The following is a 71,065-nucleotide window of genomic DNA, read 5'->3' as shown; positions in this document are numbered from 1 at the left end:
GCATTATATGCCCTTTAAACTACCTGATGTGATAACTTAGTCTTTCTTGCCAGGGAGGATGCAAGCTGAGTAGACAAGCTAGGGATTTAGCCAGGAAAGAAGGCCTCTGCTGTCAGCTCTACCATTTCCTGTCAAATAACACAGAAAGTAATGTACTGAGAATTCAAACCCTGGCCTCAGGGACCCCCAACTCTTTATTCACATCGTTCTACTCTCAATAAATACATGGGAAGCTGGGGGTGGGTGTGTCAGGGAGAAAAAGGGTAAACCTTGGGAAATCAGAGTTTCTTGGTGACCTCATTGCTGATTAAAAACATTGCCTAAAGATTAGGCTGTTTTCCTGTTCAACAATTTAAAAATATTTTGAATTTAGGAAAATCTGAAAATAAATGTTGCATCTCTAATTTTATTTTTTATTATATTTTTATTTTAAAAATATATTTTATTGATTTTTTACAGAAAGGAAGAGAGAGGAAGAGAGAGGAAGAGAGAGAGAGTCAGAAACATTGATGAGAGAGAAACATCAACCAGCTGCCTCCTGCATACCCCCTACTGGGGATGTGCCTGCAACCAAAGTATAATAAAAAAGTATTAGAAAACGACATTAATTATTACTAGACCTAATACATGCCCTTGACCTGAATCAAACCTGGGACCTTTTAGTCTGCAGGCTGACTCTCTATCCACTGAGCCAAACTGGTTTCAGCTGCATCTCTAATTTTATAGACTTGGGTTATTCTTAAATTCTCAGCTTCAACATTCTTATTTTTGAAACAGAGAGACTAACTTATTTAATTCATTTAATAAGAGAATATATAATATACCTTGAAGAAAAACTTGATACAATATGAGTAGATAACTATTTCTGTATTCCTGGAATCTATACTAACATATTATTGTGTGTTCTTTTTTGTTGACTAAGTGAATTCAATTTGCTAATTTTCATTTAATATGTTTTTTTAAATTAATATAAGAGAACAGTGATATTTCAATGTCAGATAAGTTTTCAAAACTTTAAAGCAGACAATTAGTGGATGCTGAAAAGCAGTTGGTAGGATTCATTAAGTACACTTATTAAAAATTAAAATGAAATATAAATGAACTATTTAAATGTTATAAAATTTACACAAAGATATAGAAGTCAACAATCATTCTAACAGGTGAAATATTAATGCCACTTTTATTATAATGAGGAACAAGATTTGAATATTCACTTTCACTTTTAACCTTTCATAATTGGTTGAGACCTAGGGAATTCAATAAAATAAATTGAAATAATGTGCATGAATATTAGAAAAAAGTCACCAATCACTTATATATGCTTGTATACAAATAAAATCCCAAAAAGTAAAAAAAGAAACTACTATTATATATGATAGTTGGTAAAGTAGGTATCAATTCAAGGTAAAAATGTATTTCTCTATCTAACAAGATGTATGTGGAAACAGTAATGGGGAAATTTTTTATTTATAATAGTAACAAAATTGTACACTTAAAAACTACATGGAAATAAATTTAATTAAAACTAATAATTTTATTAAAAATGTAAAAAAGATGTTAACTAGGTGAAACATCAATCATATATTACTGGATGTAAAAACTTATTGCCAAATGTTGATTCTCTTAGATTTAATCTATAAAAACAATGTGGTTTCTCTTAGTATTCCAAAGCTCTTGTTTATTTTGTGAGAGGATGATCACTATACCACATATTAATGAAATCATACTATGAGGGTACTGTAATAACTCAGTGATAAGTGACCATACATATGACACATATGTACAAAAGCTATTAAAAGATCTGTAAAGTAATATACACAGATACACATATTGTAAGAAATGGCTTTCTTACATAGTATTTTATTTCAGTGAGAAAAAGAGAATGTATTTAATAGATGATTTTTCCACTAGTACACATTGACTTTGCCTAATATAAGTTTGGACTTCTGGCACAGAAAAATCTAAAATTAAAACTATTTCAACAACTTTAGAAAAAAAACATAAAAGAATATATGTGCCGGGACTGGTTTGGCTGAGTGGATAGAGCGTCGGCCTGCGGACTGAAAGGTCCCGGGTTTGATTCCGGGCAAGGGCATGTACCTGGGTTGCGGGCACATCCCCAGTAGCGGGTGTGCAAGAGGCAGCTGATCGATGATTCTCTTTCATCGATTTTTCTAACTCTCTATCCCTCTCTCTTCCTCTCTGTGAAAAATCAATAAAATATATTTTAAAAAAAGAATATATGTAAAACAAAGAACTCAAAGATACATTTTAGAAGCAAAATATAAAACAACAAAATTACAAAGAAAAATAAAAGTAGGTTTGATTATATAAAACTACCTATATTTATTTGAAACTTAATTGCATAAACAAGGCCAAAGACAAACATTATATTGGTAAAGGCATAAAAATAAGATCTCTTGCAAATTTATATTTCACATATAAACAATAAAATAGAAACATGGATAAAGCTACTAATAAAGGGGACAAACTAATAAATAGACATATGAAAGACACTCATTTTTACTATCAGGAAAATTTAACATAAAGGTAAATGTGATAATTTTTACTAATAACATTGATGAAAATTTTAAGAATAGTGGTACCAGTGAATTTTGGTGGGTATGTAGGAAAAAGGCACACTCCCATGTTGGGAAGAAATATAAATTAATATAGCCTTTGGGGAAATGGATCTACCAATACTCATTGAAATAAAAAAAATGTACAACCCTTTAAAACCAGCAGTAATGACCTGAATATCAGTCTTATAGAAATAAAAGCATAAGTGCACACGGGCAGCTGCATAAGAATGTTTATTACAGCATTGTTTAGAGTGCCATAATACTGAAGACAACTCCAATACCCATTATGAGAAAACAGTTGAGTTAAATACAGTCCATCCATGTCATGGGATATTATGTAGTCCTTGAATGAATCCATACTTATTTACTTTGAGGGATTTCTACCATAAGAAAAGCAAGATAAAAAAGACATGTAGATTGTTATTCAACTTTTGTGCTACAAAGCAAGGCCCTTCTATATGTACTAGAGGCCCAGTGCATGGATTCATGCACCACTGGGTCCCTTGGCCTGGCCTGTGGGGATTGTGCCAAAACTGGCTCTCTGACATCCCCCGAGGGGTTCCTGGTTGCGGAGGGTGGTTCTTGGGTGATGCACTCCAGAATCGGGCTCTCTCCTCTCTGGTTCCAGGTGCATCACCCAAGAACTGCCACTGCCAAGTGACCACAGCTCAGTAGCTCCTGTCTTGATCATCTGCCCCTTGGTGGTTAATGTGTGTCATAGCTACTGGCCCATCGGCCAGTCCCTTAGGCTTTTATATATACAGGTAATAATTGTAATAACTAAGAAAAAAATCATTAGGATTTAACCATATTTATAGAAAAAAATCTAGTTATAGTGTTAGTTCCTTTTTTTCCTTTTTTTTTCTTTCTGCAAACAACCACAAATCATAGTTGCTTACAACTACAGAATTTATTATAAAGCTTGCTGATCATCAGGTTGATAGATAACCTTTTGATGTAGGCTGTTTTGACTTGATGTCTCTGCTTCAGGTCTCTAGTCAGCTAGGATTGGCTCCAGGGTATAGATTTGCCCCATATATCTCATCTTGGGGACCAGGTGGAAGGGGCACTACTACCTGAGCTTAACATTACTCACAGCAAAGGAAGAAACCCCATTGTAAAGATCACACTTGGGCCTCTGCTCTTATCATATCAACTAACATCCTACTGACAAAAACAAGTCATAGAGACAATGTTGACCAGAGCAAGTCATATGTCCAAGCTCAAAATAAAAGAGAAAGTAAGTATAATCTGCACACTGATCCCCATTATGGGTGTGGATATATAATACTACCACTAAGACCAAAAACTTCATCTACCATGTGTAAGATTCCATTTATATAAACTTTACATTTATTAGTGTTCACTAAAATGTAATTATAGTTACATTTGAATGGCAACTTAAAGTAATTTTTACTTTTACAAATTTCTTCTGAATCCTTTGAAATTTTAATCATAAATACCAACATTTTGAATTAAATGAAGGCTCTTCTTTTTCCTGACCTGATCAGAGTTATGTAGCATATCCCTTGACATGAAGAGCCTAAATGAGATGCTTACTCATGTCCTCCTCTTTCATCCAGTCCTTGTGGATATATAAGAATCTCTACTTTTTATCAAGGCCCAACACTATCCAGTTGAATAGAATGTTTTTGTCTTCTTTTTTCTTTTCCATGTAACTGCTTAACTCCTTCAATTTCCGCAGTTATTAGGATATAGATGTAGTGTAGAAATTAACAAAAACAAAACAGCAACCAAAAGATTTGGACAGTTGTGACAAGACTTATATTCTGGCCCTTTTAATGCCATTCATATGTAGTAGTAAGGTGGTTAGATGATCACTGCCATTCTCTGGGGTTCATAAGGTTTCATTAATATACACAGGCACACATTTAGGAACAGACATATCCATCTATGTGCATGGGCTTGTGTGTACCTGAATGGTCTTTCATGCATGATGAACTGAGTTCTTAGTCATAGAAACCTTGGTAGTCTTGAGTCTCCAAATGTGGAGGGACATCCTTCTCACTGAGTACAACCTACCTTCTTAGGCTGCAACCTCTTGAGTATTTTCTCTCTAATCTCCTTCATCTTGACACTATAGAGAATAGGGTTGATCAATGGAGGAAGCAGGAAGTGGACATAGGAGAGAAGAGTATGGGCAGGCTGAGGGACTGGCATCCTAAGACGGTCAATGAGTGCCAGGAGGATCATGGGCACATAGAAGAGAAGCACAGCAGAGAGGTGGGCGGCACAGGTTTGACCAGCCTTCCAGCGATCCTCACTTGATCCCAAACCCTGCAATACCCTGCCAATTAGGCCATAGGAGAAGAAAATAAGCAGTGGGTCTAATCCCATGGCTGATAGGACCACGAACAGGCTGTAGAATGCACCCCAAGCTCCTGGACAGGCCAATCGGGCTATATCTGGGTGCAAGCAATAAGAATGAGTCAGAACCTGTGGGTGGCAGTAGGGCATGTGGGCCAGGAGAAATGGCAAGGGCAGATGGAGACCCAGGCATCGGAAGACAATGGTGAGGCCAATCTTCCTAACAACATCATCGGTTAGAAGTGTTGGGTAGTGGAGAGGGCGGCAGATGGCTAGTGCCCGATCAAAGGCCATGGCAAGTAAGACAGAGGACTCCATGACAGAAAAGACATGGACAAAGAACATCTGCAGGAGGCAGGCTGAGGCGGGGACGGCATGAGCATCAGCAAGGACAAGACCCAACAGGGTGGGCATCAGGGCTGTGGCCAAGCCAACATCAGACACACTAAGCAGGAAGAGGAAGAAGTACATTGGACGGTGTAAGGTGGGCTCCATGGCAATGATCCAGAGGATAGTACTGTTGCCCAGAACAGAGAGAAGGTAGATGGCGATGAGGGGTGCCGTCCACCAGGAGGGGACAGCTGACAGGCCTGGCATGCCCACCAGCAGGAAGGTGGGGGTCATGGAAGTGCTGCTGTTGGGGGCTGCCTGGGTGGGGAATGGTGACATTGTTCAGGATGCCGCTTTGAACTCTGGAACCTGAAAACTGATTAGAAAGATTTACTTAATCTTATGATATGTTTGCATGATGTTTCAAAAATAGCCTTTCTCGCTCCCTGCCTTAATAGCAAACACCTGAGAGAGGGTTTACATTCCCATGAATGCTTTTTCTATTCCTCCCAATCCCAGGCCATCTGACTTCTGTGCTGCCTAAACACACTCACTTTTCAGTTCACTTGAACAGTTCTCACAAGTTCACCAATTAACCCTTTATTACTAAATCAAGTTGTTTTCCTAAACGGATTTATTTCTCAATGAGCTTTAATTTTTGTGAATCCATTTTCTCCTTTTCTTCTAAGTTCTACCTCCCAGAATTTCACTTCTTAATTCACCTTGCTGTTTCCCATCCAATTTATACATTACATTGATATTTTCGAGAGATCTTTATTTGGCTCTTCTTTTTCTTAGTGGTCTATCTACTTTCATGACTTCAAATAAATTCCATAAACTGATAAATCATGAATATATATCACAGATTATTCTATATTCATTTCACCCTAGAAATGTCTATATAAATATTCTATGTATTTTAAACTAAAATAATCCCAAACAGATCTCAACAGATGCATTTTAAAACCTCTTCCAGCTTCCTCAGTTAGGAAGCAGTAGTGGGAAAATTACAAAAATGATGGAAGGAAAAAGAAGAAATATATCTTGGTTTCCTGAATCAGGAGATGACATTAATACTCAGCAATTTCCCAAAATAAAAGTCTCATGATAAAAACTCTTCACACACACAAAAAAGAGGAATGTCCTCAATCTGATAAAGGCTTTCTATAAATAAAATTAGCATCATACTTGACTGCAAGAGTTAGAATAAAAAGTTATCTGCTTTTTGTCACTTTAAAAATGTTTTTATTGATTTTTAGATAGAGAGGAAGGGAAAGAGATTGGGACATGGAAAATCGATGAGAGAGAATTCAAAGATGACTTCAGCCTTACTTATAATACTTTATTTTTTATTGGAAAGCTGTGTTCTTATAGCAAATGAATAACTATCAATTATTCAGTGAGTGCCATTGTCTCATCTCAAATTTTTCTCATCTAATTATTTTCCCCATTAACTGTGCTTTGGTTTTTGCTGAGCCTTTTGTTTGCATAATCCTGAATGGCTTCCCTGCTGCCAGTCTACCTTCCAATCCTTCCTCCGTACAGACCCCATAGTGTTATTTCTAATTTGCAATCTGATAATGTGGCTGTGGCATCTTCCCATAAAACCATCTGACTTTCCACTGCTTTAAAATAAAGGCCACACCTTTATTTGTCATAGAAACCCCTATACCATCTGGCCCCAGACAATCTTTATTGATTAACCTACTTCTATTCTATTTCTGCTTAAGACTTAGCCTTCCAGAACTACTGTGATTCCTCAGATGTGTCATTGCTTTAAATACTTAAATAAATACATTTTATAAGTGGAATTTTCTTTTCCCTCTGTATCATCATACCTCATTTGTACACAAAGTTCCAACTCTGCTGAACACCTCCCCTCCAACAGGCCCTGGAATGGGTTGTTTACCCTCTCCCATCACCCTATGGCATATTCCCTAATGTAGTCCCTGTCATTCCTAACCATTCACATTTCTTCCTTTGCCTTCCTCCTCAATGGACTGCTACCTTCCTCAGGCAGATGTGTAACAAACTAATAGGAATTCAAACAAAGAATGTAATTCAAACTCATATATGCATTAAAAAATACAGAAATATGCAAATGCTCATTCCCTAAGTTAGAAGCACCTCTGAGTAAGTACTGACATGTATGCATGTCCTCACATGAATAAGCCCATGGAAATAAAAGCACCCATACATGCACATATGTTGTTATAATGTGTCCACTTATTTCCACAAATCGTGGGTGGAAAATGGTCTTAACCAACCTTTTGTCACCTCACACAATGATAGCCAGGAAAATTTAAAGATTCAGTAATTGTTTCAAAAGACATGTATGCAGCCAATGAGTAACTCTTATCTCTTCACATACACACACATGTTCATCATATGTTCACAAACATTCCTTCAATGGTCAACACATATACATACATCTATACACATCAGAAATTTAGGGGATCTTATACATCCTACCATCACATTTCACATCACTCAATTAAGCCATTCTTATGTTTCTACAAAAAAAGGTAAGCTACCTTTTTCTCAAACTAAAATCTTAATTTCTATAGATTTAATTCTATGACAAAACCAAAAGTTGGGACATTCTCACTGAAGAATATTTATAAATACTGAATAATATTTTCTAGGATATGAAAAAAATTGTTATACATTACCAGATTAGTTACCTGACATCTGAAAGACAATGGCTAAGGTTACTAAAATGATGGAAAATAGGTTATTTGATTACAGGTGAGATCTGTCATGAAGAGCTCTTGCAGCCACATAGAAATGACAGAGTATTATGAATAAATTTGCTCACTTTACATTTGTGTCCAGACCTGCTGTTTGGCTCCTCACCACAATCTTTCCTGCTTCTTACTCACCAGACCAGCATTGAAGAGTGTGTGTCAGACAAGGTCTTTGGTTGGTGATAAATGCTGCAGAATTAGGATGGCTTCAAGAAGTGACCAATGTGAGAGGATTTACAGCATAAGCCAGAGTAGGAAGAAATGGCTAAAAAGTGGACGCATCTCCAAGATGGTGATTGCCCCTGCACATCTTGAGAGATCCCCCATCTTCAGTACAGACACTAAGAGAGATATCTTAGTACAGACACTAAGAGAGATATCTTCAGTGCTGAAGATGGTGTGATCCATGGATAAATACCTAATAAAGTATGAGATCAAGTCAGGTACATTATAAAAATGGATATGGTAAGAGACCTGTGTATGCAGGAAGCATTAAAAAAAAAAATACCCAGCATAGTATGTGGGTGGGAAAATAAAACATTCTAGAGAAGATAAATGATTAGAAGTCACAGGGCCCAATTTTAGAAACTAACTTCCCCCATTCTTAGTCTCAGATCCTTATGGGTAGTTGAAGTATAAGGCAATGATCAGTTTTGCTGCTCAGTATGTTCAAATTCTTTTGCATGCTGTGTCTTTACTAGGATTTAGCTTTGCTCTGAATAACCCGGGGGCACGGACCCCAACAGATTATCTTTGGGGTCAGAGAAATAGAAAGCCAGCCTATACATAGGGTATAGAAGATTCCACCACTGAATTTTTCAAGGTTCCCCAGGTTCCATCATTTTGGCCTCCAGAAAACATAGAAATGCACTATATAATTTTAACACATTCTTCAGTGATATGTTTGTCAAGCAAAGTCTATTCCATGTGACTTCCTAACGTATAATTTTTAAAATTAAAATTATTAGAGTGACTTTGGTTAATAGAATTATATAGATTTTAAGTGTGCCTCATCTGTATGCTGCATTGTGTACATCACCTAAAGTCAAGTATCCTTCTGTCACTATATATTTGACTCTATGTTAAATTTCAAATAGTGCGTGCTTGGTCATAATTCTTGCCTTTCTATCTACAGTTATCTCTCTGCCTTCTCTCCATTTTTCATTTCAGGAAACAACTTATCTTTATTAGACCTCAGATGCTACCAGCTCCCATAGGCCTTTGTAATATTTTACTCCTTTCAAACGAATCACTCCACCTCCTACTTCCATTTCTCTAGCATAGACTTGCACATTTATACCTCTTTCCATGCCACCCTACTACTTTGAGCTATTAGAAGACAAACACTATCTCTTACATTTTTTCATTCCTATAATAAGAACATGTTTCCATTAAACATGAAATAAGTTTGTTGAATTTTATGAGATGTTTTAAAGAGTCTGCCTTTTTAAAATTTTCATTTTGGAATGTAAAGCTATTTTTAATTAAGGTATAGTTGACATACAGTATTATCAGTTTCAATATACAGCATAGTGATTTGACATTTATATACCTTATTATGTGATCAGCATGAGAAGTCTAGTAACCATCTGTCACTGTACAGTTATTACAATATTATTGACTCTATTCCCTTATGCTGTACTTTACATCCCTGAGACTTATTTATCAGTTTGTACCTCTTAATCCCCTTACCTTTTGCCCATCCTTCCACCACTCAACTCTCTGGCCACTATCAGTTTGTTTTTTATATCTATGATCTGTTTGTTTTGTTTGTTCATTTGTTAATTTTTTTTTTTTGGGGGGGAGAAGAGTCCAAATACAAAAATGTTTCTCACTGCCCAGATCCTGAACCTAGATTGCCTTCTACAAAGGACCCTATGATTTTCCGTTCTCTCCGATTGGTCCTCTCCACTTTCCAAGTCACAATGTACTCCCACTTTTTTAAAAAAAATATATATTTTATTGATTTTCCACAGAGAGGAAAAGAGAAGGATAGAGAGCTAAAAACGTCGATGAGAGAGAAACATCGACCAGCTGCCTTCTGCGCACCCCCTACCAGCGATGTGCCCGCAACCAATGTACATGCCCTTGACCGAAATCGAACCTGGGACCCCTCATACCGCAGACCGACGCTCTATCCACTGGGCCAAACCGGTTTCGGCTACTTCCCACTCTTTTTTGAATGAAATAACTTTCTAAGAACAATCAAATTAGTTTCCCAATCTCCTTTCTGTTCTTCAAAGCTCAGAAACAGTACGTTCTACACTAATTCCCCCCTTTTTTTCTCTCTTTTTTGTTTCATCTCCCCACACACTAACCTCTCCCCATTGACTGTATGAGTCTCACCTGGAGTCTGATCGTCCTTTCCACCTGCTGCTCCCTCTGTGCAACTCACTCACCACACTGTTCTCCTTGCGACCCTCACACTGGTGTTCTAGTGGGCCGCCTTAGGTGTGTTCTTTATGCTACCTTTGTTGTATCCCACCTGGGGAGAGAAAGAGGGGGGTGGGAGACAGGAAAGAGCACAGGTGTCTGGCCTCTTGTTGCCAGAGCCCCAGGGGGAGCCTCAGGGAGAATGCTGTGGTTAGTTAAGGGCCTGCTGTTCTGCCCAGAGGAAGCACCATGATAACCTTTGGACTGCAGCAAGAATGAATGAATCTTTCATCCCCAGCATCCAGCCTTGCTCTCATAGTCCCTGAAGCAAGTCCTCCTCTACTCCACACTAATCCTGAGCTCAAAGGCCCCATAGGTCCTCTCTTGTCTGGGCCTGTCTGCGCTTTGGCAATTACCACAGTTTATCCCCAGCCTTTTTTTTTTTTTTTTTTTTTTTTTTTTTTTTTAAATGAGCCCCAGACAATGCCCCAAGCTCAGTCCACAGGGACACCTTCTGGTTTTGTTGCTTGTCTTTGTTTTGCCTAATTGTCATTAGCACAGTGGAGTGCCACATGGTACTAATAGCAGATTCCATCTCTGCAGAGATCATTTAGTCACTTTGCTTTGCATCTTTAGGCTAAGACCTGAATCACTTCAAAGACTACCTGGCATACAGAATGACCGCTTCTCCTGTTAGGGTTTGATCCCCATCCCTGGCACACGCACACTGCTCAATCAAATCAGCTCTGTCTGAAATTCAACAGCTAGCCTGACTGGAACCTCTTACTCCCCTGGCCCGGTTATTTTGACTCACTCTTTTTTCCTCTATGGTCCCTGAACTTGCACTTTCTTATTTCCCTAGCATTTCTTGTTCTTTATAGATGCCCTGCTTTCTGGTGGATCAAGTATCATTAGGCACCGCCACTCCCCACACCAGCTTGTGGCTTTTCCTTCACACCCTGGACTTAATCAACCTGGGCATTCATTGTGTGCCATGCCATCCACTGCTCCTCCCCTCCCTGAGACCTTTCAAGGGTACTTTTGTTTCTGTAATCCCTGAAGCAGACCTTGGTAACCAGATCCCAGCCCCTGGGTTTACCCTGGCTCATCCCTGTCACTGCTGATCGCCTTCAGAAGATGGTTCATTAATATCTCGTGTTCTGGGTACAGGTAAACTTCTTCTGACTCAGGTTACTGCACTTCCCTTCTCACTTCCTTTCAGACAACTCCAGTAAGTGTGATCTATTGGACCTGGGAGCTGCCCTCAAACTCTCCTGCTCAAGTTTAACACCGTGGAGAATGGAGCTAAATCTGTCTCAGCTCTCCAGAACACTCACAACCCCACATCCAGGCCTCTGTTAGCTCTCCTGTTTAGTTCAACGTACCACTCCCTATCTTTTCATCAACCTAGGATCCAGAGCTGTCTTTACTCTGATCTCTAAACTATGGACAGGGTCATTTCTGCTCTCTGTGATGATCAGGATAGCCATTATTAATGTGATACATGAATCTGGCCTAATAAGTTGGAGGGAGGGACAGAATTAAATCGTCCCTGGCTTCTTCCTTTTCTCAGATCAACATGATATCATTTGATTTTATTTATGATCATCTAGCTTTAAATCTAGATTAGCTGGTTAAAAATTTTCACTTTGTCACATTCTAGCTGTAAGGCTGTGGACAAGCCCTTTACTTCTCTAAACTTCTATTTCCTCATCAGTAAAGAGAGTTTGCATGTAATGTTTGTGAAGTGTCCAGGACAAGGCCCTGCTCTGGCCCTGCCATCCCCTTTTATTGAGGCTTTGGGGAAAACATCTTAGGCAACATAAACAGAAATTTACATGTAGCCCTCAGGCAGGAAATAACAGAAACTTACATGGGACAAACAAGGTGGAGGCTGCTTCAGCTAACAATATCTCAACTAAAGATTAGAGCAATTAAGGTTGTTGACCAGCCTTGCTGGCTTCCTGTCAACATCTCTTTTTTAGTGAAACTGATTTGTTTTCCAGCAGAACTGCAGCAAGAATGAATGAATCCTTTCATCCCCAGTATCCAGCCTTGCTCTCATAGTCCCTGAAGGAAGTCCTCCTCTACTCCACACTAACCCTCCGAGGGATCCTGGACTGCGAGAGGTTGCAGGCCAGTCTGAGGGGCCCTCCCCTGCGCAGGGGCCTCTAATATACATATAAAAACTCCTATGGAATGCTGATAGCAGCTTATTAACAAAAGTCCCTTCAACAGGCAAATGGATAAATGGAATATCACTTATATCCATGTAACAGATATCCATACAATAGAACATTTTCTTAATAACATAAATAATTCTCAACTGTATTATGTTAAATGGAAGAATTTAGGGTTAAAAGATTATAATGAACCAAAATTCTAAGATCAGACAACAGATGGGTAAGCTGTAAAGGCTTGTGGTGGGTAGAGGGGTTGACTACAAAGGGATAGCAGGAAGGAATGTTTTGGGGCTGATAGAACTCTCCTGTATTTGGACTAGGCTGGTGGTTTTATATATATATATTCTGCATTTGTCAAAAGTCATAGAATTGTCCTATAGAAAGTGAATTTCAGTACATATAAATTTAAAAAGTATTTTTAAAATATAAATTCTCATAAGACCACTTAGCATTTTAATTTAAAATTTACCTTTCAAGGCACATCCATGTTTTTTTTTAAATCCTTTGTTTCTCCCATTTTTCTCATTATGTATTCCTAGCTTGTTTTCTGCTTATTTATTTTTTTCTCCTTCTGTCCTTAATTATTGGCATTTGGATTGAAGCATCTGTGACAAATTCTAGTAATACAGTTTTTCAAATGCCTCAGAAATGTATTAAAAATGAATACATAAAAAAATATCTATTGAGAGAAATATTCACTCTCATTAATGCTAAAAATTAACTTGGTGTTATTAAACTGCCTAAGGATAGACAAGTTATATAGTCTAACATATTATTTGCAACGGTTATCAACTTCTCATGATTATGTTTTCTAATGAGGCTTTCATACAAAATCAAATTATGTGGCAATGAAATTATTTAAGTAGATGTAGTAAGACATCTGTTTAATTCAGATTTGTTTAGTTACCAAATGTTATTAAAGTAATATTTTCTAAAGAAAGTGACAAGAAAAAAGAAGAGATCTCATTTTCATAGTTAAAAGAAAGAAGAAAAAGGAAGAAATAAGAATAAGCAAAGCAATTTATTTTTATCTGAATAAAAAGTTAGGATGTTATTAAAAAGTCTACACAGAATAAATAGAGAATCTGGATTTGTATAGCATTGTTAGAATATATATATATATATATATATATATATATATATATATATATATGAAATATTTAAGGGGTAAAACCTTAGGATTTGTTATTTATTTATTTATTTATTTATCTATTTAGTTAGTTAGTTAATACTCACCCAAGGATATTTTTTCCATTAATTTTTAGAGAGAGTGAAAGGGGGAGAAGGGAAGAGACAGAGAGAGAAAGAGAGAGAGAGAGAGAAAGGCAGAGAGAGAAACATTAATGTGAGAAAGACACATCAAGAGGTTGTCTTCCACTCATGCCCCAACCAGGCTGGGAATTGAACCTGCAACCCATTCTGGAAATATAAAAATGGATGTGGATGTATGTAAAGAAGGAGCTAAAGGAGGTAGATATTAAGAAAGATTGGATCAAATTATCAAAATTTTTTGAGTGAGTAGGGAAAAGATTTTTCTATAGAACATGATGGGGGAAGATGAAATGAGAATGGGGATCACAAATGTGAATATTTGAAATTGCTTTAGATAGGAATGGAATTAGTATAGAATTAAGAAAAATTAAAATAATTAATAGAGATATATTCTATAAATTTACAGAATCATGTAATCTGTGCTATTGCAAAATCAGTCTTTTCTATTCATTTTCAACTGTGAAGATGTTAAAAAAAAAGATATGATATTTTTTTTTTTAGTTTTATATTTGTGCTAGTAGTATATGACAAAATAAAAAGAAATCAGAGTCCATGAAAGATACAAATGATAGACTAGTTAAAGTAAAAATCAAGAACAAAAACTTAGTAGGTTAATAATAAAAATTGAAAAATGCATCAGAAGAAAAAAGTTATTTATTAGGAAATCATCTTAACTTTAGAATTCATGAGAAAATGGAACGGGAAATCATGGAGTCATTTTTTTTTCCTTTGGATATTTTTGTTCATTAGTTTTGCTGTGTTTTGAGACAAATAAAGGCAACTATTGTTTATTTTAGGGAATGGAAAGAATGAAGTGGCTAAGATGGCCCTGAGAGACTGTGTTTGATCACTAATCAGCCTCTGGGACACCCCCCCCCAAAAAAAACCCCCACAAAAAACAACAACAAACAAACAAACAAAAAACCCACAAAACAAAACCCTCCCTTTTTCTATAGCCTCCTCAATACTGCTTTCTAGACATCAGAATCTAGGAGGTAATTTGACAGCCCTAGAGACTCCTGCTCAACCCTGGAGCCACAGGGAATAACCTTGTTCATAACTTTGTGAAACTCTCCATGGAATGGTTTGGGAGGGGTTTTGGAGCAGCTCAGAAAATAAAATTCCTCATGTGGAAGATGGCAGTGGTTTTGCCAAGAGAACTTCTGATTTTTAAAGAATCCTCTCCCAGCTGAAGATACTTTTAGCAACCAAGTAAGTTTTAGGGCAAAATCAAAGGATAAAGTTGCTCTATCAAAATAATATTGCTAAATATCATCACTGAAATTTCTAATTGCTCCTCAACCATTTCTTTCCCTTTCCCTTATCTCTTGTTTCTCATTTGTTCTCCATCCCAAGCACTCCACATTCTTGTATTCTTTCTCAATCACACATGCTTTAAGGGGAAGATGTGAAGACAACTTCTTTAACCTCAGGATGAATAGGCCACTTTTTTAGAACTATTGATATCTGTTTTTTTCTAATGAATGCATTGCTTTAGAAATTAGGGAACTGCCATTCACTTGAACTAACTAATGTTGGAGGAAGGTGAGTGTCACCTATAGAATACTGCATATTGGTTAGACATTGGACTTTAAAAATTCCTTTCATGTAGAATGATTGCAGTTTGAGAATTTCCGTTGAGAAGCTAAACTTCCTCTACCATCAGGTGAGGCGTGATTATTACAATTAATTTCTAGATCAGGAGGGTTTTTCTTCTGTTTTCTCAGGTCTTCCTTGTCTATCATTTATCCTGGCTTAATGAAGCACTAATCAGAAAATTTCATTTTAAGACCAGTCCCTTATTCTATTAACCACAAATACCCTTGAATGCCTAGAAACCTGGAAGTGTCCATAGTACTTAGAGCAAATGGAACTCGCTTTGTTTGCTGCCATTCACACAATTGGGAAATCTTATTGTTCACTTGCTCTTTCAATTTAAGATCTATAATGAGCTCATGTACCTTGTGGTAGTCACAAGATACAGATAGAAAACACACAGCGTATTTCTTCATAAATGTGGCAGTATGGATGGCCAGAGGGTCAGGCCTAGATGAAACTTTTTTTTTTATATATATATATATATTTTTTTTTATTGATTTTATACAGAGAGGAAGGGAGAGAGAGAGAGAGTTAGAAACATCGATGAGAGAGAGTCACCGATCAGCTGCCTCTTGCACACACCCTACTGGGGATGTGCCCGCAACCAAGGTACATGCCCTTGACGGGAATCGAACCCGGGACCTTTCAGTCCCCAAGCCGACGCTCTATCCATTGAGCCAAACCGGTCCCGGCTAGATGAAACTTTTAAAGTAAGAACTTGGGATCTAAGAACCTAATCGTCAAGGGAAATACTTGAACTCGAAGACACAGTGATTGTTCAGAATGGCATATTACACTCTGTTTGGAAGTCAGTAGAGAGGCCCTAAAGGGGATCTGGAAGACATGTTCCTGTTGTCAGAATCAGAACAAAATCTAAAGATCCATCAGGGAGTAAGAAACTTTTGAGGAATGGAGTTTTGACTTGGTCTTCTCTAACTGAACCCACCAAGCCTTGATACACTTAGTTGCAATTTTTCTCAACAGGATCTGTTTCACATACACCCTTCCCCACCTTCTCATCTATTTTGATGCTAACAAGGTGTTTGACGCCAGGAAAGTTATTTTCTTTACCTAGGCTTTAATTTCTTTATTAGTAAAATTTGAAATGGATCAACTTTTACTTCTGCTATTTGTTGCATTCTGCTTTTCTCTTATTATTTTTTCTCCCTTTCCTCCCCCTCATTCTATTTCCCCCTTCCCTCTTTCATTTGGTTACCTCTTAAACTTTTCTCTCATTTCAGCACTTTCCTATAATTATTTGAAAAACTTAAAATATTTTTTCTCACAAACCATCAAAATACACAAAAACAAAGACAACAATTTAGTGGGAGGACAGAAAAATGTATCCTGATAATCTAATAGTCCATATGTTTGTACTACTGTCTTTCATAACAGCAATGGAAAGACATTCATATTTTATAGAAAAGGGGAAATATACTAAGATTAAAAAATGGCTAAAGCTGAGGAGATCTAAATCAGAAATCTTTGAAAGAAAATCTGATTTCAAAAATAGTTCTAAGTTTTTTTGATGCATCATGAGTAGGGGCATCCAGAAGTGTATACATCCCTGGGGTTCAGACCACTCAATATTCGTAGAGCAGAAGGTAGATTATTAAAAGTTTACAAGAGCCACAAAGTTAAATATTATTCTTGTTGACAGAAGAGAATTTATCAATTTTTACTTCTACTAACTGCAAATAATTCTGACCAAAAAATCCCAAACAGAAACAAAACAAAAGATAAAAAGAGGAACAAGATCAAACCCATTATTATGCTAAGGACATATAAAGAAAACTTTTTATTCCAAGTAATCATAATTAAAAGTACATATTTTGTTTTCCAAGGTTTTTGCATTTCTAATCCTCACATGGTCCCTGTAGTGTATTAGTATTGTCCATAGATTACATGTGTAAGGCTATCCTGAGGAGCTGGGGGAATCAGAATCTGATTTTTAAATGTGTGGGTCTGCATGGCCTCTTAGTCAATTTGATTCCAATCAATTGTAGAAGGTAATTGATGAGTGTCTGAAGGCTCAGAGCTTATCAAAGAGAGTCTGCTCTGTCTCTGACTGGCATTCATGTTTAAAGTTGAATGACCCCATCAGGCAGCCTTTTATAATAAATATAGTTACTGCTGAAACCGGTTTGGCTCAATGGATAGAGCGTCGGCTTGGGGACTGAAAGGTCCCGGGTTCGATTCCGGTCAAGGGCATGTACCTTGGTTGCGGGCATATCCCTGGTGGGGGGTGTGCAAGAGGCAGCTGATCGATGACTCTCTCTCATTGATGTTTCCAACTCTCTATCTCTCTCCCTTCCTCTCTGTACAAAATCAATAAAATATATTTTTAAAAAAAGAATAAATATAGTTACTGATTCTGACAACATGAGCATTCTTCCAGATCCCTACGAAGGTCTCTATACTGATATCAATCAGAGTGTAACATGCTATTCTGAATGGTTGGTCACTGTACCTTAGCAATAGGATTGTCCTGGTTAAAAAAATAAAATAAAAAGGCTTCAGGTAAGCTCTGGAAATCTCACTTTTTTTTTTTTTTTTAAATAGTTGCTTTATTTTTAAAAATATATTTTTATTGATTTCAGAAAAGGAAGGGAGAGAGAGAGAGAGAGAGAGAGAGAGAGAGAGAGAGAGAGACATCAATGATGAGAGAGAATAACTGATTTGGCTGCCTTCTGCATGCCCCACACTGGGGATCATGCCCGCATGTGCCCCAACTGGGAATCAAACTGTGATCTCCTGGTTCATAGGTCAACGCTCAACCACTGAGTCATACCAGCCGGGCTAAAGTTACTTTAAAAAGAGAATTGCTTTCCTAAGTATAATTTGCTCCCTCTTTTTCTAAAATTTCACTAGATTAAAAATGACAAAAATTTTTTATTTGCTATACTTAGAAATGGCTGTATGAGGTTCCTGAGATGAGAATGATTCTGAGGCCACATTCAGGCTCAGGGTAAACGAATGAGGGTTAAACTAGAATAGAAGCATAGATATGTGCACTAAGCATTTCTAACCCTGTCCTATGTACGAGAATAATTTTCTTCATGAGAGTTCTGGGCATTTCCTTCATGAGTGTGATGAGTGGGAATGGAATCCTTTAGGGAAGCAAGTGATTCATATTTTATATTGATTTTGTCTTAGTGATTGTGTACTCAGTTTTCTCAACAGGATATACTTTGCAGTAGTAAATTTAGGGATTGGGTTCTTTCTTAAATTCTCCCTGCCCCATGCAAAAATAAAATGGTTCTACTCGCAGGGAAGTCAGATTCTAATATCTTATTAATCCCCATCGCTGTATTTTCAGGAATCCATCCATCAAGACCCAGCTCCCTTCTCATGCCTATGTCACATTGGCTTCATGGCAAATGATACCTACTCCCACTTCCAACACCTTTATTTTACCTTAACTGGAATTCCAGGACTTGAACAAAAGTACTACTGGATGGCTTTCCCACTGGGTGCTATATATGTCATTGCCCTCTTTGGCAATGGTGTCATCATCTCTACCATCAAGTCTGAATTGTCCCTGCATATCCCCATGTACTATTTTCTATGTATGTTGGCATTGGCAGACATGGGACTTGCCCTTTGTACTTTGCCCTCTATGCTAGGCATATTCTGGTTTAACTACAAGTTTATCGCCTTTGATGCCTGCCTTGTTCAGATGTACTTCATCCACACGTTCTCAGCCATTGAGTCTGGTGTGCTGGTGGCCATGGCCTTTGATCGGGTGGTGGCAATCTGGAAGCCCCTGAGGTACAGCACCATCCTAACCAATGGCGTGGTCCGCAAAACAGGGGCAGTCATCTTGATAAGGGCAGTCTGTGTGGTCTTCCCTGTGCCTTTTCTTATCAAGAGACTCCCCTTCTACCGCTCCAACATCCTGTCCCACTCCTTCTGCCTCCACCAAGATGTCATGCGCCTTGCCTGTGCCAGCACCCGTGTCAACAGTCTCTATGGCCTCATTGCTGTCATCTTCACCAAGGGCTCTGACTCCCTCTCTATCCTCCTCTCCTATGTGTTCATACTCCAAACAGTAATGACCATTGCCTCAGGGGAAGGCCGGTTGAAAGCACTCAACACCTGTGTTTCACACATCTGTGCTGTACTCATCTTCTATGTGCCACTTATTGGGGTGTCTGTCATGCATCGTTTTGGAAAGCACCTTTCACCACTAACTCATGCCCTCATGGCTAATGCCTACCTTCTTGTACCCCCTGTGCTGAACCCCATAGTCTATACTGTGAAGACCAAGGAAATAAGAAGGAAGATCACCCAAGTATTTGTTAAAACCAAGATTACTTCAGAGAGTTAAGGTCTGCCAATTTGAGAGAGAAAGAATCTATTCTTTGAAAACTCAATTATGACTGACAAAGATTTACTTTTTTAAATTTTTTTTTAATTTTTAATTTTTACTTTTTACACTTCAGTGTGATTTGAATTGGGCTAAAGGAGATTCCCCTGATCTCAGAGCATACTTTCTTATTTCTGTGCCAATCTGTCTTTTGCTCAATATAGATTCTATATTATAGAAAGAGTAGAATCTATAGGAACTGTCCAATGTTCTGCTTTTTAGCCCTGCATTTATGAGTTGACACATAACAGTGGAAGACAGTGAATATTATTAATTTCATTTTGTAATAACACTTTGAACAAAAAGAGGCCATGAGTTTTATGCTTTTAATATTAAATCTCATTAAATTGGTTTAATTTAACATTCTAAATCAAGAGTTATGAATGGCTTCTATTAGCTCAATGGGATAGAAACAAAATATACTCATTAAATAATAAGAGAACACCTGGTGATGATACATTACTAAATGAGAAATGAAGCAGAAAAATGATCACATTTTAAAATTAAGAATATAAATGTATATTATTGAGTAGGGGCCATATTACATAATTTGGGATCAGAAGATTAAGAGTTTTAGCTCTTCCGTGTGTGACACTGGGTATTAGTTATCTTACTTTCTCTTTGCTGCAGTTTTTAATTTTGAAAATGGAAATATACCTTGGTTTTCAGTGCTGTTACAAAATTAAATTTAATCATGTAAATACAATTATTTGTAAACTTTGCAGTGTTGTGTACCTACAAGAGTGTTCAAAAATATCAAATGTAAGAGTCTAAGAGAATATGTATTTATAGATTGGCCACTAGGTAAAAGACAGTGTCAGAGTCTTTCCATGTTATCTCATTTGTTAATTATAGCATCCTTATAAGGGAGAGTGTTATTTGCTCTTTTCAGGTGAAGATATCAAAACAAAAAGGAATGTATTTGTTGGCCTAGGCTTATGTAGGCAGATTTCTTGGAGAATGATGGACACCATGTATATTGTGGGTAATAAATAAAATGGGATAGGCAGAGTATAGGAGACACTCTTAATAGAAGTTTAAAAATCATTATGATATTGATTGAAGGCAAACTACCTGTATAAAATAGAAGGAACAATGACACATGTGTACACTGAGCTATTTGTATCTCTTTACACAGTCCAAGTGACTTTTTCTAAAAATATTTACTGATTTGTTGTTAAAACTCAAGACAAAAGATTCTTTGTGACTTGAGTGGTGAATGTAATTATCTAATACTCAAATCAGAAGCTAATTAGAAGTTTTCTAAGGCAGACTCTAGCCTAATTAAGATTAATTCATTAAGACCATGCATATAAGAAATGAGAATTCCCATTTAAATACTTCAAAGAACTTATTTGCACATCCCATGGACATGTGCAATAGAGTAGTGAAGACCTGGAGGGGTGAGTAGGGGCTGAGAGGAGGGGGTTAAAGTGGAGGGGAATGGGAGATATCTGTAATAGTATCAATAATAAAAATATATTAAAAATAAATACTGCTTTTGGTTTCAAGAGGGCCTACTGACTTAATCTTAGATAGGTTCATAAAAATTATCTTTAATAAAAAAACATAACACATTGCCGACATGCAACAAAATCATAAAGTATAAAACATCATTTACATATTCTGGACGTTGTGGGAAGATTTGAGTTAGCATTATTAACCAATTAAATGTGATATTATTATGTAATACCTATTTGACTTATAATTGTATACATATTTTCTGGAAGAGATAATGCCAGGGTTGAGCAAAAAATTGGTGGGTCTAGAATAATGACTGAAATTGAATTGGTTTTAAATGTATATTTATTGAATGAGTCAATAACCTCCCTTCCAACTTGATTGTGTAATGATTAATAAAATACTCAAAGCAGGTATTTGACATACTAATCCCCACACTGTGTGCACTACTTTCTTAAAGTTTTTCCTAGTGCTGAAAATTTTCATTTGTTCTCATATGAAGCCCAGCAATAATTTTACTTGATAAAGTTTTACTGGATTCTTTAGTTCACAGCAAAATAGATTTTACTAATGCTAAGAACATCCTGTAAGGCCAGAACACCTATCATTCTATTAAATATATGGCAGAAAATTAGAACTGTTATAAATCTGTAAAGAAGAGGTATAAATTAAGTAATCACAAGAGTGTCTGTTTCAGTTTTATTATAGGCACTCTTTATCTAATCAACACTAAAACATAAAAACAAATCTACTATAACAGTTTTCTTCGCTCTATTTTAAGAAAAAATACTTTCTCAGAAATCTAAGCCTTCAGCAGTGCTATAGGTCTTCTGTAATTCTATAATCCATCAACAAAGCAAAATCTCTTTCCATTCCCATTTATCCCCACTTTTCCCTCTTCCATTTTCTTCCAAACCCTCCACCTTTCCCTCTAGATAGCACCATAATGTTGTCTGTCTCTCTCTCTCTCTCTCTCTCTCTCTCTCTCTCTCTCTCTCTCTCTCTCTCTCTCTCTCTATATATATATATATATATATATATATATATATATATATATATTTTTTTTTTTTTTAAGCCCAGTGCATGAAATTTGTGCACAGGGGGTTCCCTCAGCCCAGCCAACATCCTCTCCAATCTGGAGAGGATGAAACATACAATCTTTCATCCTCTGACATCCCTCTTGCAATCCAGGACTGCTGGCTCCTAACCACTCACCTGCCTGCCTTCCTGATCGTCCCTAACCTCTCTGCCTACCTGCCCGATCACCCCTAATTGTTCTCTGCCCGCCTGATCACCCCTAACTGCATCTGCCTCAGCCCCCACCACTGTGGCTTTGTCCAGAAGGATGTTCGGGAGATGTCCAGTCTAATTAGCATATTACCCTTCTATTAGTATGTGTGTGTGTGTGTGTGTGTGTATATATATATATTTTTTTTCCCCACTCACCTCCCTAATGCCCCTCCTCAGCTGTCAGTCTGTTCTACATATCTATGCTTCTGTTTCTATTTTGTTAGATTCCACATATAAGTGAGATCATATATTAGTCTTTCTCTGAATGGCTATTTCCATTTAGCTTAATACTCTCCAGGCTAATCCATGCAGTCATAAAAAGTAAGATTTCTGTCTTTTTAATGGCTGAGTAGAATTTCATTGTGTAATTGTACCAAAGCTATTTTATCCACTCATCTACTGATGATCATTTAAACTGTTTCCAGATCTTGGCTATTATAAATAATGCTGCAATGAACATAGTGGTGCATATATTTTTTCAAATTAGTGTTTAGGGTTTCTTCAGATATATTACTAGAAGTAAAATCTTTGGGTCTAAAGGCAGTTCCATTTTTGATTTTTTGAGGAGGCTCCTTACTGTCTTCCACAGTGCCTACCTGAAGAAGCAAGGACAAACTCAAATAAACAATCTAATCCTACACCTAAAAGAATTAGTAAGAACAACAAAAAACATAGCCCAGAGTAAGTAGAAGAAGAAAATAATAAAGATTAGCCTGGACCGGTTTGGCTTAGTGAATAGAGTGTCTGCCTGCGGACTGACAGGTTCCGGGTTCGATTCTGGTCAAGGGCATGTACTTGGTTGCGGGCACATCCCCAGTAGCTGATTGATGATTCTCTCTCATCGATGTTTCTAACTCTCTATCCCTCTCTTTTCCTCTCTATGAAAAATCAATAAAATATATTAAAAAAAAGAGTGGAAATAAATGACATAGAGACAAAAAAAAAAAAAAAAAAAAAAAAAAAAAAAAAGATAGAAAAGAGCGATGAAACCAAGAGCTGGTTCTTTAAAAAGAAAAACAAGATTGACAAACCTTTAAACAGACTCACCAAGAAAAAAAAGAGAGAAGACCAAAATAAACAAAATCAGAAATGAAAGAAGTAACAAATGACATCACAGAAATACAAAGGATTGTAAGAAAATAATATGAACAACTATATGCCAAGAAATTGGACAACCTGGGTGAAATGAATAAAACTCTAGAAACATACAGTCTTTCATAACTCTCAAACACTAGTTTAATTCTGTTTAGAAGTGGAGGTGGGCTACAGATATGACTTGGTTAATAGGATGGCTTCTAGAAGAGGTATCTGTAGAAGAGGAGGTACTTGGCAATGGCCAGGGGAACAATGACACCTGATAGGAAAAGTACAAAATCAAGCCAAAATTTGAGGGGTGGCTCTTCTTGCACACTCCTGATCCATCTCTGACAGTCAGGGAGCCTCCTTGGCTTAGAATCTGTAGCCTAAGGCAGGGTGAAGAGGAATGGTTATAGTTACCTGATCCAGGCAGGCAGTTTTTGCAGAACTCATTACTGTCAGCCTCCAGGGCCAGGAGGGCTCTGATGTATAGGTTTGTTTGGGCCCCTGAGCAGGGTTTGAACCTGTGTTAGGAAGATATGTCTGAGCTGTTGTAGAGGAACACGATCATAAGGGTTTGGTAACTCTTTGCTCCAACTCACTCAGGAATGAAAATAGCTCTCTGTTGCCTCGTGACTTTACTGAGCTGCCTATAAAGCTCACACCCTTGGGGACCAGTTTAGTTCCTGTTGTGTGATGGGAATGAAGAGAAGTTGGTGGTGTTTCCCAATGATGTGAACAGGTAAACAGAATGCATATACGGAAAGGTTTGGGAGGAGAGGGGTTAAAGAACGAGGAATGCTAGAAGGAGGGAAGGGTGTAATTGATTAAATGATAGAAGATATAAGTAAGACGGGATGAAAAAAAAAAAGGGATGTAATGGAGCCTGGATGAAATTGAGATAGGGTTATGGAAGACATAAGGGAAATAAAGGAAGAAAGAGGAAAAGAAATAGGACCCAGAACTCTCTGTCTGAGGTCAATATTATTCAGCAGTCAACATTATTGAAGGTTTCTATTATTCCATATCCTACTTCAGTAGCTTTTATTGAGAGGAAAAACAACAGGTATGCTCAAACTTTCAAGGGACTCACACTTCAGACAGATAAAGGAGATGATGCTTGCATATAAAAATTACTAATCTCAGCCATGCCTCATTACTGAGAGTCACATAAAAGATACAAACATGAAATGGTGCTCTGTAAGTGTGTGTACAGACGTGTGATATATGTCTATAAACATTGTCTATTTCAGATCAGGGCTTGTCTGGGCAGTAAGATGAGGATGAGCCTAGAAAGCTTGAAAGCTGTAATTGGGAAAGGGTAGAGGGGAAAAAAAATGAGCCCAGATTCTGACAAGAAAAATTAAAGATACAAGGGAATGATGTTATAGGTACCGTAATTAAATTGGGGGTTTGAATACAGAGAAATAATTTTATGATTTGAAGTTTATAAAAGAGTCACCGATTGGAAAAAGGCTCCGTATGACATTCTCATTTTTGCTCCCTTTTCAGAGTGAATCCTCAACCCACCATGGTAATTTTCAATAACACCACATTATTTCCTTCCAACTTCCTCCTCACTGCATTCCCCGGGCTGGAAGTGGCTCACATCTGGATCTCTATCCCAGTTTGCTGCCTGTATACCATTGCCCTCTTGGGAAACAGCATGATCCTGTTTGTCATCATTGCTGAGCAGAGTCTCCACAAGCCCATGTACTATTTCCTCTCCATGCTGTCGGTTGTTGATCTAGGTCTGACCATTTCAACCCTCCCCACTGTGCTTGGGGTTCTCTGGTTTCATTCCAGGGAGATCAGCTTTAAAGCTTGCCTCATTCAAATGCTCTTTGTACACGCCTTCTCTTTCCTGGAGTCCTCGGTGCTGACAGCCATGGCCTTTGACCGCTTCATGGCCATCTGTAACCCACTGAAGTATGCCACTGTCCTCACACATATGATGAGTATGGTGATTGGACTGGCCATCTGCCTACGACAAGTAATTTTTCTCTTTTCCATGGTTCTAGTCTTGAGGAGTATTTCTTTCCATGGAGGGCAGGAGCTTTCCCACCCGTTTTGCTACCACCCAGATGTGATCAAATACTCATATTCCAACCCCTGGATCAGCAGCTTTATGGGCATGTTTCTTCAGCTCTACCTGTGTGGCACTGATTTACTGTTTATTCTTTTCTCTTACGCCCTAATTCTCCGTACTGTCATGAACATTGTGGCCCCTAAAAAGAAACAGAAAGCTCTCAGCACTTGCGTCTGTCACCTCTGTGCTGTCACTGTTTTTTACGTGCCAATGATCAGCCTGTCCGTTACACACCGCATTCTCAACTCCACCCCGAAGGTGGTCTGTGGCATTTTGGCCAACGTATACTTGCTCTTACCACCGGTCCTGAATCCTGTAATTTATAGCTTGAAGACCAAGACCATCCGCCAGGCTGTGGTCCAGCTGCTCCAATCTAAAGGTTCATGGGGACCCTTTATGAGGAGTCTTAGAGGTGGGTAGAATTGAAGGGGAGAAGTTGCCGGTACATAAATCATATTTAAAGGAAGGGGTTTAGGTTCATCTCATCCTCAGGCATTCTGGTTACTGAGGAAGTTTCAATTAAATTCTTGGAACAGAAAGAAGAAAATAATTTTCTCCCTAGGTTGTCAAAAAGTTTTTTAAAACCACTGCGATTCAAAACAAAATTATTTATGTATTTGTTACTCAAATATTTAAAAACAATTACATGGATTCCTGAGCACATTAAAAGAACGATTAGATGGTTTTATTTCAGCTGAACAATTTACTTATGCTTAAAAATGGTAATTCTTAAACAGAAAACAATACGTGACAATTTTATTTTTTGCATTCAGTTGAACAAAATCATTTATTTCTGTAGTCAAATTTCCTAGGGGCAACACAGATTTTTATCTTGAGCTAGTAAATGAAAAAGTTACAGATGCGTGCAAAGGCATGTACATAGAAATTTGTTACTTAAAACTGTAGAACATTGTTGCACACTTTTCAGTCCCTAGAGTCGCCTCTAGAGAGCTCTGTTTCTTTACAAATACATTCCAGGAACCTCTTATCTTTTCTTTAATCCCCTTTCTCCTCAGTAAAAGTGAAATTTTCAGTTTCAATTGCTCTTTATTATACCTCCAATGAATTTAATTTATAAGATCATACATTGCCTTATTATTTTTCCTCATTGCCTACATATTCTAAAACAGTTCCGATTCAGATTCCATAGTCCCTTTACCCCAGGACTGTATCTTTTATCTCTTCACCCTGTTTCTTGGGTTGAGCTGTTAGGCATCTCAAACTTTTACTACTCTGTTACTGTAGAATTTCATAGTGACTGATATTTTTTAATGGGAAATCTTCAAATGACCTTTATTTGTTTTTGTGAAGAAGTAACTTCTGGATAGGGATGATAGAATGTTGGGTGAACTTTTCTTGCATACATTGAGTTATGAAGCTATAATAATTATTCTGATAATTGTTTCCTTGTGATAATTCATTTCCAAGCCCAAGGAACCAAGCAGATATTATGATCTAAGACACTTGTCTCTCTCCCTATATCAACTTCTTATTCCTGGCCGACCACTCCCAAACTCTCGTTTGTTTGGTTCAAGCTTTTTGTTCAACTCAAATACTGAAAACTTTTTGACTTTACTCTGCCCAAACCCCCTTTCTCTAATCATTAACAACAACATCACATATTATTTCTAGTTAAAATTGTTTGTGTGATTTCCCTTTAGCCAACATATTCAGGTACTTTTGATATCTCTCTGGTGTTGTGTCCCATACACAAAAGCATGTGGCAGAAGCCAGTATTTTACGTGGAGACTAAGTAGTGTGGAATCATACAGAAAGTAGTGCAATTGGGAACAAAATTCAGTTTTTCAGAATTCAAGGCCAGCATTGCCACCGGAATGCCTCTTGGCATCATGCACTTTGTGGGAAGTCTTTGTATTCCACTATACCACAATTTTGTATTTCAAATTTCAGTTCTTCATTCTCATATTACTTCTGAATAAATGTCTATTTCATTCCATCCCCCTCAACAGGATAAAACATGACTGCTATGCCAAAGTTCAAGAGTCACAAGATGCATCTGATTTCTAGATACCTTGTTCCAGAGCACAGATTAAGGACAGAAAATGTTTTCTTAGTCACATTGTCCCTTAGTAAGCCCAGAATAAAACAAACTAAAGAAAAGAGACTTCAGAGAATTTGTGAATTTTGATGAGAATTTTGAATATGTGATTTAGCTAAGAATTAGAGGCATGGGGTTAGGGAGAAGAGAACTGTCATAGAAGTGAGCATGTTAGAAGTGCTAGATTAGGTGACATGGTATTCTCTGAGGACTTTAGGGGGTGATATAAAATGCCAAATATTTCTCAGTATTCGTGATTATAAGCCCAAGTCTTGCTGTGCTTAGAGAGGGAAAAGGACTTGTACTGAAGCAAAGAATGGCCAGTGGGGATGAACTAGGACTGTGGCAGCTGGCGAGCCACATGTGGTTCTTTGCTCCTTGAGTTTTTAGTAAAGACCAGTTTAGGAGTGCCCTAATTAAGTTAATGACAATGTACCTACCTATATAGTTTAAGTTGAAAAAATTTGGCTCTCAAAAGAAATTTCAGCCGGGGCCGGTTTGGCTCAATGGATAGAGCGTCGGCTTGGGGACTGGAGGGTCCTGGGTTCGATTCCGGTCAAGGGGCATGTACCTTGGTTGCGGGCATATCCCCAGTGGGGGATGTGCAGGAGGCAGCTGATCGATGACCCTCTCTCATCGATGTTTCTGTCTCTCTATCTCTCTCCCTTCCTCTCTGTACAAAATCAATAAAATATATTTAAAGAAAAAAAAAGAAATTTCAATAGTTGTGCTGTTGATATTTGGCTCTGTTGACTAATGAGTTTGCTGACCACTGAACTAGGAAACAGGAGAGAAGAGAACATCACACAATGGAGACTGATCCTGAAATCAATCTGTGTGAATAGAAATCCCACACCACACCCTGACCTAACCAGCCAAACTTGTCCTCATCAGTTTTTAGGAATATCAATGGCTCCTTAATTGCTTTTTTGGAAGACCTTTGTAAAAGTTTTGTTTGTTTGTTTGTTTTAAGATTCACAGCTATTTACAATTTATACATTTAAAAATACATGGAAAAACACTTAAATTTCTTTTCTTAAGTTTGTTACTAAAACTCATTGGTAGCAAAAGCTAACATAAACTGATGTGAATATAGTTATGGTAATTATTGATTCAGTATTGAGTTAATATTCACACATTTCACTTCAGAAATAGCTGTGTTTGAATATCCAGTAAAGTCTCAAGGGTTGTAGTGTCTTTTTAAAGTATGAAAAATGATAAGGAAAAAAATTGTAGAAATGTGCAATCATTCTTCCAGTTTTGTAATAATCAATGTTTAAAGTAATCTGCAGTATGTATGTTAATCTTTCATTGTTTTAAATAATATTTTTTCACATCAGTCTCAAGATGCAACTCACTTGCTCAAAACAAAAACATTTTCTATAGCAATTGTAAATAGAACATGAATTTGTCCTTTATTGTTGTTTATGGGAATATATTTAATATGTTTAGAAGTTGTTCTAATTGCTAATGTCACATATATACATACATAACTATCCACATATATTCAGGTTGGGGCAAAAGTAGGTTTACATTTGTTTGTATGGAAAATAATACAATAATTACTAATAATATAAGAATAAACTGTGCTTTGTGTACTCATAGCTGTAAACATACTTTTGCCTTAACCTGTATTGTATTTCATTAAATTTTTGTGAATATATTGAGAAACTGAGAAAAGTATTAAAATGTTTTAAAAATTACTCATAATCCTATTGAGAGATTACATAAATATGATCTAATTTTTTTATTAAGCCAATACATATGTACATACATATACATTTATAAATTAGGATAATAGTGATGCTTAAGTGTATATCTTACTTACTTAAAACTTATTTTTGTATTTAATTATTAATTTATTTTAGTTTATTTTTGTGTGGATAAAAGATCAGACACAAACATGGCTTTTAAAATAGTTTGTAATTTTTTCTACCAGTATTATTTGAATAATCAATTTTCAACATTGTTTGATATTCCTTAAATATTATTTCATATTACACATGGAATATTGTAGTGTGTTTGATCTATTTCTTTGTTTTTCAAATTGATTTGTTGAGCAAACTACCACAATTTTATAGTGTTTAATAAATGTCACCATCATATGAAATTTATTGTAGTTTTTATTTTTTAAAATTTTATATTCTCCAGTTTACTCTTGTAAATTTAGTTTTAGAATTATTTTAGTAAGTTCTCAATAAAATGTTACTGGAAGCTTGATTGAAAAATGCATTAAACCTATATTATAATTGAGGAAAACAAACTTTAGTCTCTTTCTTCTTTTGATTCAGAAATAACATCTATTTCCATCTTTAGACATGGGATGTTTCTGGCTTATAAAGATTTGAATTTCCTAGTTAAAGACAAATACAGACGAAAGATTAGTATTCCTCCATATTTATTTCAACCTGTTTGCTTTTTTTGTCTCTCTTTTTTTTTTTGTGTGTGTGTGTGTGTGTGTGTGTGTGTGTTTGTGTGCATAGATAGGACATGAATTGTTTTTCAGGGCAGCTCTTTTGACTTAAAGTCTATTAATTACTGCCTACTGATCTTGGCAATAGGTTTCTATCATTCCAAATGTTCTGCATGCTTGTAATTTTATCATCATATTCTGAATTGTCAAAGGCTTTTTACTGTTTATATATTTTTTCCTAAACAAGTTGGGAAATGTGTCATTGATATACACTGAGCAAGTACTGGAGACATGCCAACACACTTGATGTGTACAGTTCTTTTGAAGAAACGGAGTGCAAGTAAGAAAGACAGACATGTGAACTAGACTTAGAGCACAATTTGAAATAACCTGGGAGGAGGTGCAAAAGATTCTCTCTCCCCTCCTGGATTAGACTATGGTTCTAGACAGGGTCAGTTATTGAACAAGAAAAACTCAGTTGAACTTACCTGGAGACACAAAATGTATAAGAATATTTATTAATCCGAGAACTTCTTCAAAGTAATTTTTAAATGGAAATAATATTATTTGTGAGTTCACCTTAGACAGTAAAACATTGAAATTTATTACCAATGGTTTTCTCCCAATACACAATACAAAATTTTTAAGGGTTGATTGACTTATTCTAAAGTTTATGTTTTATATCTTTGTCTGCTCTGAAGTACTTACAAATAACATATGAACAAGAAACAGATAAACTTTATAGAAAATCATTTGAGATAGCCATTCATCTTCAGTTTGCTATTTATCTTTTTACAATAGAACCATATATGCATGAAAACAGTTTCAAAGTATCATATTTTCCACTAGTATAAAATGATTTATAGCTTGCTTAGTGTAATTGAAAATATCACAATTCAAAATAACAAGTACCTGAATAAGCACGAGAGTCATTATTTAGAACATATGTTTTAGAGTAATCAATAACATCAGTGCTTTAACATCTGTACTGTTACTTTCTTATTTCCCTCCAGTAGTGAAGTAGTTCCTCTGTGCCCCTTTTAGTCACTATACCTTTTTGGAACTCTGTTGTATACAGAAAGAAGATGGTTTGTTTTAAAGAGAGAGTTTATTCGTCATAATTCAAATGGATTATTTGTCAATAATCACTGGTGGTTCCCATTTGATTATTAAGGAAAGAGCAAAGAGAGAATCTTAAACCAACTCATATGTGATAACAAACTTCTCTCACTTAAATGGGAGATCAAGAATTTGCATTAAATTGACTGCAAACCCCTCAACAAATACAACATATCTGAAGGCTCCCTGAAAGAAAATCAATAACTGGACTGGAGTAACATCCTTTAACTTCTAGCTCCTTTAATATTCATTCTCTATAAAGGTGTACAATCTTTACTTCCAAGTATGTTTATCCTTATGCTGCAAACATTGTATCTAAGATTCCATACCAGTGTACTAATTCATGATTTTAATGATACTGCAGATATATCTGTCCCTGCCCCGATCAATCCCAAGTTCACAGATCTCAGTGCCCAGTCCGTGTATTGTGCTGATTGCAAGAATGATTAAGAATCAGAAGAATAAATCATCCATAATACTTTTTTTTAGAAAGGTATTATTTTAGTCTCTGATCCTGGCTGACCCTGCCTCATTTACCCCCTTACCTTTATTTTATACCAAATTTCCTTAGAATCTTCTCTCGAATTTGCCGTGTCTTGACACAGTATACAATGGGGTTCATCAGAGGAGGCACTAGCAAGAAAATGTCAGCAGCGAGGATTGTGGCACTTTGGGACTTGTGTTTGCCAAAGCGGTGCATAAAGGCCAGAGCAGTGATGGGCACGTAGAAGATGAGCACAGCACAGATGTGGGAGACGCAGGTGTTGAGGGCTTTGAGCCGTTCCTTATGGGATCCAATTCCCATCACGGTCTTCAGGATGAATACATATGACACAGCAATGAACACACTGTCTAACATCATGCAGAGGGCAACAAAGAAACCATAGAAAAAGTCAATTGTGTTGTCAGAGCAGGCCAGGTTCATGACATCCTGATGGAGGCAATAGGAGTGAGAAAGCAGGTGTTTCTTACAATATGTCAAGCTTTTGAGAGCGAAAGGAAATGGGAGCACTAAGAGCAGGCTTTTTAGGAAAAACACCAGGCACAGCTTGGCAACTCTAGCATTGGTGAGGATAGAGCTGTATCTCAGAGGGCTGCGTATGGCCAGAAAGCGGTCAAAAGACATAACCAGGAGCACGGAGGACTCCATATCCATGAATCCATGGATAAGGAATTCTTGAGCAAAGCAGGCATTTGGGGAAATTCCGGTAGCATTGAAAGCAAAGGTCCTTAGCATAGTGGGGAGGGATGAGAGGGACAGGCCCAGGTCAGAGATAGCCAACATGGAGAGGAAATAGTACATGGGTGCATGGAGGGAGGGTTCTGTCCTGATCACAAAGAGGATGCCACAGTTGCCGAGCATGGCCACCAGGGACATGATGCAGATGGGAATAGAGATCCATACATGAGCATGCTCCAGTCCTGGGATTCCAATCAGAAAGAAGGTGGGGATCTCAGTGTTAGAGGAATTGATAATATGCATGATACATCAGTTGGAAAATATTTTCAGATCTGAAAGGACACTTTCATCATGAATCTATTATGCTCATCTCACCTCCTTTCAGCATTTTTGTCTGAGACATAAACAAAAAAAATACAATTTTGAGACATTTCTCATATTAAAGAATAAAGAATGAGATATTTCTTCTAAACAGACGATAATAGAGACAGATAATGTTTATTGACAAATACAACCACAAATATTAGTGTCTTGATCAACCACACTTCTCCACAAGGTCCTCAGGAAAAAAAAATACCCACGTAAAAATAATAAAAATAAAATCTCCCTTTATTATTGGGCTTTGCCCCTTCATATCCCCAATCCAATGGAGAAGTTTTACAAGGGAATTCTTTTGGTTTGGTTCTGAGTGATTCCCTGGTTTTTTTCTGAACCTCATTCTCTATGCCACTGTCAAAGTTATTTTCAATGCCTCCCTTTCTCTCCCCAGCCTGTTTGCAAAACTTTTCTATATAATATATGGATTAAATATACTTTTATTTAAAAGTTTAATTATCAACATAAAAGCAGTAAAAATATACATGGGAAAGTTTTTATTATGCATCTAGTCTCTCATTTCTTTGATATTTTCTTTGATATTTATATTAAAATCTATATGTATTTTTAAAATTTATATTACATGTGTTCCTCCCCATTCCCCCATCTATCCCCTGATAGGACTAATAGGATACAACCTCTCTAGTGTGCTACAAGCACATTTCTACATGTTGTTCCTTAAACACTTCAATAAGTTTTCCCTCTCAGGACAACTGTAATTGCTGTTTCCTTTGCTCTAACTGCTCTTTCTCAGAAGTCACATCCTAAGAGAGGACTTCCCTGACCAGCCTAGCTGCCTCAGTCATAAGCTATTCCATTGTTATTTATTTTATGTAGTTCTTATCTAATTTTTACCATAAGAAGGCAAATTCCATTGCAGAACTAACTTTGCTTTGTTCACCTCTGGTATGAGGACTTATAAGAACTTTAATATCAGATCTCCTGGCCCAAATTTGAATTTTTGCAGCTTAAGCTCTGAAATTATTTGCAAGGCATGACTGCTCTTTTGGGCTCCAGAATACCCACACAGCCAGCTGCCCCATTGTGCTGATTGTACTGTTTGATAAATTGCACTCTTTGCATTGTTGATAGATCATGCTTCTTGTGCCATTATTGTGTGGTCAAAGATAGCTTTGTTTTTCTACCGGCCTGGGCTGAAACTAGGACTTGATAATGTTTAATCATATATTTACCCATTGTTCTCACTTTACAACCCCACTTGCTCAATCCCTGAGTCAGCCAGGTATTGAAAGTTCAGTTGCCTTCACCAATCAAAAAACAAACGATGTAAGTATATGGCCTTGTCTCCTTTAGCAAACCATCTCTTTGATCATCACTGCCTTGCAACTTTTGTCTTTATGAGCCCTGCCCAAATCCCTCCATTCTGGAATATATTCTCAGTTCATACTGAAGGTTGCATTTCTGGGTTTATAAATTATTGCCTGAATAAACTCCCTTTAAAATTTAAAATTTTTGTTTATAAGCATATATATATATATATATATATATATATATACACACACACACACATATATAGTAAACTCTCAATAAATATATATTAAATAAAATAAACGAAGATCTTGATTAAGATACTATCAATGTATTTATGGATGTAACAAAATATTTTTCTATATTTTATTTTTATTTATTATTATTTTTAAATATACTTTTATTGATTTCAGGGAGGAAGGGAGAAGGAGAGAGAGATAGAAAAGAAACATCATTGACCCACTGCCTCCTGCTTGCCCCCTACTGGAGATTGATCTTCCAACCTGGACATGTGCCCAGACAGGGAGTCTAACTGTGGCCTCCTGAGTTATATGTCGATGCTCAACCACTGGACTATTTTTTGTACTAAGTAAATACTACTTAGTCTATTATAAGGTTAGCATTAGTTTAAAGTTTTTCTTTATAAAATATTAAAATAATTCAATACAAATATAACAAATACATAAAATTAAAAATCCATTTATCATTAACCTTTGCATATGTAATTAGTAAATACATAAATAAATAAATCACTTCAAAGATAGATAGGATACTTTATCTTATTCCCAGATGCTTAGTTTTGGAGAAGAGAGGAAGAAAATTAAAGTGGATTAAAATAGGAACTAGGGAAACCTGAATATTAACCTTTATTGCATTGTGCTGGATGTTTTATATTTGTTATTTTATTTAATCACTACATGGTTTTCCAAATTTGAAAATGAAGCACAGAGAGATTAACTAATTTATTAGAGAAAAAAACCCCCCACCCTACATATGAACAGACATAAGTTTTGAACTGATGTCATTTGACTTTAAGCTTTTTTAACTATACCATGCTTTCTATCTTGTGTTACTTAATATGTTTAAAAATGGAATAAATCACAAGGAGATTGCATTATAATGGAGGACATATAAATAATTAATGATTTAATAAATAATATAAATATGAAGGTAGCCTGAAGTCTTGAACTGTATTATACAACCAGCTCCAATGCTTTACCTCCAGAGCTATTTCAATTAACACTAAGTCACTTCAATTTCATTTCTGAAAAAAAATGTCATCAGAGGGGAGATAAATGGCCTGTAGAAATTCTTGGTAGCAAAATTCAGCAAGCAGCATGAGCTGTGAAACAGTAAAAGCAAAGGGGTATAATTAATAACTGTTTAGCCAGATCCATAGGTGAGGGAAATAAGAGATGGCTCTTAACAAGGTAAGGGACAAGGGAGGAGTAGATATTTTTAAAAGTAGGGAAAAAGAGAACATTGGCAGGGATTACTGTGTGCAGACATTGTGTTAGACAATTTTAGCAGTCAGATAGTTCCATTTTCAAAATGTTTGCTCTACTTTTTTATGTGACTTTGAAAACAGATATTTATCTGTGAGGCCTTATAACCTTACTGATCCACAGGAACTAGTAAAATAGCAAAATTGTTTTGAGGATAAGAGATATAGTTGGTAAATCCCTAATCAATCTGAAATGTAATAAACTTCTCACTAACAATAGTTATTGTTAAAAAGGACCCAATGTATTTCTCAAGAATGGTGTCTTATGTAGAAAAATTACTCAAATATTAAGTAAATTGATTGTCTTGAAAGAAAGCCTCAAATTTTTGTTAATTATAAGAATTAAAATTCAGGAATACTTTCTCCTATGAATGGTATCTTAAATCCTTTCTATACATACTTTTATTTAATTCTTAGAGAAAGTACAATATTATCTCTGCTGTATAAGTTAGGAAAGAAAGCAACAACTGGTAAGAGATAGAACTGAATTCAAACCTAGCTGTGTCTTACTCTCCCTCAGAATGCCACTCTACCATATGTAGCTCCTATGTTACTTTCTCTCTTATTGCATGTGACTCATTTGGCATAACTAAGTTGCTCCCTTGTTTCTAATTCAAAGTTCTAATAACTTGAGATCATAATGTCATATTCTTGTTCTCACTTCCCAGACCTCAGCCCCCTCCTGATTTTAGACTAGTGGCTAAGATGGTTATCCATGGTCTGATTTCTGACCTTGGAATATCTGACTTCCAATTCTTTGGTTAGGCAGATAAAATGCAGCCTTTCATCAGACTAGTTTACTTTATCTCACATAGAGTTCTGATTCTATCTAGCATTTTGTCTAACTGTGCATGAATAGATGGATACTTTTTAAGATGAACCATAGATGGGTGAAGTGAATAGTGACAGTGGGTGGCTAAAAGGAGACTTAGTGCATTTTCAGTGTTCCTAGTTTCTTCCCCAAATTTAAGTTAAACTCTCCTCTTCTCAGGCAAACATAGCTCAAAGAAAAAGTTCCCTCCTTTCGTTCGTGCAATTAAACATTAAAAAAAAAATTAAGTCCCTCCTATATGAAAAACTATAGAGCTTTCAGACAGTCAGTCTTATTCCGAGTCCTCTCTCTAAATCCTGGTCCTTAGAGTACTCACTTCAGGAGACAGCCACATTATAAGACAGTATTGTGTTAGGGTCCTGCTGAACTTACTTACCATTTCACCACCGAGGGAAACAGAAATGACTGTAGGCTGGAGGCTTCTCAGCCTCTGTGCCCAAGACCTTCATTTATAGGTCCCAGACTCGTGGGGCTGTCTTCTGAGCTTTGCACTCATGGGACACCAACTCCTCCAGCTCTGCGGCCCTCTCTAAAGGAATTATTTCCCTAAAGAATATCCCAGAAACTCCCAGCAGAGGGCCTGGGACAGGAGCATAGTGTGTGGAGTACTGAACATATCCAGGAGAACCTGACTTGCCCCAGAGATTAGGGAAAGCAGCTGAAGCTACCAGGAAATCATTTCATTCCAAATAAACTGACATTTTAGTTTAGGTTCACTATCTTTGTTTCTTTTTATTCCCTTATAATCAATGACAATTTCCTCCCTTTACTATTAAAATATAACTTACTTATAGTATGATGCAGAAATCTGAAGTGACCAGCTCAAATGATTTTTACTTACATATGTAACCAAGTAGCATTCAATGGAGGGAAGTGCTAAAATCTCCGAACCTGATTATGAAACTGTCTTTTTCTTTTTTAAATATATTTTATTGTTTTTTTACAGAGAGGAAGGGAGAGAGATAGAGAGCTAGAAACGTTGATGAGAGAGTAACATCAACCAGCTGCCTCTTGCACACCCCCTACCGGGGATGTTCTCCCAACCAAGGTACATGCCCTTGACCGGAATCGAACCCGGGACCTTTTAGTCCACAAATCGACGCTCTACCACTGAGCCAAACCGGTTTCGACTGACTTTTTCTTTTAAGTTCTGTTATTTTTTTCATGGTTTTTGAAACTTTCCTATTACATTTAAGGCATTAAGGTTGCTATGAGTTCCTTTATCTTTGCAAAATCTCTCCTTTTTTATTTGGTGACATGGCTTGCTTTAAATTTTATATGCTCTGATAATAATATGGCTACATTCACCGTATATGTTGGTATGTACAGCTTACGTTCTGCATACATGACATATCTTTTTACTTTTAACCTGTGACATTATAGTTCATGTGTAAATTTTATAATCAGCATGCCTTTTATTCAGTGTGATAAGTGCTGTATTATAATCGAAGTCTTTAATCAAGTATATTTAATATAATTATTAATACATTTGTATTATGTCCATCATTGTTTTGTTTCTTCATTGTCCCATCTGTTTTATTTTCTCTGTTATAGCTTTGCTAATTTATTTTGAATGAGCTTTGCTCATTTCTTTGCAATGTTGTGTATAAGCCAGAGCTTACCCATTGAGGTTCTGACTTAAAAAGAAGCAGATATTGGCAGTTGGAAGTCAGGCTGTCTTATAATAAACTGTTAAATTACAAGAAGACAGGATGGACAGCAAAAATATTCTCTAGAATGGCCCATTCTAATTTCAAGAAGTCATTTTGGTTCAGATACTCTCATATCTCATGGAGAATGTTTAATCTCATTTTTTCAGATGATAATTGATTGTCTTATCCAGACATGAAACCCAGCAAAGAGTAGGCTTATCCCTGCTCAATGTTTTGAATTTCTTTTCCTTTCCTATTCACAGAGCTGTGTATTGTATATTTAAGGCTGGCTATAACATTTTTAAGTTACACTTGAATTTTATCAAATATCTCATTGTTTATTATTAATATATGATCTATCTGCATTATTCAGACCAAACTTTCTCTTAAGTAAGGAATATATGAAATCAATATATATTTATTTTAGAGAGAGAGAGGAAGAGAGAGATAGAAACATCAATGATGAGAGAAAATCTTTAGTTGGCTGCCTCCTGCACATCCACACTGGGATGGAGCCTGCAACCAGGGCATATGGTCTGACTGGGAATTGAACCGTGACCTCCTGGTTCATAGGTTGATTTTCAACCACTGAGCCATGCCACTCAGCCACACATACACACACACTCACACACACACACACACACACACACACACACACACACACACACTCACACACATACACTAATATATTTACTTAAATTATCATCAAAATACCATATCACTTCATAACTATTCAGTAACTATTATTTAATTTATTGAACCACAGTATAGGGCTTGTATAATTATAAAGATATAATGAAACCCCAAAGATAGCATTTAGCTTCTAGAGAATACAATATATACTTAGTATAGAAGGCATGTAATTTTGGGATACCTGGTTGGAAATCCAGCACTGAATGGCAGGACATGTCTATTTCAATGCTTTTTTCAATGGCATTTTCCAAACATTCAAAGGAATAAATGGAATAATTATAAGCCATTCTGTAGTTTGTAAGATGCTTGCATAGATATTTGATACTTGTGTATTATGATTTCCATTTTGTGGCTAATTAAGCTGAGGTGAAATAAATAAAGTAGTCTGACCTCAAACTGAAATTAAAATGTTTTGCTCTTTTAACTGTATTACATAATCTCTATGAATGCTTCATGTCAAGCTTTTTCTATCAATGTGATTTCCACCTCTCACTTGAGTGGTTTTCCCATCACTTTGCATTACACTTCATTGCTAGCTCGCTGGGAATCCTGGATACCAAAGAGTTAACACATTCAGCCCAACACTTTCTCTGTAAACTCATTCAGAGATCCCAGGGAGCAGGCTGATTTCTATTTCTCCCAAGAGTTTACAACCCTGAGGGAAAGAGGAATAGGTACATCTATATAAAGTGGAAGTCAAAGTTGAGACATTGAGCATATTGACATATTGAGTATTCAGGTTTGGTAAGTGCTAGTAGCTGAAAAATCCCTTTGAAAACTTAAACCTATGGCTTTGTTAAACAGTTTACTTCTGAAGAAATGACTATGGGGAAGAAGAGAAAGTGGTGTGTGTGTGTGTGTGTGTGTGTGTGTGTGTGTGTGTGTGTGTGTAAGGGGATAGGATTGCGTGGCCTGAAGGTTAAAAAGGATTTTATTAACTCTGATTGGGCCGCGCCAGCACAGCCAAGGGTTTAGAGAGCCCGAAGGAGGGCCAGTGAAGGATGAAGAAGAAAGACAGACAAGAGAGTAGGCTGGGTCTAGGAGGATCTTCTGTGCCTGGCTGAGGCCACAGAACAGATCCAGACTGCAAAGCTGATGTCTTATTTACTAGCCTTCTTGGGATGCTCTCTCCTTTGTTACCCACTCCTTCCACTCTCCTAGATTTTCTCCCATATTGATGGTTTGGGCAAGATGCTCTGAACAATCTTGCTACTCCTCACAATTCTAACTGAAACTTAAATTTTGTGTTTTGTACATTTTCCTGGGTGATATGATCTACTTTCATGTATTCAGATACCAACTTATGTCAATATTTCTGACCTGACAACTCTATAAGATTATTTCTCCTGAAATTCGGAATCCATATCCAAAAGCTCACTTTGTGTAATGTTAAGTTTACCACTGAAAATGTTGGTGAGTAGAGTGAGCATAAATATTCCTTGGGTTCTATCACAGAAGAAAGGGAGAAGGCACTAAGTGATGATTCTACATGACTTACATTTTTTCCCTACTCACATGCATCCTTTGCATGTTTGCTGAGAAACTATGTTGATGACAGATATGTGAATATAAATAAAATCTTATTTATGCTTTGTAGTATTTGGCAGCCACTATATATGGCAGTAGTGGGGTTGTGTTGGGTAGAGATATAGAAACTACCATAATAAATATGCATGACAGAAATACTCCCTGGAAGAACTAAGGCAATATCCATCTGCCAAAGATGAAAATAAAATAAAATAAAATGAGAACTTTGTGAAAATGAGAACTTTTCTTATGACTCCTGGGAAAGAGGGGTTAGAATAAAGTTTGTTAAATAGGCATTCTGACAACTTATATACAGCTTATATACAGCTGGTACTATCTAAAATATAACTTCTCTGGGTTTGGCATTTGGTTTGCTGACATGATAAGAGATAAAAAGTCATGACAAACTCCATTTGCAGATGCAGTTCCATTTACAAGTTGAAAAAACCCCAAACAGTTCTGTGTATACAGTACCCCTAAAATAGGAAATATCAGTCAAGGTCTGCTTGTTATATATTATACTTTTCTTGGTTATTTTCTAAATAATTATACAATACAATTTTAAAGAACAAACAATCAAACTTTAATTTAGGGGATCCCCAATATCGTCATTGCCCATGTATTTTCCATTTTACAGTGATGATTTTTCCTTTGTACAATTTGAATTTTAAAAAAGTTCTGGAGCGAGGTTAACATCTCATGTGAACTCTTGCTTTCTGTGGCTTCTCCTTTTATTTTTGCACCTTAGTCTTTTATATTTGCATTTTAAATTATAAATATGTTAATTTATATTTATTTATGGATGTATTCATCAGTTTTACTAAGTATAGATGGGGTTTATGATGGTTAACTTCGATGTGTGTGCGTCTCCAGTAATTTATACTGATTATTTAAAATTGATATAACATGAACTCAAAAAATTGAAAATGTTGTAAGCTTGGATATTTACATTGGATAATATATGTTAACTCCTTAAAAAAGACCCTAACAATAAAATCAGGGTTTAATTTAATATGTAGGTGGTTTTAAACATTTTATTGATACATTACAGAGAGAAATTGAGTTATTTGAATTTTTTTCACTTAGAATTTTTTTCCTTCTAATTTCCTCAGAGATAAAATACAAGATAATTTGCTCAAGAGAGCTAAGATTCACAAGCCCATGATATTATTGTATGGCTTCAACACTTTCCCTTGAGATAATAAAATGAAGTGTGGTTCATAGGTGCTTGAGCTAGGCACTATTTATTTCATGAAGGAGTACAAACATGAAGACAATAAGGATATATAACTTTCCAAAGGTGTATCTGTGCTCTTTTTCTTCCACTTCTTTTGGGAAAAGATTGTATAATCAATATTAATATTTTTATGTTTGTGCTTTATTGAACCTAGATTGGTGTTTATGCTCACATAAAAATATAGATAATAAATACCTACCTCATAATTGTAAAACTTAGTCTATACATGTACTTTTTAGCATTTAATACTTATTTACCATAATTTAGGTGTTTTCAAGGATCTTTGATTATTCTCTTAGACTATTATTTTAAACTTTTTTCCAAGAAGTTAGGGATTTTGTCATGAAACCAAGAGAGAAATACTGAAGATCATATGGAAAAAGAGAGGGAAAGATTCTAAGTGCCTGTCACTGACTTAATCAAAGCAGTTCTGTTTGAAACAATTTTTATATTTAGATAAAAATATTGGAAAACTACCACCTTAGGATAAATTGTTGTAAGTAAAATCCCCGTGTTGGAGACATAAACATGTTTATGGACTTTTAAGAAATATTGAAAATTGCATTTTATTAATAGAATGAAAAAATATGTGAACTACTTATTCATACCACACTGAGTCTTATCTAAAAGTGTGACTGTTTTTATGTGATTTCAGGTCTGGATAAAGATCTCATATTTCCACTCATGTCTATTTCCAATAACTCTGAAGTCCAGCTTTTTCTTTTGATTGGAATCCCAGGCCTGGAACATGTCCACATCTGGATCTCCATCCCCATTTGCCTTATGTACGTGGTTGCCATCGTGGGCAATAGCACCATTCTCTTTATCATAAAGACAGAGCCCTCACTTCATGAGCCCATGTATTATTTTCTTGCCATGTTGGCCATCTCTGACCTGGGTCTGTCATTTTCCTCCCTTCCTACCATGCTGAGAATTTTCTTGTTTAATGCCATGGAAATTTCACACAATGCCTGCTTTGCTCAAGAATTTTTCATCCATGGATTTACTGTCATGGAATCTTCAGTGCTTCTGTTCATGTCTTTGGATCATTTTCTGGCCATCCACAATCCCCTGAGATATGTTTCTCTCCTCACTAACATCAGAGCTGCTAAAATGGGACTGATTTTAGCCATCAGAAGCCTTCTCTTAGTTCTTCCCTTGCCCTTCACTCTAAGGAGGCTAAAATATTGTCAGAAGAATCTCCTTTCTCACTCTTACTGTCTGCATCAGGATACTATGAAGCTGGCCTGCTCCGACAACAAGGTCAATGTGATCTATGGCTTCTTTGTTGCTCTCTGTACTATGCTGGACTTGGCATTAATTGTTCTGTCTTACATGTTGATCTTAAAGACTGTGCTCAACATTGCATCTTTGGCAGAGAGACTCAAGGCCCTCAATACCTGTGTCTCCCACATTTGTGCTGTGCTCATTTTCTATGTACCCATCATCACCCTGGCTGCCATGCACCGCTTTGCCCAACACAAAAGCCCCCTCATTGTAATCCTTATTGCAGATATATTCTTGTTGCTGCCACCCCTAATGAACCCCATAGTTTATTGTGTAAAGACTCAACAAATCCGGGAAAAGGTCTTGGGGAAGTTGTTGACCACATGTAGGAGATACAAACTTTAATATTGAGGTAATAAATTACCAAGCAGTAAGCATTTATGGGCACCTACCATGCGTTCAGTGCCCCAGTTGCCATTATCTCATGGGGGAGTATGAAAAGCTGTGCTGTACAGGATTTAAAATAAAGTCAAGAATACAATATTACACAAGAAAGATGAAATGATCATGTGACATATGAAATGATTCACAGAGGTTTAATGAGTATTTTAAGAGTAGTTGAAAGAAAACACTATGTAATGGAGCAGGTGGGTTTGAGTCAGCCCTTAAAGAAGAAATATAATTTGGAAAGATTGATATTATTTTTCAAATAGCATCCAGCAAATTTATAGGTACACAATGCACAGTCACGCCATAATATGGAGGAGAAGAAGACTAGCAGGAAACAGCAGCTATGAAGGATGTTGGTCTGACTAGAATAGAGAGTATAATTTGGCAAATAATCAGAAAAACAAATTTTTGTATAGTATGAATAAAGCAGATTTTGGAGTACCTAGAAAAGCCTTGAAATGTATAAATTTATGAGGTCCCAAACAGACAATTTCATTACTACAAACGACACCTAACATGATAAATCAAATTTTAAGAATGGCATGTCTGTAAGCACGAGTAACATGGACTGATTTGAGAGAGATGAAGAAGAGAGATCAACAAAGACCATTAAAGTGGTGATTCTGAGAATGGGCAGAGAGAGAGAAGAAAATTATTTAGGGTTTCTGTTGTTGTTTTGTTGTTATAAGACAAACATAATTTATGCGTAATTCACAAATTCCACTAAGCAACTATGTACAGACATATGTGACTGATTTTTCAAAGACAGACATCTGTATATAGAGTTTTAAATAGGAGGCTGGCATGGTGCTTATTTTTCATGACTACAAAAGCAGTCTTGTCCTCATTTGCAAGACAATAATGCTTGGGTATAGGCATGAAAGTAAATACCTATTTTAAACAGGATTTGATCATCAAACTGTGAAGATCATCCATTGATAAGATTCTCTTTCCCTCATTTATGGTATACACACTGCAGCTGTTTGAATTCAGATTTAAATCTTCCCCAGGATTAGCCTATCATCTTGTTCATTAAGATGAACTGTTAAAAAGATATTTTTAAAGGCAAATGTAACCACACTTGAAACATTTCAATAGCTGCCCAAAAAGTTATGAGATAATGTCAAGGCTCTCTATATGCACAAAGCCTTTCCATCATTCAATACCTGCTTTTCTCACTACCTTATCTGTAAATACTTGGCCTTGTACTTCAACACTATCAAACAAGTACATCACCTATAGCTTTTCTTATGGTGTGTTTTATGTCAGGATGCTATTCTAGTTTTCTATTGTTGCATAATAAATTATTATAAACAATGGTTTAAAGCAACTCACACTTATTATAATACAATTCTGTAAATTAGACATCTGATGTGATTCTTACTGGGCTAAAATTAGGCTGTTGGCAAGCCTGCATTCTTTTCTGGAGGCACTAGAGGAGAATCAAGTGCCTTTTCCAGTTCCTACGGTTACCTGCATTTCTTGACTCTTGGCTCACATGCTTCATGTTCAAAACCAGTGATATTACATCTCTCTGTGCCTTCCTTCTATAGTCACGTGTCCCTCTGACCACAGCTAGGAAAAGCTATCTGCTCTAAAGAATTTTTGTAATGATGTTGAATCACTTGAGTAATCCAGGATAATTTCCATAACCCCAAAATCTATAAATTTAATTATATGTGCAAAGTATACTAAGACTAAGACATTGAAATCTTTGTAGGGTGGGAGGGTGGGGATGATATACAATAGTATACCTAAAACAAAAGCATTTCCTCAACTTTTCTTTCTCCCAATTAGCTTAGCAGGATGTAGCTTAAATATACATCACCTTATTTTGCTAACATCTTCTTGCCCCAAGTATACCAAATTTATATCTGAATTTTGTCTCCTTTCACAGAGTACTGATTTCTACAACATACTTAAAAAAAAAATACATTTTTATTGATTTCAGAAAAGAAGGGAGAGGTAGAGAGAGACAGAAACATCAATGACGAGAGAGAATTTGGGAATGAACGGTTGCCTCCTAAATACCCCACCTTGGGGATTGAGCCCACAACTCTGGCATGTACCCTGACTGGGAATCCAACCATGACCTCCTAGTTTATAGTTCGACACTCAACCACTGAGCCATGACTTATAAATGTCTATATGTCTTATTTATTTTTGCATTGCTTAATACATACTTGGGCAAAGAAGGGCCTGAAAAATGTTTGTCAGTTTGTGAATTTATGAGTAACCATCATTGAATAAAAGTACTGTTCATTTTCTAAGCTCAAAATCTGGAGCATCTCTCAAACAGAGGACTGAAATATACTACAATATGTCCATCACCTCAGGTTAGAGCACATGATCGCAGCCCTAGGCAGCTCCTTTCTTACTGCTACACTCACACCACGCCTAAAGCAAAAGCTGTAGTGTTTGCCAATTTTGCTGTCTGCTTTGTTAAAGGCCGGAGAACTTACCTCCCCCATTATTTTTCTCAACCCAAATTTATTCTTATACCAGTGTTCACTACTTCACCTTATTTTCCATATTCAAACTGGCACAATTGCTATAGAAGTTTCTCTCAACCAATGATCATTTTTTCTGTTCTTTATTTTTTTCCTCTCAGCCATTTATTATTGTTTCTGTTTTTTATTTTCTATCTCTTCCGCAAGAATAATCATCTCAAATCATAATCTTATGGAAGAACTTTTTATGGCCTCCTAATTTTGCTTCTTGCATTAATCTCACCTTCCACTCATTCTACCTTGGTACTTGATATGACAACTTGTTTTCTGGATGCTCAATGCATGGGATTCCTGCAAGAGTAGGCCTTCCTTCCCCTGGCTGCCAGCACTGGCTTTCCTCTGGCACCCGGGACCCAGGCTTCTCTAGCAGCTCCAGGTTTGTCTGGAAGGTTGGCCAGAAGGACATCTGATCTAATTAGCATATTATGCCTTTGTTATTATAGTTTTGTTTAGTAAATAGGTAAAAGCCTCCTTCATTTTATGCACATTTGATATTACAAAGATAGAGAAGTAAGAATACATTTAAAGAAATAGTGCCTCTAAGACTAGAGCCAGCTAGCAACAAAAGACATGGGTCACTCGATCTCGGATTTGTTTGGTCTTCACACTGTAGATGATGGGGTTCATCAGAGGAGGGAACAGAAGGTACACAAAGCCCATGATCACTTGGACCAGATGAGGTGCCTGCTTCCCAAAGCGGTGGATGATGGACAAGCCGATCATGGGAGTGTAGAAGAGGAGCACAGCACAGATGTGGGAAACACAGGTGTTAAGAGCTTTGAGTCTCTCAGCCTTGGATGCAATGGACAGCACAGTATGCAGAATCAGGGCGTAGGAGAAGAGAATGAGCAGTGAGTCTATACCTACTGTGGACACAATGACAAACATGCCATAGATACTGTTGTCTTTGATGTCTTCACAGGCCAATTTCATCACCTCTTGGTGGAGACAATAGGAATGGGAGAGGATGAGGGAGCCACAATAAGGGAATCTTTTGAGCATAAAAGGCAATGGGAAAATGAGTGCTACACTGCGGCCCAGGGAAGCCAGGCCAATTCTGCCAATGACTGTGTTGGTGAGAATGGAAGCATAGTGCAAGGGGCGGCAGATGGCCACAAAGCGGTCAAAGGCCATAGACAGCAGCACAGAGGACTCCAGAAAGGACAAACAGTGAATGAAAAAGAGTTGAGCAAAACAAGCATCCTGACTGATATTTCGTGCCCCAATCAGAAAGATGCCAAGCACTGTAGGGAGTGTGCAAAGAGACAGACCCAGGTCAGTCAGAGCCAGCATGGACAGGAAGAGGTACATTGGCTCATGGAGTGAGGGCTCTGTTTTAATGATAAAAACAATTGTGCAGTTGCCCAGGATGGAAGCCAGGTATATGAAGCATAATGGGATAGAGATCCAAATGTGCATGTGCTCCAGCCCAGGAATGCCACTCAGCAGGAAGGTGGAGGAAATGCTGCTACTGTTTGCCAGGGATCCCAATGTCATTGTGTGTGGAGGGAAGTGGTATTGGATTCCCTCTCAGTTCCCGAAATGAACTGAGAAAAAGCTAGTGACTGCACCTGGAAACAAATTAAAAAAAAAGAAAAAAGATTAGAACTATAAAGCTCTTTCAAAGAACCATTTCCTTCTGGATCATGGTTCCTTCTCAACATTTTTATAGAAGAACTATTTTCTTCAAAGTTTTTTCTCCTTGCTCCTTTAGGCTAAGAGTTTTGAATATTCTTACTATTTCCATTAGTTAAGCATAACTTTGTATGTTTTCTGCCAAGACTTTCACAAATAATCCACATTTTCTTTAACTTCTCTTTCCTTTCTTTTATCTTACCTTACTTTCTTTGCTATTTATTTTTTTCTAACTTTCTCTCTCTCTCCCTCTTTCTTTCTTTCTTGGCCACATATAATTGTTAACCTTAGACAGAGACAAATTATTTACTCACCCTTTTCTCTCGTCTTCCTGATATAGAAACCTAGCTTAATCCAGATAGAGCATAAATGCTACTCAGCTCACAAAATTCCAGAGAGAACTGGAGGGTATGTGAATGGCTGCCTGTAGAGTTTATTTTTGATGGTTGGAGTAAGAAATCAAAGCTCCGATCTTCACATCAGTCAGTAAGTGGCATTTCCTAGAAGTTTAGGAATCTGATGTGAACGTAAGTGGGAGGAGAGACTGAAGCACCATCAACCATGGGCACACTGCCAATCAAAACGCAGAGTCCACGAGAGTCCTCAGAACAAAAGTCAATGATGCTGGTAGGGCTTAGTCTTCTACAGATAAGACAAAAGGATCAGAAGGGGACAGCCACTAGACAGGGGCCATATATTAAGTCTCCTGACTTCCAGAGCAGTGGTCATTTCACTCCCAATTAATAATCTCACTATGAAATGAGTTCAAAGAGAGCAGGGACTTTGCTTTGTTTACTTATTTAAAGACAGTGCTTAGAATGTGCCCTGGTATGCAGATGTGCTAAGCAATTTTTAAAAATGCACGAATTAGAGTCAAATTTTATTTAATTAGCTGTTGTCAACTTGACCTATATTTTATCTGCTTAAAATAATTCTATGAAATAAGTTATATCAATATTATAATGTTATAGATGGGAAAGAGAGGCCTAGAAAAAAATATTTCCAAGATCAAAGACATTGTAAATGGACAAAATGGAATTTGAACTGAGTTTTAATTTTTTTCCTAGATTCCAGTCTTTACACAAGATTATACTTTCTTCTCACACTGATGACATTTCACTGTCACCTAGCAGAAATTAGCTCAAAACCAAGGGCTGAGAAGGGACAGTCAAACTACATAGTGGTTAACAATCTAAGTCCGAAATCTTGAGGCAGAAAAAAGTTTTTGACATGCAAATGAAGTAGAGTGGTGAGAAAAAACTATAATATCTTATGAACATTCACTATTTATCAGACTCTGTACTAGGAACATTGCAAAAGAAATAGCACGAGACCTTAGTAAAGTCTTGCAATTTAATTTTATCACCTCAATTTGCAAATGAGGAGAGAGAGAGCCTTAGAAAATTTTATGATGTGCCTAAAGTTATTCAGCCAATCAGTGGCAGAGCTGGAATTCAAACGTAAGTCTTTGGAGCTCCAAGGCACATTCTGAACATTTGTAAAGATTTGGGTTAACAAATCCAAACAGTGAAGAGAGGTGAACAAACTGTTGTCTTCTTTCTCAGCTAGTTCTAAAATAAGACCTGAGATCCCATGAAGTCATCAATTTTCACCTTGGGCAGGTACCTGCTATAGCCTTTCTTGTGCCTCAAAGTCTTTTCTCTCCTTTCTCTCTCCAGAGCTCTGGCTGAGCCTTCTGGGACCTCTTCTTGGTTCCATAACTTAGTATCAAGTACCTGCCTACTGTTTTGACTCTTCACACACCACGGCTGCATCCAGAGACTCCAGGCCTTACACGGGGAAGAAGGAAAGCTAAAACTAGACTCTGGTTCTGGAGATATGGAGAGACTGGAGACTGCCTAAATATCTGATTTTTATGCAACTACCTGAGGTCCCCACTGAGACCTTTTAAGGATCTTTAATCAATTCCCTACTCTGTCTCTCTCCCTCAACTTCATTATCTCAGACCTTGGGGAAAGAGGAAAGAGAGAAAAGAATAATCATGTAAAATGTCTGGAAGGGGGCCCCAAAGGATACTATGTAATTGTAGCTACAGCTGAAGGGTCTGGTAAAAGTTTTAAACAACTTTCCGTACTTCAGTAAGGGAAAAACACGATATGATATGGGAAAGATAAAGTCCATGTCTTCTAGCTGAGAAAACAGACAAGGTTGAGAGAGAAAAGATGTTAGGAAATATTTCATACACAAAATGGTTTCTTGAGAGGAGACAGAACTAGGAGAGAATGAAAATGAGCGACAATCCAATCCAATGACAATATTATTATATAGATTAGACCGAAAGGATTGAAGCTAAAATTAGTGTGTATGTGTATTTATTTCATCTTTTTTTTGTTATTGCAATTTTTCCATGACCATTAATTGGTAGAATTTTATGAAGAAGACAGGCAATTTAGAAAAAAAAAAAGTTAACAACCCCCTTCGCCTCCCTTCCTCCCCCTCCCCACATCCTAGTTGTAGTGTGAGAAAAGTTGTTTCCATCTACAGTTACTTGGTGCCTGCAGGATATAATTCTCACGCATGTTCCATGCTTTTTTTTTTACATCTCTTTGCCTCTTTATTTCTATTACTGCAGTAAAGAAGTCTCAGTTGTACATGTGGGAAAACTAGAATTTGGAAAGACTAAACAGCAGAAAGTCTAAATATTTGTTGAGATTTGATATGTGTTAGGCACCTTTAGAAATTTGCATGAATGATCTCATTGAATCTAAAAAACGTCACTACATGAAAGATATTGCAATTATTTCCATATTTATTATGCATTCGAGGAAACCAAAGAACATAGAAGTAGGTAATTTTTATAAGGTTGTACATGCATTATGCTATATTGTTAATTCACTTTTTTTTTGATAATTGGAGTCTGTTATTTTTGCCACGGCATAGCTAAACCCAAAAATACCTGTGAGCTCTACGCCACAAACTTTGTCCCTACTGATAACACCTAAGGGATTTTATGAACTCAAACTTCTTAGTGATGCGTTGGCGGATTTGCTTGGTCTTGATGCTGTAGACAATGGGGTTCATGAGAGGTGGTACCAGGAGATACACATAAGACATGAGGAGGTGAACCATGTGGGGCAGATGCTCCCCAAAGCGGTGCACAAGAGACAAGCCAATCATGGGGATGTAGAAGAGTAGCACTGCACACATGTGGGAGACACAGGTGTTGAGAGCCCGGAGTCGCTCCAGGCGGGAGGCAATGCTCAGGACAGTACGAAGGATAAGGGCATAGGAGAGGAAGATAAGCAGCGAGTCTATACCCACAGTGCAGGCCACAACGAAGAGCCCGTAGATGTGGTTGACAATGATGCTGGAGCAGGCCAGTTTCATGATCTCCAGGTGCAGACAATAGGCATGGGCCAGCACATGGGAGCGGCAGTACTGGAAGCGCTTCAGGAGGAATGACAGGGGGAGGATGAGCAAGGCACTTCTAAGCACAGAGACCAGCCCCATCTTGACAATCCGAGCAGGTGTCAAGACCGTGGAGTAGCGCAAGGGGTGGCAGATGGCCACATAGCGGTCAATGGACATGGACAGTAGGATGGAAGACTCCACTAAAGACAAGGTATGGATGAAGAACAGCTGAGTGAAGCAGGCAGGAATACCAATCTCTCTGGCATCAAACCAGAAGATGCCCAGCACAGTGGGCAGTGTAGAAAGGCAGAGGCCCAAGTCTGTGAGAGCCAGCATGGCCAAGAAATAGTACATGGGTTCATGAAGAATGACATCAGCACGGATGACATGGAGGATGGTAAGGTTTCCTATAATAACTGTCAAATAGATGAAGCAGAAGGGAATGGAGATCCAGCCATGGAGATCTTCCAGACCTTCGAAGCCTGTCAGGAAGAAAGTGGCTTTTTGAAGGCTGCTATTGTAAAGGATTGTCATGGCTTTGCAATCTTGGATTCATCGACCTGCAATATAGAATGAGATTCCTGGAGAGTGACAGGGCTCAGAGAGTCAGGGTCTGCAAACAATTGGGGGACCTGATCTATTAGCCTTTTTCTGGAGGGCTCAGGAAGGGGACTTTTAGGAGGGTTTTAAAATATATATATTTACTTAGCACAATGCTCTCCAGTAGAATATAATGAACAACATAATCTGATGAACAAAAACAGATCCAGAGACAGAGAAGCATTGATCAGGCCGTCAAACCTCAGAAGGAAGGCAGGGGAGGGTGGGGGTAAGGGGGGAGATCAACCAAAGGACGTGTATGCATGCATATTAGCCTAACCAGTGGTCACAGACACCAGGGGGTGAGGGCATGAGCGGGGGGAGTGGGGAAGTGGGGGTACAATGGGGGGGATAAGGACACATATGTAATACCTTATATTTATTTTTACTTTCAGAACAATTTTTGATTCACAGAAAAATTAAGAAATAGTACAATGAGTTCCCATATATCCTGAACCCAGTCTCTTTAATTATTACATCTACATTAGTATGGTATATTTGTTAAAATGATTGAATCAATATTTGTTATTAACCTAAGTGCCTCTTTATTCAGATTTCTGTATCTCATGGGCACCACGTGGCTTACCTTAAGGTGGTATGTTCACCAGTGTTGGACTCTTAGTGGTTTGATGAGGTCATCTCATATGAAAATTATTTCATGTCTTTCTCCCTGAAAAAAGAATCTCCAATTCAATCAGTAGAGCATTCAGAACCTGTCTCACATATGTGGTTTGCTGATACTACACACCATTTTCATAGTTGATCAGGAGCATATCATACGCCTTTAAGATGTATTTATATTTTAGTTGGGGATGGTGTTTCATTCCACAATGCCTGGCCTGCAGGGAGTGCAAGGAAGCATTGAACTCCCTGAACTTGTAACTTGTGGCCAGAGCAATTTCTTTCCTGAATGTCCATGAAAGTCTCCGGCGGCTCAGGAGGGAGGTGCTGATGAGCAAACCTGAAGTCTGGGGCTGAGAAATGCCTGGGAAGAAGCGGCGTTTCTGGAAAACAGTTCTAGCAAAGGCTACTTTGGGGCTTAGTTTCGGTAGGTATCAGCACAGACATGTGCCTTCAACATGAGAAGGTTTAAGCTGGGGTTAAATGTAGACATGGGCATGGTATGCACCGGATCTGAAACAGAAATATCAACAAACAAACAAACAAACAAAAAACTAAACTACACAGGAGAAACCTCTGATCTTTAGCTTATAACGAGGGAATGAAATCTTCAGCGTCTCAGAGTGAGCTATGCCATTGGGGCTTGGATCAATATGACACACACGTATTGATCTGTTCCTCTTACTCACTGGGACATTCCTTTATTCCTGCTTTGGAACTTTTATTCAACTGCATTTATTGCAAGCCACACTGTAATGCATCTATGAAAACAAATATGGTGTGGCTAATATATTTTCATTGCATGCATAAAAAGCTTAGGATAGCTAATACTTATTTAATCTGTTGTGTTTCTGATTCTTTACTAAGTGCCTAATGTACATTATGGCTTTCTACTCTCATAGTCTTAATATGAGAGAAGTTCTATTCTAAGGAGCATATTACAGGTGAGAAAATGGTGGGATAAAGAGGTGAAGTGACCTGGATATGGTTATAGAGAAAGTAAGTGTTGAGGATGGAATTTAAACCCTGACTTCAAAGTCTATATTATTGTCCTACATCATATTTATTCCTCCATACAAATGTCAGGCAATTAAAAATTATTTAAAAACCCCAAACTATAATTTTTATACCTTGGCACACCTATGGATAACCATTTCCATTATATTCATAATACTAGATGGACAAAAATGGGTAACAATAGCCCAGCCAGTGTGCTCAGTGGTTGAGCATTGGCTCATGAACCAGGGGGTTATGGGTTTAATTCCCTGTCAGGCACATGCCTGAATGAGGGCGCAATCCCCTGTGTGGGGCATCTAGGAGGCAGCGATCAATGATTCTCTCTCATCATTGATATTTCTATCTCTCTCCCTCTCCCTCTCTGAAATCAATAATATATATTTAAATATATATGTATATTTAAAATACTTCTCTTTTTTTCTCTCATTAAGATAGAAGAACCTTGAAGGGCTAAGGATAAAAAAAAAGAAGAAAAATCCATACCCACCTTTTGCCATCCATACTTCAACTCAAAACAAGTAATGATAGTAATACAATAATTAATATGTGAATAAAGGCCCTCTGGTTTTATGATTCCAAAGGAGAAACGGAAAATGGATATAAAGAGGGACATCTAGGAAAGTGGAGAAATGAAGGAGACAAGTGGAGACTTGGAAAGAAGATGGACTGTGAAGGAAAAAGAATGTTTTAGGATTTGGAGAGCATGCTGTGGTGGCAGAGGCAACAATGCAATCTCACTCTAATATTGATAGAAAATTTGTAAAAAATAACGAAGGGAAAATTTTCCATCAACTAAAGGGAGATGCAAAATTTTCTATCAATTTGGGGGAGATGGGTGGCTTTTCTGCCATCACACTTACAGTAAAGCTGGTTTCTATGGACCTCACATTGAGTCATTTCAGAGAGTTTGTGAAGTAGAAGAATTATGTAGTTGTCATTTATTTCACTCTCACATCTCCAGACAGAAAGAATCATTGTGCTTGCTTAGTGAGAAGCTATATCTATAGTATCCCATCCCAATTATTATCCTTCTTCCAAATACATTCCCTGCATATTATATTTTGGGTATGAGTAAGAGGCAAGTGTGCCTGGTAGGGGGATGCAGAGATGGAATTGCTGTATTACTAGAGTCCTGCAATGCTTGTACAGGTTTGGAACCTAATACAGTATGCTGAATAAATGCATGAATGGATGAATGAGATAATATGCAGCAAGGATTAAGTAGAATAATTTTTAGTGCAGTGATTCTCCAGTTTCTTCTCAAAGGCACTCACCTCCAGACTAATGCATCAGAGAAAGTGTCAGCTGATTTCTCCACTAGAAAATATCATTTTTTCTTGATCCTCCTTTCAGCTCCAATTTATTGAGGTAAAGGGATGTCACTTGAGGGTCTATGGGGGAAACAGAGGAGAGACAGACTGAGCAGTGATTTTGATAACCCTCTACTCTCTCTGACACTTATTCATCATGTAATTGCAAACAGAGCTAATTAAGATGATGAGCATCTGTGTTGATGACGCTTCGCAAAATTACTCCCAAGGACAAGCATGACCTTATAGAATAAAACACTTAATTGTTAAAAACACTGTCAAATTCATTTTAATATTTAATTATCTTAATACATTTAAGGTAAGGAAGGTAGAGATAGCAATTTCAATTTTAAAGATAAAGGAACTAACGCTCCAAATGACGAAAAAAGAGATGAAAGATGAGAAGCAGCAATGATTAAGATGACCTAAAAAACCCCCCCACAAACACACTTCAATTTATTGGAGTGACAATGCTTAATAAAATTATATAGGTTTCAGGTGTACAATTCTATAATACATCATCTGTATACTGTATTGTGTGTCCACTTCAGGTCAAGTCTCCTTACAAAACCACACACAGGGACAAAGTAGGACTTGACCCACAGGTCTCCTATTCTCAGTTCATCTGCCACTCAAAACTCTCTTGACATTTGCTGTGGGGGATTTACTAGCAACTAGCTAAACTGAGAGCTTGGTGTATGGTCCAGGTTAGATGTGCCCCAGTTATCTCGCTGTTCCTAACTATTCTCTGTGATTCTTATAATACATACCTGAGCACCATCAGCTGCAGGGGCTTAGGGTGCATATTCCTCATAGTTGAAGCTCAACTACAGCAATATTCCCTGCTTAAAACGCAGGGTCTTTTTGAAGAGCCCAGCAGCTTCTCTCTGGGGGCTGAGAATCCCCCGAGGCATTCTCAAGACCCTTAGCTGAGGAGAGAAGTCCTTGGAGGCTGAGAAATTTCCATCCAGTATGTGAAGGAATAAAGACGTTGGGATGTTTATATTTATAGATTTCAAATTATGAAACTGGATAAGAAAGACCCCAATAGGCCTGGAGAGCAATATTCTAAGAGAGTATTTTTTAAATTCAGATTCAGATGAAAATAAAGCTGATTCTAATCTTGTATCTGGTACTTTCTACCAATGTGACTATGCACTCTAGGACATGTTAGTTAATCTCTTAGAAAGATAATTTCCCTATATCTTAAAAAGGGAGCATCTCCCTTCCTTTTTTATATAGTCCCTGGTACTATGAGGCATTTTCATATATCAATAGTTTACAGTATAATTTGGTTTGCATTTACAGAGAAAGCTCTCAGTCTTAACTATAGGTTTATTAATTCCTATTGACCATTTCTTGTGTTTTCTCCCTAACACACATATGGTCTGTGTCATACTTTAGAAGGCTGTACTCCAAAATGCTAATTTAAGACCATTTTAACTACCACTATCTATATTGACAGTTCTTCCAGAATCAATTTAAACAATTTTGAAATAACTGAACAGAATAACTGATACTTAATGGATTTTCAATAAACACCATTTAAAAATAATGAGAGTGACCATGATTATAGCTTGAAGTGCCCCTTCCCTCAGGCCTTTACCACTCTATTGTCTGTGTCCATGGGTTATGCATATATGCAGACAAGTTCTTTGGTTGATCTCTTCCCACCCACCCACTTACCCACCCCTGCCTTTCCTCTGAGATTTTGCATATCTTCTTGGAAAACTATTTTTAGCTCCTCTGCCCATTTTTAAAAGCAGGTCATTTGGTTTTGTTATAAAGTTGTATTATTACAGAAGACTGGAGAAAAACCAAGCAACACTTAGAAAAAGGGAGTTACATTTTGTTATTAAATTAGAGGCCCGATGCATGAAATTCATGTGGGGGGTAGGGTGGTATGTGTCCATCAGCCCAGCTAACACTCTCTCCAATCTGGGACCCCTTGAGGGATGTCCAGCTGTCGGTTTAGGCCTGATCCCACTGGGCAGATGCTGGGATATGTGTAGTCCTCTCACAATCCAGGACTGCTGGCTCCCAACCGCTCGCCTGCCTGCTTGCCTGATTGCCCCTAACTACTTTTGGCTGCCAGCCTGATCATCCCCTATCCATTCCCCTGCCAGACTGCTCACCTTCTAACTCTCCTCTGCTGGCCTGATTGCCCTGAATTGCCCTCCCCTGCTGGCCTGGTCACTCCTAACTCCCTTCCACTGCCAGCCTGGTTGTCCCCAATAGCCCTCCCTTGAAGGTCTGGTACCCACAACTGCCCTCCCCTGCAGGCCTGATCACCTCTAACTGCCCTGGGCAACCCCAACTGCTCTTCCTTGTAGGCCTGGTCCCTCCCAACTGCCCTCCCTGCCGGCCTTGTCCCCCCCTAACTGTTCTCCCTGAAGGCCTGGTTGGCCCCAACTACCCTCCTTTACCATCCAGTCACCCCTAACTGCCCTCCCCTGCAGGCCTGGTTCCTCCCAACTGCCTTCCGCTACAGGCCTGGGTCTCTCCCAGTTGCCCTCCCCTGCTGGCCTGATCACCCACAACTGCCCTCCCCTGCTGGTCATCTTGTGGTGGCCATATTTGACCACATGGGAGTGGCCATCTTATTAGGTCTAGTAATAATTAATGTCGTTTTCTAATACTTTTTAAAATAGAATTTATTTAAACAATACAACAAAATTTAATCAACAATATAGTTGCCGTTGTTTTCTACTACTTGTGCCCGACGCTCAGGAAGCATTTTAATCCCTCTGTTGTAAAATTCTTGTGATTTTGATGCAAAAAATTCGGTCAATGCATTTTTGAGGCATTCTTCATTATTAAATTTTTTTCCAAGAAGAAAGTTTTGCAAAGAACGAAACAAATGGTAATCGGAAGGGGCAATATCAGGAGAATATGCAGGTTGAGGGAGAACTTCCCATTCCAACTGGCGCAGTTTTTCAGCAGTGATTCTTGCAGTATGCGGTCGTGCGTTATCGTGGTGAAGAATTACGCCCTTCTGATTAATCAGCGCGGGTTCTTTTTCTCTTAAAGCTTGGGCTAACCTTTCCAATTGGGCACTATACACTGCACTTGTAATGGTTTGGTTAGATGGTAAAAGTTCATAATGAAGAATTCCTTTAAAATTCCACCAAACACACAACATCACTTTTTTCGCATGCAAGTCAGGTTTTGGCGTGGGCTGCGGAGCCTCATTTTTGTCCAACCATTGAGGCCACCTTTTCAAATTAACATACAGCACCCATTTTTCATCTCCGGTAACAATTTGCTCTAAAAACGGCAAACAGTTTTGACGAGAGAGGAGCGAACTGCAAATTGTGACTCTTTGATTACGGTTGTTGTCGGTCAACTCATGAGGAACCCATTTTCCAAACTTTTGGACTTTGCCAAGTGCACGCAATTGATTGGAAATTGTTTTCTGTGAACAATTTAAAGTTGTCGCAAGCTCTTGTTGGGTAATTTGAGGATTTTGCACCAAAAGAGCTTGAAGAGCTTCTTGATCAAAATTGGACACACGGCCTCGACCACTCTTGTCATCTAACGAAAAATTTCCCTCGCGAAATTTCTCAAACCAAAGCTGGCATTTTCTGGCGCTAACTGCATCTTGACCAAGAGCACTACAGATGTTTTTTGCAGCCTCACTTGCTTTTCTTCCTAATTGGAACTCGTCAAGCATGCAGTGCCGAATATGCTCTTCATCCGCCATCTTCTTAGCCCTAGTTTTGCAACAAAAACCAGACCAAACACAAACTTTTTCAAGCAAAACTTGTTAATTGCACTTCACACGTTCTGTAGATACCACGTGTTTGAAGGTTATGTCAATACAAGTCAACGCCAAGCAAGATTTTAAACGAATGTTTAAAAACGACATTAATTATTACTAGACCCGACATGTGTTGGAGTGATGGTCAATGTGCATATTACCTTTTTATTAAATAGGATTCTGCACAGGCCAAGGGAAAAAATATGTCTTTCAAACTCTGAGTCCCCCAACATGGAGGAAACTTTTTTTTAGTTATACTTTGTCTCCCAAATTTGGAAAGAGATTCTGGGCCTTCTGAGAAAGAAGGCCTATGTGCTGGGAAGGGGCCATGAGACCATATCTCAAGGCCTAGCCTGGTGCCAGCACTGACAACTCAGTCTGGGGCATAGTTTATGGCCTCTCTATTATTTTTCTCTATTACTTAAGCAAGCAAGAATTTACAGAAGCCAAAATAGCAGGGTTAAAATTTTAAACAGCAGTTTTTATATGAGATGTATGCTTCAGTATGCGTTTCAGGCATTAACGTTTTATCAGATATATAGTTTGCAAATATTTTCTCCCATTAGGTAGCCTGCCTTTTATGTTACTTGTTTCTTTTGTTGAGCAGAAGTTTTTTGGCTTGATGTAGTCTTACTTCTTAATTTTTGCTTTTGTTACCATTGGTCCTGCAAGTGATGCTTTCCTATTGGCTTATGGGAGGACTTCCTGATGAAATTCACAACACAGACCACAATGTCCCTTACTGTTTTCTGAGAATTTAATCTTCCCTCTTCTGATCCCTTTCCTCTCTCCAGTCATGGAGATTCTGATTCAGTACTCTGGATGTTATAAGTGTAGCATCCTGCACAGCTGTGAAAGCATGGCACTCATCACCTGATCTTCTTTTCACTTGCAGGAGAACTCCTCAAGGGATAAGAAGTTCTTGTCATGCCCTAACCAGTTTGGCTCAGTGGATAGAGTGTTGACCTGTGGACTGAAGGGTCCCAGGTTTGATTCCACTCAAGGGAACGTACCTCGGTTGCAGGTTCAGGAGGCAACCAATTGATGCGTTCTTCCTCTCACATCCATGTTTCTCTCTGTTTCTCCTTCTCCCTTCTACTCTCTCTAAAAGTCAATAGAAAAATGTCCTTGGATGAGGATTAATAATAAAAAAGAAGTTCTTGTTTAGCCCTAGACTTTGCTGCCTTGAGGAGGGTAATGCAGACCCAGTCAAGCTGTTCCTCTAACTTCCATTCATCTATACTCATTTTATTTTTTTGCTGTAGAGGAGTATTAGAACTTCTCTGGAAATATAGACTTCTCTTGTCTAGGGGTGACTGCCCCAGCCAGTGTTTTCCAGAAAGTAGCAGGCCAAGGCCAAGGGAGGCTGGAGCTGGAGCATAGGCTTTTGTGGAGACCACAGTCAGCACTGAAGTCTATCTGCCTAGTACTCAAAGCATAGGTGGGTATGACCTCTCCTGAGTCCCTTGACTTATGGTGCTGGATCCCACAACTCCCCCAGAAGCATGTTTGTTCATGGATGAATGTTTAATTTGGGGGGAGAAGAACAAAGGAGAGACATTTTCTATCACCATGATGCTGATGTCACTCTGAAAATCAATTAGTTATATAATTATTTATTCCAATATATGACACAAATTTGTTTTTAAACATTTGATATTTTGCTCAGAATTTATTTCTGTAAAACATCTGGCCTTGAGTTCACCTAAGAAACTCAACAACAAAAATACATTTTTTAAAAATGTAGAGATGATATAAATGCATATTTTATTACAGTACAATAATGTGGAAAAAAACAATGTTCTTATGAAATCAATAATTTTTTCTACTTGGAATTAGTTATTGTTTAAACATAATTAATGATTATAGTCAAGTAATTCTTCTAGTTTCTTTTCTTTGCATACATATTTAGAGTAATTGGACTAGAAAAGTTCCAGACAAAGCTGATATTTAATTTAAAAATATAAAAACTTTAGCATTATGGTACAAACTTTTTCTTCTGCTCATTATCTTCAATGAGATTTTAAAGATGTGAGCTTCTGAAGGAATGCTTGGTAAACCAGACTAACTTGGTGACGAAAGTGAACACATATTTTTCAGATCCCAGGTGAAGAATAATTTCTTGGGTGACCCAATAACCAGTGAGCAAACAGTGGTGAAGGTACTTGGCCCTTTCTGATCAGTAGGGAACTCCTCCAGAAAGCAATGTTTGCTCTTGAGTCCCCATTTGGCCTGGCAGAGACTTCATTATTTGTGAACATGGTCTAATGTGTCACCTTATGCAATGCTGTTTTTGCCTCTTTTACAAATTTAAGTTCTTCATATACTAACTGTCTTATCATCTGCTGCCCAGAGAACCCAATCTCTAAATTTCTAAATGTGTTTTGTTCAAAGTAGGTTAGATTTCTTTAATCAAACTATCTAAACATTGGAATACTAAAATATTTAGCTTTGATGTTTTTAGCAAATGTAAATTATTTGCTAATCCAAAACTTGAAAACAGAGCTTATATATGTTCTATAGATTGCTTTGTTTTTAGAGGATAGTTTATATTTGAAAATACATTTTGTTTAAAATGGTTTTACTAACCAATCAATAAACTAAAACAACTTGCCAATTGATATATATTTTACGTATACATAAATGCATGTATAATTATGAAATATGTACCTATATAGTGAATTATGAAACATGTACAATTATGAATATATTACATATAATTATATTTATTTTTGTAGACCTATTAATTCTCAAAAGTGTCTAATTGTTACCTTTAAATGTTTTAATTAAATAAAAGTTAATGTGCTTTAAGAAATTAGAAAAAGTAATACAAAAGTAATACAAGATTAGACAAAATTAAAGATAGTAGAGTTGAAAATGATTAATGTTATTTTAAAAATGTATAGCAGAAAGATAAATTCATACATGTTTGCCAAAAAGAGAAATTATTGCACATTTGAGTTGTCTGAGAAATGCAAATGTTGTTCAGTAACATAAATTCCATCAACATATCTGCCATTCTATGTTTGTATGAGTATGGACAGAATATGAGACAAGGTTTTAAAAGGGTTTCTACCATTGCCAAGAGTCTGGGTGAACTACTGGAATTTTGTCCATGGTTTGTAAAACATCCTACAATAAGCAGGACATTCCAATCTGGCATTTTCCTGACTCAGATACAAGTTGTGCATCTTTTCAGAAACACTAGTACCTGTTAATATTAGTTGCCTGGAGGGTTAAATAGAGAAATAAAAAATAAAAAAAAAGAGGCAAGAAACAAAAGAATAGAAAAATATGTAATAGGCATTCATGTTAAATGTATATGTGATGCATAGGTATATATAGCACTATACATAAATACAATAAATACATTAAAATAATAAATTCACAAGAACTGGGAAAGTCGAGGAAACAAAGTTGTGTATCTCTTAAAATGTTTTTCTTTTAAAACAAACATGCTTATAGACAGAGAAAGAATAGCTAATATGTAGGAAGATTGAAAAAATTGGAAACATGCAGAAGGTGCATCAAGATCTTTGAAAAGGCAGGGAGGTATGAAATTTACCTTTTAGGGGTTATGATTAAATTTTGATAGGGAGGATGGCACTCTTCTTAGGAAGAGGAATGGAATACGTTAGTAGAATATATATAAAAGACTTAAGGTCAGATGGTAAAAAAAAAAAAAAAAGGAAGGGAGTAATTCATGTTTTACTGCCTTTAAAGGAAGCATGCAGGTAAGGAACAGAGGAGAGATAATAAAGAACCTAACAAATGCTTGGTATGATCTTTGTGAGAATTAGATGTCGGAGCTGAACAGGAGGGCAAAATAACTACACTCCAAGTGATATTTGATGTTCAGCTGAGATAGTAGATGTTGTGGCACCAATTTGAACAACCCCAGGCTTGTCTCCATCAGTGCTCAACAGGGTACTAAGGGTATTGGGTATCAAAAGCCATTCACTCTATGAACTCTGTCTGATTATAAAACCCAAGGACATTCTACTGTACTATGCTTTATGCCAGCCACACATTCAAAGTTTACTTAATTGTCACTTACAAATGTATTCCCTTTCTCATTCCTTCAATCATTTTCTTTTTGGACAAAGTTTTTCCACAACCTTTTCTTGGATTTGACGGGTTTTCACACAGTACACAATGGGATTCATCAGGGGCGGCACCAATAGGAAAACATCAGCCATGAGGATGTGGATCAGTGGTGACAAATCCCTAGCAAAACGGTGGAGCATTGCTGCACTCAACATGGGTGCATAGAAGATAAGCACAGCACAGATATGAGAAATGCAGGTGTTGAGGGCTTTGAACTGCTCCCTGGGGGTTGCAATGCTCAGGACCGTCTTCAGGATCATTATGTAGGAAAAAGTAATAAACAACAAATCCAGAATGGTAGAAAGAGCAGCAAAGAGTCCATAGACAACATTGACTCTGTTGTCAGAGCAGGCCAGTTTCATGACATCCTGGTGGAGACAGTAGGAGTGTGAGAGCAGGTTTTGATGACAGTATATCAGCCGTTGCAACAGAAAGGGCAGTGGAAGGATCAAAAGGACATTTTTCAAAGTCAATAAGACCCCTGTTTTGATGACTCGGGAGCTGGTTAAGATTGTGCTATATCTCAGAGGGTTGTGGATGGCCACGTAACGGTCAAATGCCATTACAGATAGCACAGAAGCTTCAGTGACTGTGAATAAATGGATAAAGAACTCCTGGGCAAAGCAGGCAGCTGCATGAATTTCATGGACACTGAACAAGAATAGTCCCAACGTGGTGGGTAAGGAAGAGAGGGACAACCCTAGGTCAGAGATGGAGAGCATGGAAAGGAAATAGTACATGGGTTCATGGAGGCTTGGCTCTGTCTTGATGAAAAAGAGAATGGTAAAGTTTCCCAGGAGAGAAAGAAGGTACACGGATGAGAAAGGAATGGCTATCCAGATGTGACTCTTCTCCAATCCAGGGATTCCAGTCAGGAGGAATTTAAGAACTTCAATGTTCGTGCCGTTAAAAAGAGACATGACACACAAACAGATACCTAACCAGATGTGTACTCAGGGCAGTTGGAGATTTCTTCAATGCAGTCTGACAGAAGATGCCCTTTTCTGGTACAATGTAGGTCATAGACACTAAGGTAGCAGTCAGAGACTTCTTATAAGGTAGTCTATGTTTCTACTGTCAGTTTAGACTGTCAAAAAAGTCAAACACAGTAACAAATGAGAAGACCCTGACTTGCTTCCTCATCCAGTAATTTGTTTTAATTTTGTAAAAGTGTCAGCCAATTTGGACTTTGCACACTTAAGAATCCCAGGCAATCCTTTGACCACATGCAGCTACCCATGACTAGATCTCTAATAAAACCAGGTCTCTATTTTGATGGTTCTCTTATTTCAATTTTATAAAACAAAATCTTAAATGGAAAAGTAATGTTTACTGTGAATTGTGGGGGAAGTAGAATTCATAAATTGTTCCATACTTATGTTCAAAACTGTATATCTCTAATAGGATAACATATCAAGAAATGACAGGACTGAAAGTTCATAATGATATAGTCTTAGAGTTAAAGGGGCCCTTAAAAACATGTAGTCTTACTCTCTTGCTTGTACAAAACCATTTTAAATCAATAGGTTATCCTTAGCTAACATATTATACCTTATTCCCAGTATTATCATATTAACTACTACCTAAAGCTTTCTACTTCACAACTGAACACTCGGATTGTTTTTCTTTTTTGAATTGATTAATATTTCTAAAAGTTTCCATTTTTTCTCTGAAGGTGAAGAATCTAATCTCATTTACATAATATATATATATATATATATATTTTTTTTTTTAACATATTTCCCTTGATTGATTTTTGTCTTCTCTCATTACTAGACATTAAGGGCAGGAAATCATGGTTACACTGCTCACTACTGCATTGACTGTGCCTAGCATAGTAGCTTCATAATTTTTTATTTACTTGAGTGTAATATCTTGAAGTTGAAGACAGTAATACTTTATTCCATTAGTTATCTCTTTCAGAATAAACTTACTATATCCTATCAAACAACTGTGTGAATTTTGGTTGTTTGTTTTGCTTTAGATTCTTCATTTGGTGTGCTCCTCAAACAATGACAAACTATTAATACCTCTTAACATATGACTATAATTCCCCAAAAGAGTGTTTAATTCTTCCAAAATCATCCAATTATAGGTTCTTTTCACCATTTTCTTCATGATCTAAAAATTAATGACTCACTTTCAGTTATTCAAACAATCTTCATCATTTTCAATTACCTATCAGGTTGACTCTTTGACTTTTTCAAGAATATTAGAGTATGGAAAAACCTTGGTTTTAAAAAAAGTGTAATTATTCTTAGTGTTTTTATATCACATTGTCTTCTGTTTTGCTGGATTTTGCTCTTTACCCAACCTCTAAATGGGTGAGTACCCAGAGTACTGTCCAAGGACCTGGCTTCTTTGAAAACCGTTAGCTTATTTAGGACAAGTGTTCAGAATTTAAGTGAAAGGCCTAGGCTACAGATAAGGACATGATATCTACCAGCTTATTAAATTACCAATCTTCTGAAACTCCTTATCTGAACCATAGAATTTGCCTTTCTAATTGTACTAGATATAGCTAAAATTATTTTATGTCAAGAGACTGTGGCCATTTGTGTTCTGGCCTTTGTCTCATCCTTGTTTTTTAAAACTGTATTGTTCTTTAGAAATAGGCACTATTGAGATTTAATTTAAATGTATAAGATAAGCATCCATAAATTTAATTATTTTATTACCTAATGATTATTAATTTAACTTTATTATAAATATGACACGTTCTGATGATGTATTCAGATTTTCTCATTTATATTCTTATGCTATTACTTTAACCATTTTATAGATAAGAAAATAAGTCTTAGAGAGGTAGAGTAACTTGTCCAAGGTCATGTATCTACCTGTCAGGAGACATGAAGAAGAATCATGTAATACTTGAAAAATATACCATTCTCACACATATCATACAGACTGAGCATTTCTAAAACTTTTCTGGACACTTACTCACACCAACATGTGAATTTGTCTCTCTTCGGTAGTTCTGTAAAATTCTCCAGCTCCATGGGGGTCTGCTGATTTCTTTTTATTTCAACATCTAGCCCATTTCTTCAGGATCAAATGAGATAGAAAAAGCAATGCAAATTTTATCAAATATAATGAGAGTAGAATTATATCTTACCTTGTTTTATATATATATATATATATATATATATATATATATATATATATATATATATTTATAATATGATACTCCACTTTAGAGTCAATGAAAGGAAAAAGATTAGAAGCATGGAAGAATCTCTCCTTTTCTGCTTTGTAAACACTGTTTTATAAAGTCCAGAGAGCCCATAGGATTGACTCAAGGGACGTTTATCTAGCAATGAGCTCATAATGCAAGCTCAGTATGAGAAAATTGAGTTTGATAAGATCTTGGGGGACATATTAAAATTCAACAGAAACACTTAGTGCTCTGATCTGATTGATATAATTTTCTATACTAAGAGAGCATTGTGGAAACAGATGCAATCCCCAATGTGAGAGCTAAAATGTAGTCAAGAAAGATAATTTTAGGGTGTAAAAGATAAGGTTTAACTCAGAGTTAAGTTAAACCTTATCTTTGTGGAAGTCATTAAGCCAATCTCTTAGAATCTCAATCTTTTCAACTGAAGAAATAAAAAAAAGCTTTATAAAAATGGGTTATTGTGAGAATAAAAAGAGAAAATATATCTAAAAATTCCAAGAAGTGAAAGGATTTTAGAGACAGGAGAGAGAGGCAGTTAGGAAAAGGGGGACGGGTCCATGGGAGAGGAATGCACAAGTGATGGACAGAGTCAGCTCCAAGCCACAAGACTATTTATAAGAATGTTAACAAGATAAGGGGAAGAAGAAGAGGGGGACACTGTGAGTTTTGAAACTGATGCTATGCAGAAAAAAGGGGGAAGCCGCCAATTAGGGAAGAATGAGGGACATAAAATAAGGAAAGTTCCGGTTAAAAAGTGGAATGAACGGACAAAGAAGCTACCAGCATTTATTATATAAACCTGTAGACAAAGAGATTCACGGGACTAGGTTTCCCCCCATTTTGAAAGAGAGCTGGGCTCTCCCATTTTGGGGACCCCTCCTGAGGGGATTACCCAGGTGGCAAACCCTCCTGTGTGGGAGTTTGTCTACGCTGACAATAAATTCCCACACCTCTGCCTAAAATCTGGATTTATTCTTCAAACTTCGTGAGACAAGAACCTTCAGGGATAGTCCCAGTTTGCCATAGGGGGTATCAGAATAACCTACACAACTTGTAAGTCATAGGACAAAATTTTTTCTTTTTCTTGGGTCCACGCATTGACCTAAATCCTCTTCAAATACCACACCGATTCTAATCTCATCAGGTGAGTCACGAGACAATAGCTGAGACAAATGCTTAAACAGCAGTCATCAGCTAGGAACTAGATAGTAGTTTACAATCAATGAATTTTTTTTTTTACAGAGGTAAACATTGTTTTTGAATCTCTAATATAGGCAAAATATACTTCTGATAACAATTCCCCATTCCCCAAACATAGCCTCATTTTTACCTTCAATTGTTAACAACTATTTATTGGAGATCTACTCTGCATTAGAAACATCCTAGATTAGACACAAAGGCCTAAAAATATAGATATGTTCTCTCCCTTTGTTGGTAGCATACTTTATTTAGGAAGTTGAAACAAATAGAATATATATAAGCAACTGTATCTGTAATTAAAAATTATAATAATAATAAGAAAGAATAAATGATAACCAATTTAAGAGACTTAAAAAAAAAAGAGAGGGTCATGATTTGAATTGAGGGATTAGGTAATCTATAATGAAATTAAGTTGAAATTTAAAAGAAGTGACAGAAATGAAATATAAAATTGAAATCAAGAGTATTCTAAAAAAAAAAATGGGTCAGAAATAGAAAAGTGATAAATGTAACAAATGTTCAGAAGACCATTGTAGCTAAAATTTGATAATGTGATATTGTTGAAGAGGTAGAGAGGGTCAAGGCCATGGGTAGTCTTATAGTATGTACTTTATTGCTTTAATTTTATTCCCAAAGAAGTAAGAGTTCATATTTTAAAAAGACATCACATCATTCAATTTGTCTCTTAAAAAGATTACTCCTAACGTGCATAGATAGAAAGCAGCAGGAGTAGTCATTTAGAACCAAAGAGGCTGATGCAGTATTGCCCTAAAAATTGCTCGTAACACATTAGGATGATTAAAGCAAAGGAGACAAAATGAAGATGTAACTTGTGTCCAGATTGAAGAGAACTTAGTATAGATAAATTGAATATGGGAATAAGGAATCTATTTCTGTCAGAGGGATAGACACTGCCATTTGTCTGTCTGGATTTGAAATTGTTCCTTTAAAGAGAGATGACATACGGCATCTATTTTATTTTTTGTTAACTAGGATGGAAACCCCAGGGAATGTATTTCCTGTTCTGGTTTTATGCCTATGTTCAGTATCTGGCTTAAAGAAAATAAAGCTTATGGTATTAACAAGAAAAGCATATTGATGATTATTTGTCAAATATTAGATTTTCTCAAACTTACCTTCAATCTCTTACCCAAGATAGTCACCCAATTAGGTTTATACTATATATGACTGCTATATCTGCTTCTGACATAATTTTGCTGCAACTCTTATTCTAATCTGCCTTGTTTTTATACAGTACACAATCGGGTTCATCAGTGGAGGCACAAGTAAGAGAATATTTGCCATGAGAACATTGAAAAGAGGAGAGGCATGCAGGAAAAAGCGATGGACAATGGCAAGGTTGATTATAGGCAGATAGAATATGATCACTGCAAAGATATGTGAAGTACAAGTATTGAGAGCCTTGAGCTGTTCTTTCTGGGATGCAATTCCCAGCACAGTCTTAAGAATCAGAATGTAGGATACAACAATTAGCATGAAGTCTAACATCCCACAAAGTGCTACAAAAAAGCCATAGATGACATTAATTTGGTTGTCAGAGCAGGCCAACTTCATTACATCCTGGTGGAGACAGTAAGAATGGGATAATTGGCTTTTGTTACAATATTTCAAGTTTCTCAAAGTGATGGGGAAGGGAAGGACCAGGAGGAAGCTCTTCAAGGAGAACACTACTCCTATTTGGGCAACTCTGACAGTAGTAAGAATGGAGCTGTATCTCAGAGGGTTGTGGATGGCTAGGAATCGATCAAATGACATGATCAGGAGCACTGAGGACTCACATGCTGTGAACCCATGGATGAAGAATTCCTGGGCAAAGCAGGTATTGGCAGAAATTGTAGGAGCATTGAACAAGAAGGTCCTCAACATGGTGGGCAGAGAAGATAAGGACAAACCCAAGTCAGACAGGGCCAACATGGACAGGAAATAGTACATGGGCTCATGCAAGGAGGCTTCTGTCTTGATGATAAAAAGGATGATGCAGTTTCCTAGAATAGCAACAAAATACATGCTACAGATGGGGATAGAGATCCAGATGTGTGCATATTCCAGCCCTGGAATTCCAACCAAGAAGAATGTGGTGATTTCAACATGTGATGTGTTGATAACTGTCATGATGCATTAAGAGGGCTCTGCAATGAAAGATGTTTGAGTTAGTAAAATATGAATATCTGAAAATTTGTCAGAAAAAAGCAGTTGTTGAAGGTTCCAGCTTATTTCCAGCTCTCTTTGGATAGAACAAAGCATTGATATAACTTATTATATAGTGTGAAGTGAATGCTATTTTAGACTAGAATCTATCTATATCACAGATTAGAAGAATTACTTTTGGCATGTGTTCTCTATAGAGAAACTAGAAATGTATTTATTAAAATGTATCTTTATTGTTGAAAGTATTACAGATGTCCTTCCCTCTTTACCCCATTTACCCCCTCCACCCCTCCAGCCTGCCTTTTCTACACTATTGTCTGTGTCCATGGCTTATGCATATATGCATACAAGTTCTTTGGTTAATCTCTCCCCATCCACCCACCCCCGCCTTGCCCCCAAGATTCATCAGTCTGTTCCATGCTTCTGTGTGTCTGGATGTATTTTGTACATCTGTTTATTTTGTTCATTAGATTCCGCATATAAATGAGAAATACTTATCTTTCTCTGCCTGGCTTATTTTGCTTAATACTCTCCAAGTCCCTCCATGTTGTCTCAGAGGGTAAGTGACCCTTCTTGTGTCATTCCCTGGTGTAAATGTACCACAGCTTTTTAATCCACTCATCTATTGCTGTGCAACTGGGCTGTTTCCAGATCTTAGTTATTGTACATTGCACTGCTATGAACATAGGAGTGCATATGTTCTTTCTGATAGATTTTTCAGGTTTCTTAAGATATATTCCTAGAAGTAGGATCACTAGGTCAAATGGCAGTTTGAAAAGAAAAAAACCAACAAAATACATTTCTAGTTTCTCTACAGAAAACACATGCCAAAAGTAGATTCTGGTCTAAAATAGCATCTTGATTTAATTTTCCTTGTGAAATATTGTTAAACCCTAGTCAATTAATCTGGAATCCTTTACTATTTACTTTTTCATCTTAAATAAGATGTTATGTAGAGTATATGATTACTAGAATAACACTATAGGAAAGCAAAGAAATCTCACAACTCGATTTCTTCCTACCTCCTGTAACTCCCACAAAAGTAAGATCATCTCAAAATCAAACCACCATTAGGTTTATTCCCTATCTTCTAAATATTGTTGATTATTTAAATATTCTTCCAAAAATTTCCACTATCTTCAAACCATGTATCTATTTGTAAGGGCAGTCAGTGCACAGATGTCTGATAGGACATATTTCATTTCTTCATAGGAATTTGTGATCAATTGCATCATGCTGATAGGACAATAATAACCTGAAGTGTCAATATAACAATTTAGAAGAATTTGAATTCTGCTAAAGACCAATTTCTGAAAAGATGAGTAGCCCATTTATGTAATCCCTGAAGAAAACAATTTTCCTAAAGATGTGACTTTTGGAGGCATGATGTTGTATGTGGTTGACTGTCAAAAGAGAGAAGTACAGTGAAAGTCAAACAGATAGGAATATCTGAGTACTTACCAGAGAGTGTATATTTTGGAGAGCACTTTCGAGACTGGATAAAAGATTTCAGCATAAAATTTCAGAAGTCACCCAATTCACCTGATACCAAAGACTCCACTTTATATAAGAGAGCTTGTCTCTTTCTTCTTCCTAATCATCTGCTCAAGGGGCCCTGAGGACTCTCGGGATAGCAATCAGTTTGTATCTGCTCTGAGAATAAGAATAAACATGCAGAGATGCAGTGAATCCACAGAGATTGTTAATACTTTGGCATAAGTACTTTGGCAGAATTAGGGACTGTTTTGGTTAGAGAGGGTTTTTATTAACCAAGTATGGGATAAATACGATAACTGCTATGCAAAAATCTCTGACACGTCTGTTGGGTATTTGGCTCAGATATTACTCCTCTTCCCCGAACATAGTTAAAGCAGAGATATTAAGAGTAGAACCTGTGCATTAAAGAAAGTGATGTAGGACAGACACCTTATGACATGCATTTTTAGCCAAGGCTTTACCCATGAAGCCTAGATTGATTCTTCTAAATACTCCTAGGCATCACTAACTAATAAAGAAAATACTGAAAATTTAAAAGAAGAAAGAGCATCAATATTATAATACTCTTTCAGAGATAGAATACTTTCCTACTAGTTTTATGAGTGATATCTAAACCAGACAATCTATAAAAGTGCAATATGCTAATTAGACTGGACAGCCAAAAAACCTGCCAGATGTCATTCTGGATGTCCTTCCAGATGAAGCCATGTCAGTGGGGACGGAGGCAGAGACAGTTAGGGGTGATCAGGCAGGCAGGCAGGCAGAGAGGTTAGGGGCAATCAGGAAGGCAGGTGAGTGGTTAGATACCATCAGGCAGGTAGGCAGGTGAACAGTTAGGAACCAGCAGTCCCA

General features: G+C 37.1%; 9 protein-coding genes across 10 annotated transcripts; 3 read left to right on the top strand and 6 right to left on the bottom strand.

Moving 5' to 3' along the window:
• Window positions 1-4,590: 4,590 nt before the first annotated feature.
• Window positions 4,591-5,649, bottom strand: LOC118712935 (olfactory receptor 51S1). The gene has a single exon (XM_036427211.1). The coding sequence runs from the start codon at window positions 5,577-5,579 to the stop codon at window positions 4,608-4,610; it is 972 nt and encodes a 323-aa protein (XP_036283104.1). The 5' UTR covers window positions 5,580-5,649; the 3' UTR covers window positions 4,591-4,607.
• Window positions 5,650-18,787: 13,138 nt separating this feature from the next.
• On the top strand, window positions 18,788-19,744 carry LOC118713245 (olfactory receptor 51H1-like). Its single transcript, XM_036427654.1, has one exon. It carries the CDS (start codon window positions 18,788-18,790, stop codon window positions 19,742-19,744), a length of 957 nt encoding a protein of 318 aa, XP_036283547.1.
• A 5,380-nt stretch (window positions 19,745-25,124) lies between these two features.
• LOC118713244 (olfactory receptor 51T1) lies at window positions 25,125-26,120 on the top strand. Its single transcript, XM_036427653.1, has one exon. The coding sequence runs from the start codon at window positions 25,143-25,145 to the stop codon at window positions 26,118-26,120; it is 978 nt and encodes a 325-aa protein (XP_036283546.1). The 5' UTR covers window positions 25,125-25,142.
• A 5,718-nt stretch (window positions 26,121-31,838) lies between these two features.
• LOC118713524 (olfactory receptor 51A7-like) lies at window positions 31,839-32,774 on the bottom strand. The gene has a single exon (XM_036428154.1). It carries the CDS (start codon window positions 32,772-32,774, stop codon window positions 31,839-31,841), a length of 936 nt encoding a protein of 311 aa, XP_036284047.1.
• A 3,459-nt stretch (window positions 32,775-36,233) lies between these two features.
• LOC118713272 (olfactory receptor 51A7) lies at window positions 36,234-43,248 on the top strand. 2 transcript variants are annotated; one of them, XM_036427688.1, is made up of 2 exons: window positions 36,234-36,243; window positions 42,243-43,192. In XM_036427688.1, exon 2 carries the CDS (start codon window positions 42,245-42,247, stop codon window positions 43,190-43,192), a length of 948 nt encoding a protein of 315 aa, XP_036283581.1. In that variant the 5' UTR covers window positions 36,234-36,243; window positions 42,243-42,244. The 2 variants fall into 2 exon arrangements, with proteins under 2 accessions (XP_036283581.1, XP_036283580.1); XM_036427687.1 differs by lacking the exon at window positions 36,234-36,243 and having other exon boundaries at window positions 42,216-43,248.
• A 3,023-nt stretch (window positions 43,249-46,271) lies between these two features.
• Window positions 46,272-47,257, bottom strand: LOC118712971 (olfactory receptor 51G2). The gene has a single exon (XM_036427274.1). The coding sequence runs from the start codon at window positions 47,242-47,244 to the stop codon at window positions 46,303-46,305; it is 942 nt and encodes a 313-aa protein (XP_036283167.1). The 5' UTR covers window positions 47,245-47,257; the 3' UTR covers window positions 46,272-46,302.
• A 3,071-nt stretch (window positions 47,258-50,328) lies between these two features.
• On the bottom strand, window positions 50,329-51,288 carry LOC118713242 (olfactory receptor 51G1). Its single transcript, XM_036427649.1, has one exon. It carries the CDS (start codon window positions 51,286-51,288, stop codon window positions 50,329-50,331), a length of 960 nt encoding a protein of 319 aa, XP_036283542.1.
• A 10,859-nt stretch (window positions 51,289-62,147) lies between these two features.
• LOC118713034 (olfactory receptor 51A4-like) lies at window positions 62,148-63,089 on the bottom strand. Its single transcript, XM_036427383.1, has one exon. It carries the CDS (start codon window positions 63,087-63,089, stop codon window positions 62,148-62,150), a length of 942 nt encoding a protein of 313 aa, XP_036283276.1.
• A 4,644-nt stretch (window positions 63,090-67,733) lies between these two features.
• Window positions 67,734-68,700, bottom strand: LOC118713033 (olfactory receptor 51A4). The gene has a single exon (XM_036427382.1). It carries the CDS (start codon window positions 68,678-68,680, stop codon window positions 67,739-67,741), a length of 942 nt encoding a protein of 313 aa, XP_036283275.1. The 5' UTR covers window positions 68,681-68,700; the 3' UTR covers window positions 67,734-67,738.
• Between the last annotated feature and the right edge of the window lie 2,365 nt (window positions 68,701-71,065).

Source organism: Pipistrellus kuhlii, unplaced genomic scaffold (assembly GCF_014108245.1).
Source record: "Pipistrellus kuhlii isolate mPipKuh1 unplaced genomic scaffold, mPipKuh1.p scaffold_m20_p_9, whole genome shotgun sequence".
Lineage (NCBI taxonomy): Eukaryota > Metazoa > Chordata > Mammalia > Chiroptera > Vespertilionidae > Pipistrellus > Pipistrellus kuhlii.
This window is presented reverse-complemented; position numbering and strand designations above follow the sequence as displayed.

Excerpts from the sequence above, each read along its gene's own strand:
- LOC118713524 (XM_036428154.1), bottom strand. The coding sequence starts at position 32,774 with ATGCATATTATCAATTCCTCTAACACTGAGATCCCCACCTTCTTTCTG.
- LOC118713244 (XM_036427653.1), top strand. The coding sequence starts at position 25,143 with ATGGTAATTTTCAATAACACCACATTATTTCCTTCCAACTTCCTCCTC.
- LOC118713245 (XM_036427654.1), top strand. The coding sequence starts at position 18,788 with ATGGCAAATGATACCTACTCCCACTTCCAACACCTTTATTTTACCTTA.
- LOC118713034 (XM_036427383.1), bottom strand. The coding sequence starts at position 63,089 with ATGTCTCTTTTTAACGGCACGAACATTGAAGTTCTTAAATTCCTCCTG.
- LOC118712935 (XM_036427211.1), bottom strand. The coding sequence starts at position 5,579 with ATGTCACCATTCCCCACCCAGGCAGCCCCCAACAGCAGCACTTCCATG.
- LOC118713033 (XM_036427382.1), bottom strand. The coding sequence starts at position 68,680 with ATGACAGTTATCAACACATCACATGTTGAAATCACCACATTCTTCTTG.
- LOC118713242 (XM_036427649.1), bottom strand. The coding sequence starts at position 51,288 with ATGACAATCCTTTACAATAGCAGCCTTCAAAAAGCCACTTTCTTCCTG.
- LOC118712971 (XM_036427274.1), bottom strand. The coding sequence starts at position 47,244 with ATGACATTGGGATCCCTGGCAAACAGTAGCAGCATTTCCTCCACCTTC.
- LOC118713272 (XM_036427687.1), top strand. The coding sequence starts at position 42,245 with ATGTCTATTTCCAATAACTCTGAAGTCCAGCTTTTTCTTTTGATTGGA.